This window comes from Bidens hawaiensis, unplaced genomic scaffold (assembly GCF_021521415.1).
Source record: "Bidens hawaiensis isolate Kalapana, Puna unplaced genomic scaffold, B.hawaiensis_p1.1 tig00001412_1, whole genome shotgun sequence".
NCBI lineage: Eukaryota > Viridiplantae > Streptophyta > Magnoliopsida > Asterales > Asteraceae > Bidens > Bidens hawaiensis.
In genome coordinates, this window is record NW_027491079.1 from 2,473,366 (window position 1) to 2,545,454 (window position 72,089).

At 37.7% G+C, this 72,089-nt stretch overlaps 2 protein-coding genes across 2 annotated transcripts; both read left to right on the top strand.

The window, feature by feature from the left end:
• Window positions 1-24,717: 24,717 nt before the first annotated feature.
• LOC143574404 (tetraspanin-3-like) lies at window positions 24,718-28,345 on the top strand. Its single transcript, XM_077059040.1, has 3 exons — window positions 24,718-25,065; window positions 25,623-25,787; window positions 27,783-28,345. Exons 1-3 carry the CDS (start codon window positions 24,718-24,720, stop codon window positions 28,128-28,130), a joined length of 861 nt encoding a protein of 286 aa, XP_076915155.1. The 3' UTR covers window positions 28,131-28,345.
• A 3,393-nt stretch (window positions 28,346-31,738) lies between these two features.
• On the top strand, window positions 31,739-35,011 carry LOC143574415 (E3 ubiquitin-protein ligase RSL1-like). Its single transcript, XM_077059044.1, has 4 exons — window positions 31,739-32,285; window positions 33,185-33,933; window positions 34,624-34,813; window positions 34,974-35,011. The coding sequence occupies exons 1-4, from the start codon at window positions 31,743-31,745 to the stop codon at window positions 34,983-34,985; spliced, it is 1,494 nt and encodes a 497-aa protein (XP_076915159.1). The 5' UTR covers window positions 31,739-31,742; the 3' UTR covers window positions 34,986-35,011.
• Window positions 35,012-72,089: the final 37,078 nt, after the last annotated feature.

The following is a 72,089-nucleotide window of genomic DNA, read 5'->3' on the forward strand; positions in this document are numbered from 1 at the left end:
AGTCAGAAACAGGGCACTAAGACACATTCGGCTGGAGGATGACAAGAAGGCTCATGGAAACTTGGTTATACCGAAATACGAGTCTACCAACAGGAAGTCCGACTCTCCACAAAAGTTCTTCAGACCGAAGCCTTATTCCAACAAGGATAATCCCAAGATCAATGCTGTGGAAGAAGACGAAGACGACGAAGAATATCCTAAAATATCCGAATATTGCTTTAACCTTGATATTGGTGGTGTAATTTGTGCCATGTAGGATTTAGGTGACAAGGCCAGATGGCCTAAGAAGAATGAGAAGCCTGGATCAAACAAAGACAAGCCAAAATTGTGTGCATTCCATGAAGACTTTGGCCATCGCACTGATGATTGTATAGCACTTCGGAAGGAAATAAGATACCTTCTTAGCAAAGGACACCTGAAGGAACTATTTGGAAAAAACAAGAACAAAAGCCAGAATCCTGTCAAAATACCTGAAAGGGCACCTTCTCCACCACCCGGAGCTAAGGTGGTATCCTTCATCTCGGGAGGATCTGACATCTGCGGAACCTCGTATTCAGCGGCTAAGAAACGTTTCAGAGAAACAAAAATGGACAACGGAGAAAGACCTCTCCGTACTTCCACATTGACGACTCAAAGAATCATATCCTTCGATGAGGAAGATAGATGTGACCTTGTGGATCCCAACCATGACGGTTTGGTAATTACTTTATGTATAGCTAACTGTTTTGTGCGCAGGATACTCGTCGATGGAGGAAGCTCTGTGAACATTATCCAGATGGAAGCCTTGAAGAAAATGGATATCCCAGAAACAGAGATTATCCCGAAATCCTCAGTTCTTGTCGGATTTAGTGGCAAAACCAAGAACACCTTGGGAGAAATCAAACTTCCAATATATATTAAGGGAACTAACTCCCTACAAAAGTTTTGCGTTATTGACTCTTTATCTTGTTGTAATGTGATTTTAGGCAGGCCCTGAATCCACAACATGAAGGCAGTACCCTCGACCTACCATCAGTGTGTGAAACTCCCAAGTCCCTGGGGAGTCATCAAAATTGAAAGTGATTAGCAAGATGCCAAGGAATGTTATGCTTCATCAATGAAGTGGACTACAAAGCCTACTCAAGCATAGCAATTACAGCAACAACTAGGGAAGGTCCTGCAAGCAAGAGAGCAGGATGTAAAGGAAGTATCTTTGGATCCTCAGGATACTGAAGTCAAAATATTGTTAGGAACAAGTATTCCTGAGGATATTGAGATGGAATTGATATCCTTTCTAAAGAAAAGAGTTTCTACCTTTGCCTGGAAACATAAAGATATGACAGGTATATCTGAATCTATAATCACTCATAAACTTAGTATAGACAAATCTTTCAGGCCAGTACATCAAAAGCGACGGAAGTTTGCTCCTGAGAGAAACGCTATCATACAAGAAGAGGTGCAGAAGCTGCTCAAAACCAAGATGATAAGAGAAGTCCAATATCCTAAATGGTTGGCCAATCTAGTTGTTATCCAAAAGAAAAATGGAAAATGAAGAGTGTGTGTGGACTTCACAGACCTGAATAAGGCCTGTCCAAAAGACCCATTCCCACTCCCGCATATTGACTCAATGGTGGATGCAACTGCTGGCCACGAGCTGCTAACATTCATGGACGCATCCTCAGGATTTCAACAGATTCAAATGAAGCCTTCAGATCAAGAAGACACAGCCTTCATGACTCCCACAGGTATATACTGTTATACTGCAATGCCTTTTGGACTTAAAAATGCAGGTGCAACATACCAAAGGCTCGTCAACATGATGTTCAAAGACCAACTGGGGGACACGATGGAAGTCTACATAGATGACATGGTGGTAAAGTCAAAGAAGGCCGAGGATCATCTGAGGGACTTGGCAACAACATTTGATATCCTGGATGAATACAACATGAAGTTGAATCCAGCCAAGTGTCACTTTGGGGTCAAAGCAGGAAAATTCCTGGGATACATGGTCACCAAAAGAGGGATAGAAGCAAGCCCAGAGCAGATCAAGGCTATCCTGGATATCAAATCACCAAGAAATGTCAAAGATGTCCAAAGATTAACCGGAAGAATAGCTGCTCTCAACATATTCATCTCAAGATCTTCAGAGAAATGTAAAGACTTCTATGATATCCTGAGGAAGAATCAAAAGTTCGAATGGGAAGAGAAGCAAGAAAGGGCATTGGTATCCCTGAAGGAATACTTATCCTCAGCACCACTCCTGATGAAGCCGATTGATGGTGAGCCATTATCCCTGTACCTAGCCATTTCCGGGAGTGCAATCAGTGCTGTCTTGGTCAAGGATCATGAAGGTTAACAACATCCAATATACTATGTAAGTAAAAGCCTACTAGATGCTGAATCCAGGTATTCTTATCTTGAAAAGTTAATTTTAGCACTTATAATGGCTTCTACTAAACTAAGACATTATTTTAAAACTCATGCTTTACATGTAAAGACTAATTATCCTATTAAGGCTGTCTTGAGAAAACCAGAAATGTCAGGTAGGATGGCAAAGTGGGCTGTAAAATTTAGTGCATATGATATCCTATATGAGCCACGAACAACCATCACAAGCACTCGCCGACTTTGTGGCTGATTTTAGCCAGGATATAATTGAAGAAGTTGAAAAAGAAGTTCAGCAATTGGAGGTCAAGGAAAGTTGGACCCTACATACTGACGGTGCCTCCAACATAAGAGGAACAGGTCTAGGTATCCTGCTAAAATCGCATAGGGGGACATTATTCCTCTATCTATATCTTGTGAATTTCAGGCTACTAATAATGAGGCTGAATATCAGGCCTTAATAGCTGGTTTGCAATTAGCTAAGGATATGAAGGTCAGGTATCTTCATGTTTACGTTGATTCTTTGTTATTAGCTAACCATTTCAATTGCTCTTATGCAGCGAATACAGAGAACTTGGCGAAATATTTAGAAATAGTTAAGCAATTAACTATGTATTTCGAGACATTTGACATAGTGCAGGTACCAAAAGAAGAGAACACTGAAGCAGATGCCTTAGCAAACTTGGCATCAGCTCTCAAGATACCAGGAGATGTCAATATACCTATCGTGTATATCTTGACTCCAGCAACAAAGGAGAACCTCGAAGTCTTAGAGACTTCGAATTCTAAGGATAACCCAGCGTCTTGGACTAATCCCATAATACAGTATCTTCAGGATAACGAGATCCCGGAAGGGGAAAATCCCAGAGCGTTCCGAATGAAGGTAACCCAATACATTGTCTTAAATAATGTTTTGTATAGAAAATCACTTGCAGGTCCATACCTGAGATGCTTGGAATATCAAGAAGCACAAGAAGTTCTCAAAGACATACATGAAGGCGATTGTGGAAACCACACTGGGGGCAGAGCCTTAGCATCCAAGATACTAAGGACAGGCTACTTCTGGCCAACAATGAAGAGAGATGCAATGGATTTCTCCAAAAAGTGTGACGCTTGCCAAAGACATAGCAACATATTGCATCAACCAGCTGAACCATTATATCCTATCATATCCCCGTGGCCATTTAGAAATAGGGAATGGATATTGTGGGAAAGCTGCCCAAGGCTCCTGGCGGAAAGGTCTTTATGCTGGCCGTGACAGATTACTTCTCTAAGTGAATTGAAGCAGAGGCATTCGTTCAAGTCAAAGAAAAGGATGTGATCTCGTTCATCAAACGCAACATCCTGACAAGATTTGGTATTCCGGCGGAGATTGTTTGTGACAATGGCTCACAGTTCATCGGTAGTAGAACAACCAATTTTTGTGAAAGTTGGGGAATCAAGATGGTGACCTCAACTCCAGTACATCCTCAACTCCAGTTATCTTCAGGATAACGAGATCCCGGAAGGGGAAAATCCCAGAGCGTTCCGAATGAAGGTAACCCAATACATTGTCTTAAATAATGTTTTGTATAGAAAATCACTTGCAGGTCCATACCTGAGATGCTTGGAATATCAAGAAGCACAAGAAGTTCTCAAAGACATACATGAAGGCGATTGTGGAAACCACACTGGGGGGCAGAGCCTTAGCATCCAAGATACTAAGGACAGGCTACTTCTGGCCAACAATGAAGAGAGATGCAATGGATTTCTCCAAAAAGTGTGACGCTTGCCAAAGACATAGCAACATATTGCATCAACCAGCTGAACCATTATATCCTATCATATCCCCGTGGCCATTTAGAAATAGGGAATGGATATTGTGGGAAAGCTGCCCAAGGCTCCTGGCGGAAAGGTCTTTATGCTGGCCGTGACAGATTACTTCTCTAAGTGAATTGAAGCAGAGGCATTCGTTCAAGTCAAAGAAAAGGATGTGATCTCGTTCATCAAACGCAACATCCTGACAAGATTTGGTATTCCGGCGGAGATTGTTTGTGACAATGGCTCACAGTTCATCGGTAGTAGAACAACCAATTTTTGTGAAAGTTGGGGAATCAAGATGGTGACCTCAACTCCAGTACATCCTCAAGCTAATGGTCAAGCAGAATCCAGTAACAAGATCATTATCAACAATCTGATGAAGAAATTGGGGTCCAAGAAGGGTAAATGGGCCGAGGAACTACCATTTGGTCTTTGGGCTGACAGGACCACTTCAAAAAACGCAACGGGGCAGACACCTTTCTCCTTGGTGTTTGGGGCCGAAGCTTTTATCCCTACCGAAATTGTAATCCCTACAGCAAGAACCAGTATCCATGATACTGAGTCCAATAACCAAAGTCTTACCGAAGATCTGGATACCATCGATGAACTCAGGGATCTCGCCAGAATCAGAATGGCAGCATACCAACAAAAAATAGCCAAGTCCTACAACAAGAATATCAGGATTCGAAGGTTCTAAATAGGAGATATGGTATTAAGAAAGGCATTCTAGAATACCACTAACCCAGCAGATGGAAAGCTAGCTCCAAAGTGGGAAGGTCCTTACCTGATTGATTCAGAAGTAGGAAAAGGGGCCTACAGGTTAATCACTATGGAAGGTGTTCCTATACCAAGAGCTTGGAATGCTATCCACCTCAAAGCATATTTTTGTTAGTATACTTGACCAGTATGCTGGTATCCTCAAGATAAAGGTATGTTCCCTCATCTATTTTTACATTTTTTGAACTTTATTATTTCTAAATCAAGTTTACTGACTTAAGCATCGTAGGGGTGTTAGCCAGGCTAACACCCACCCCTCATCAAGAGCTTAGTGTTTTGCAGTTATCCTAAGGATATGTTATCTCGACAACAGTCAGAGGCTGATCACCCCCCAAACGAATATGATATCCCTGATATCCCTCAAGGTTTAAAGGTCTTCACCTTTCCAACATAAGCCAGGGGAGCACGAATATGATATCCCGGATATCTCAAATGGTCTAAAGGTCTTCACCTATCTAACGACACCTGGAGCGCACGATGATTCAGGTATAGTTCGAGGCAGGCTGACCAGACCAACTGACAATCCGTCTGTTGTTGCTATATACCGAATCCTTAAGATAAGTGGCAGACGTGTCACACAAACGGTTTATAATATTTTCATGTTATCTAACGTTTATAACACTTTCATGTTATCTAAAGTGTTGGCGTAATCATGACCATGCGTTTAGGACCTTCCCCAGTTTTATCTCAAGCTTAGACATTTTCATGTCTCTTAAGTAAAAGGCCTAATCGCCAGTTAAAAGGCTTTATCGCCAGTTAATGGGCCTTGTCACCAGAATTGTCTAACTTTGTTTCGACAGATTGCTAAGAAGGTTACTAAATTTTTTTTAACTTAACAAAATCCCAGAAGCTTGATACTTAAAAAGATCAACGATTGGGGAAATCACCTGTAAGCCCATTAGATTTATGAACGATCTCCACAAAGGCTTTACATTTAGTTTTATCACTCGATTTATACTTCAAAATATAATCTTTTGGTTTGATTGTGATAACTCACACAAGGCGTAAGAATACATTATCCTTAAGATATTATTTATCAGTTCCTAATAATCCTTTTGATTATGTTTTCTAAAAACTTATAATCATTAAAACATTTCTTGATCAAGATACATTATTCTCAAAATGTTTTATTAAAAATCTTAAAGATAGATAATCCTCAAAGGGTTTAAGAACCATGTTTTCAGGATACATTATCATCAAAATAATTTGTCTTAAAAAACCAAAGACATATAATATTCCAACTAAAAATTACAAGTTATTGAACACAATACTTAAAGCCAAAAGATTATATCATTATTAATCATAAAGTGCAGGAAACTAAAAAGGCAATACCCGGGTTTCGTCTTGACAAACCAAGATCCCTCCACCCAAGTACTGCCAGATGTTCAAAAGTTAAGATTACATGGGCTTCGTCTTGGAAAGTCAAGATCCCTCCACCCATGTATCCTAATATCCTAAGCATACCATTGTTCAAGACAAAAAAAAGTAAATTGTTCAACAGCCATTACAACCCAACATTAGACCAACAAACAGAAACACATTAAAAATTGGGCTCAAGCCTTTTCTTTACCGCTATCATCGCGCAATTGCACCTCGTCACCAACCGCCTTCACTGCACCCTTGATAGCCACCTCCGCAGCCTCTTTTGAAACCTTCTCCGCTCCGCTTGGACCAGCATCCTCCACCTTGTCCCCACCAAGCTCAGCCAGTATCTTCTCCCAACCAGCTACATCCCAGAAAGGAGTGTCCAGACCAGCATCCTTCGCCTCTTTAGCCATCCTAAGCCGGGACTGGAATACGGAAACAGCAGCAGACTTCTTCGCCCCCTCCATAGCATCATAAACTTTTATCATATATTCCGCCTCTTGATGAACCAACTCTTTCTTGACCAGTGACAACTCCAGCTTCAGGTCATCTACCTCTTTGGTCTTCTTATCAAGAAGACTGGTCTTTGTCACCCCCATCTTCATCAGTTCAGAGATACGAGTATGGGCTTCATGGAGTTCAAGGCTCATGGCGGAAAACCGGGAGGAAAGATATTCGAGGCCCTACAAGGATAAAGAATCCCCAATATAAGTTATTCTCAGGATATGAGAAATCATGACAAATGAAGAAGATACCTGCCGTGTCTTATTCATGGCATCGTGGAAATCAACATCGTGCACGGGAACGGATTAGCTGGTCTCCTGGCTCTTCCATTTCTTAGAGCCTTTCGCTCGACTGCCTTCTAGACGTGGGATAGAGCTGGATATGGGTTCTTTCTTGATAGCGCTTCAAGTGGATACCATGCTTTCTATATCTTCAAGGGCAAAAGCAGAAGCAGACTTGCCTACAATTACACAGGTTAGTATCCCTAATCCTTAAAATGTTGATACTAACATCTCAATTGTTTCTTACCAGACATAACGGAACTCGAGGATGGAGATGGCTCTTGAAAGCTTGACTGAAGATGAAACGTCCTTTCCTCCTCGTCAATAAGAATGAAGGATGCAAGCCTGTCCTCAGTTTCTCCGGTGGAAGGAGCGATCTCAAAGAACTTCAAAGCTGCAAAAATAAAGAAAAACACATCAGTCACAAAAGATATCAGTACATATTCAAGATACAGTATCCTACTTTTGGAAACCCAGAGATAAGGAAGACTATTGGGCTGTGGAAGAGAATCTCTCCTAACAAAGAAAAATTGTCTCTTCCACTGATCATTGTTCTGGGTGTTTTTCAAGGCCAATGGAGATTGACCAGATCTGATCTTAAGGAGATATCTTGAAGACCCATGGCTACGAAGTTCGTATACAGAAGCAAGCTCCGAGAGAGTAAAGTCAAGAGCGTGGTCGGCGATTAGTCTCTCCAAAACAAGAAAAGTCCTCTAAACCATGGGGCATGGTTTGGGTATAGCTGAGACCAGTTCTTGAAAAGAACTCGGTGGTAAAGGAAGGAAATGGATAGGAAAAACCAGTTTTGAATGGCAAAAAAGGAAAACAGATCCAGGTTTTTGAAACATGGTCAGAAGATAGGATGGCGTCAAAAGGCCTAAAAGCTGTTCGTGGAGGAAAAAATCCTCGAGACCTCAAGTTGGCGATGTCTGCATCACCAAAAATGCATATTTCACTTGCAGGACTAGCAAGGAGATTCTATGATACAAAATCCTCAATGCCGGAGGGGTGAAGCTTCGGACTCATGATTTAAGAAGAAGGAATAGAGAGAATTTACCTGAGAAATAGAAGAAGATGGATGGAGATGTTATTTATCCGGATAGTTATAAAGCAAACCTAGGGTTTACCCAAAGGACGGATAAGTGACACGTGTATCAACAATCCACCGCACATGCAGAAATTTCAAATTCAAAATTCAAAAATTTTGCAACTGTAAGGCATATCTACTGTTGTTAAAATTTGGGGAAAATTGTTAGGGCACGGATTTCCAGTATCCTCAGGAAACATTATTCAGAGCAAATTCAGGATGCGGTATGTCAAAGGTAACAGGTATCCTAATTACATTATATATATAACACGATCTTTGCTACTTTGTTTGTTTACCAGGTCAAAGGTAGTTGCCATGATCTCCCCAAGATTCGCACTTGCGGTTATTAGAACGTGGCCAATAAGGAAACGTGGTGATTAAAGGAATTAACGGCTAATTGGACTCCTTCTAAAGTTTCCTAAAATATAGGCCATATTGTTAGCTTTTTATTTTTGTATAAATAGAGCTCAAAACCGGATTATAACACACACTCTAGACACACGAGACTTACTAGTACTCGCAATCTCTGTAATCACGATCAAGTTTGAGCTCCACCATTGTAATCGCCCTTATTATTAATAAACCTGTGGTGATAGTTTTCACCGTCCGGGGTTTTTTGCTTGTTATCCTAAGGATAATAGGTTTTTTCCTCGCAAAAAATCCTTGTGTTCAAGCACTTTTATTTTCATTTTAAACAAGCACCTAGTCCCGATTACTAATTTGGTTATGAAATTACCATTGTCAATTTTTGACCAAAACACATACGTATTTACACACAGTTTCTTTTCTACTTTCCTATGGTATACCGTAAACCATTATGTTTTTCTATCTCAGACATTCTTAGGGTCTGCTCCCTCTATCTTGGTCCCTACTATCTCAGATATTATTAGGGTCTGGTCCCTTCTGTCTCAATCTCAGATAGTATTAGGGTCTGGTCCCTATCATCTCAGATATTCTTAGGGTCTGGTCCCTCTTGCCGCAATCCCAGATATTATTAGGGTCTGTTCCTTTGCCTCGCATAACCATACAACCATATGTGCCTCGTCAACTATCCATACGTTGATTTCATACTTTCATTATCGTACGTGCATACTTTACCTGTCTCATGTATATATAATATATATACACATTCTATCATATAAACATTATAATAATAACATTCAATGCACAATCATACACATATCTTACACTTATCACCTAGGATAATTGTTTTAACTATCACATAGGAGTATGCACACAGCCCCGAAAAAAGGACACAGAGAAAGGGGCTAGAACTCACCTACAGTCGATTCCTCTCTGAATTAATAGTAATGCCCTTATTCAGTTGAGCCCGACTGACTGTTAATAACGTACACGTATTAATTTCCTTTATTTGTTTATTAATTATTCTCTAAAGTTAACGGGGTTAACTTTTAAGTTAACTGAACCGACATGTAACCTCTTAAACCGATCGTATTGGTTTAATATACTTAACTTCATGTTATTAACGAACCGACCACCTTGGTCTATATCCTTAACGTTATTTATTATTATCATGTGTTTATTATTATATTCATTTCATTATTACTAGTTCGCATTCTTAACCTTTTGGGTACGAGCCAAGTTTATAGGTTTAAACTTTATGAACAAGTCGGGGTTCGGGTCTCGTTCAAGTCTTTGGATACAATTGCATTCTTATTATTATTATAATTATTGTTGTTGTTGTTGTTGTTGTTGTTGTTATTACCAAACACCTAACCCTAGCCCATTTAAAACCGATCCCAAGACACCCCCTACCCTACCCGTCTCTTTCTTCCTTCCTTCCTCTTCTAAGTCGCCGGCCCTTCCTTCTCCGGCTACACACCACGCCGCCACTTCCCTTCCATTCCCAGCCACCATGACAATCATAATGAAGAAAACGATTCGCACAGGAGGAGATTCACACAAGAAGAATTCGCAAACCCAAACCATTCGCTCACAAAAGAATTCGCGCGAATTGCTTTGCCTTCAACTATTCGCACGAGTTCCATTCGCATGTCGTGCGAATGGTTTCTGTTCCAACTATTCGCATAGGGTTTGGGTCGCGCGAATGGCTTGATTGAGTCGCATAGGGCTCGTGCGACTTGTTTGTGTCTGGATCTGGGTTATAAACGATTCGCATAGGGAGGGTTGTAAACCAGTTGCTTAGGGCTTCCGACGAGTGGTGTACAGGGGTTGATGATTTGGATCAGGTTTACACTCTTATCCACCAGGCCGCTCGCACCTTTGCCGGAACTCGGACCCAGTTCCGAATAACTTCGAGGTCCAAGTTTCCTTTGGCTCTGTGGACAGCCTGTACGGTTTGGTCCCATGTCTTGCTTGGTTCGATTCGAACCTAACCATAACCATCCAAGCCGTGAACCGTGCGAGTCGAGCTCGGCTTAAGTCGATCATTTTTGACCCGGATGTTCTAATCCGTCTCGAACCGAATCCTTTTGCATTCTTATCTATATATATTTATAAATTTTGTTCAATCATCTTAACCCCAAGTTCATATCTTTCAGATTTGGTTCGCTTAGGGTTTACTCGTGTCGGCTCGTTTTGTTACAAACTTTCCAATTTCGTTTATTATTAATCTTAACAAGAAAATGAAATGAAAATGAGTATAAATTGTTTACCTTTTTGGTGTGATTGAACTGAATCTTGGATGGATGATATTGGATTAGGAATGTTTGATATACATGAGGCTTTTGTTGTGTGTATGGGTGTGTGCCAATTATTGGGAGGATGATGGTGAAATGATGAGGATAAGGATTAAATTAGGGTTTGTAAAGTTTAAATAGGCAAGACCCAAAGGCTTTTAGGCCCATAATCACTCTCAAGTCCATTAACCTCTCTTACCTTATCCATTCTCCTAAAGTATTTAATTAATGACTCGACAACTAAAAAATATACCTGAAACATTTCATTTATTTGTTTATTGAAACAAGAACGTTACATATATATATATATATATATATATATATATATATATATATAAAGTTTTTATTAGTTATGCTATTTAACTTAAATTTCCAATTAATATAAATATTTAATTTTGAATCTTTAATTTCATTTCTAAATGTAATCATTCTAAAAAAAACTTTTAAACATTAAAACCATGATCAATTTAGGTTTTTTGCTAAAAAAAATTATAAATTTGAGATGTTTGTTTTTCTGAAACATCAGTTCCGTTTTTTAATTTCATAAATATTTATGACATGATCAATTTCAACAAAAGAAATCTACATATACTAATAGACAAAAATAACGAGTCTGATATGTCTTAACCACATTTAATCATAACTTCAATTTCCATTCTATTTTCTAATCTCCATTCTTCTAAATCTTTGTTATTCATGTGTCATAAGTTTAATTGGTATAACCCATTAGTTGTAACATATATGGAGAAAAAAAAAGGCATTTAATATAATTTAATCACACTAAATTTTATTAGCCCATTACATCTAATTTACTATTAAATATAGAAAGTTTGACCATTATTTTTTAAAAATAATATAAACTATTGAATATCTATAATAAATTTAAAATCAAATAATGAATTATTAAATTAGTTAAATACTTATTTACAAACCATTATCGTATAATAATTAGCGACCTATGTTTATAATATATATTAATTATATGTGTACTTCCAATTTCGTTGAATAAATAAATATTTATAATTTCACAATTTGTAAAACACTTATATTCGTATTGATCATATAATAAATACCTTTAATATATTTAGTTAATTACCAATATTTAATTTTATGTAATCTAAAAACATTATTTCAATCTTAGGAAATTGTAAAACTTAAATATGTAAAACTTGAAAATCATTTAATCATTATTTCAATTTTGGTGTAAAATTTAAATATTTGAAGTGTGTGTGATAATACTATAATTAATTTATACATCCAAAGAAAAGCTCTAAATTACGTATGATTAAATACCTAAGTTTCGCTTAATTGACAAATCTCATGTAATATACGAGTTCAAAACTAGTATATATAATATTAACATATAAAGTTTTTTATACGAATATATATTAATCTTACACATGCGACCTCACACATCCTTGCAAGTGAAATCCAACAAACTTTTTCTTTAATGGTTAATCTGGATTACTGGTGGGCCATTGGCCCACCTCGCTCATCTCCATTCCCTAATTACTGGAGAACGCTCTCAGGAGGAAGCCCTCTTCCATATGTAAAAAAACTCACTAACCCAACCTAAAACCCCTTATTTTTTTTTGGTCACATGTGGGATTTGAACCCAAGACCTTCCTCTTTTAAATTGAAGTCTTTGGGTACATCACTTCAACCACTTAAGCTAAGGATCATTAGCGTAACCAAACAACTCGACTTGTTTTATTTTGCCAGAATGCAAAAATTATATGGATAGATGCATGATTAGAGGGAAAGAATGAGGGGATGTAAGGTCACACGAGATCACATAGCCATGTAACAATATATATGATGACCAATTTAGTTCAGAACACGTGCCAAGTATATTAGCATTAGGATAAGTTCAAGAGTTTTCGATCATCCTAGCAAAACATTTCCCAAATCATGTCCCGTCCTACATCGGACAGGAAAGGTCGCTTAGCCAAAAGTAGAATGTTATTCAATAGACAAGCGCATGCGTCACAAATACATGCTCAACTACTAATATGGATTAATTCATGTTTCTCATATATTACACTCACTCATACCAACACTTTCACGTCTAGGCTTGGTCATAGGAGTTAGGAGTGTTTAGTATTCTAATCATATATTCGAATGAATATAAAAAAATAGTGTTTGCTTGATTCAATTTTGTTTTTTAGTTGTAACACCCTGATTTCCCAAAATACGCAATTACATGTCACGAGGTGCGATTCAGACTTCACACCAACATATCACGGGCTAGAAAATGAGTTATAGACTTACATACGCCATGATATATATAAATCTGGGATGTTTCAAAAAAACATAATGTAAAAAAAAGGGCATAATGCATCTTTACCCAAGCTTAGCGCTCTGCTGCATGGATAGAAAGGCGGCCACTGTGTGTGCTGACTAATCAGCGGTGGAGGACTGCTACTATATCCATAGTGACAACTTATAAGTAGGTTCTAAAGGATCTCATTTGAGGTACACAACGAGAATACTCCTTGTGAGACTTTCGAGCTTGCAATACCCTTTGGGTGTTACGAGTTGGTTATCTTTGGTGTACGGGTTGAGGGTATCCTGCATCAACTACCATAGATATTAACAAGATATGACTCTACCCAATTAATTAGGATAGTTATCTACGATAGGATCTTAGGGTCATGATAAAGGTAGGAGTTAGGCATACACCAATTACACATGCTTAAGCAGTTAAACATGGTAACATTGTCCAAAGCTAACACGGTAATAACTAGACGAGTTATTATCTAAGATTCCGCTGGTATGGGACAAATACCAAGTCATGTTCGGTCATAAGAGCATCCGAAGATAGGGTGAATACCTGTAGTGTTACCTAGCCTAAGGTTGCACGAACATTACCACTCCTAGAGACTAGCAAACCATGTTTAGATAGTAAGCCTTGCTATACCACATCTGAGGCGAGTCATCATCAATACTTATAAATTGTTATAGTATACTTGCAATGTCAATTGGAAATAGCGAGAATGTTGCAATATGCGTACATCGGTAGGGCCATGGTCATTCTGCCATAGTGCATTATAACTATCTAGATGTTCGTAGTGCCTAAGGACAAGTTATGACAGACACTTATATCTATTTGATAGCTAGGGGTACATAACTTGGGGGGACAATATATCTGTTGTCCATGTTAGAAAACATAAATAAAATCAAAGATTACAAAGGCCAACATCTCCCAATTAGGCCTAATTGACAGCTTCTAGCAACCGTTATAGGCTCCATTCAAGGGATTTAGAAATCTTTTTTATAGTATTTCCTTTTATGTTTCAAGTCAACATGTATTATTTATATTATCCTTTCATTGTAACTTTAACAATATATAAGCAATATAATACAAACCGCTCTGATTACCAAGTATACTGATCACATTCATGTTCATTCCAACCCTTTGATTTACAACATGGTATCAAAGAGTGAGTGGCTCTTGGACCAAACTTTTTCTGCTCATCATACACCCGTTCTAACTGATGAGCTACCATGTCAGAAAACAACAACACAAACTTCAGTAATGAAGATTTTACAACTCAACTTGCCACCCAAACTAAGAATCAGAAACAAACTCTTTCAGATAGCTTGAAAATCAGTCTCAAACTAAACAATCAAAACTATGCTCATTGGGCTTGAATTATTTGACTTGCTATTGGGGGCAAATCTAAAAATCTACTTAGCCATTTATCCGGGAAATCATCTCCACCAAATCCAGCCGATAAAGAGTATGAGCAGTGGCTTATACAAAATATAGAACCTGCACTTGCTAGCAATCTTATAGAATTTCCCACCGCAAAGTCACTATGGGATGCATTAGTAGTGACTTACAGCAGTAGGAAAGACAATTTCCAAACCTTTAACCTCCAACATGACCCGTTACCCAGTAAAGAGGGTGTCTATGCAAATGTGAGAAAGGAGATGGCACACCAACGAATTCCTGAAATCAACTCAAATTCCTCCTCACGACCTAGCGTGGCTACATGATTGGTTACCGATGGGTCGATTGAATCAGAAGGGTTAGGGTTAACCTCAAGTGGCAAATACAAATCCGACAAAGGGAGAGCGGCGTCGACCGTCGGCCGCTCTGAGGTGTAACACCCCGGCTTAAGCGGAAACTCCCAAGTGTGACGTACAGATTGCCCAAACACACGTGGCACTATTAAGTGACCATAATATCATTAATTCATTAAAGCATCATGTAACACAAGTTCAAATAAGCATACAAATTGAAATTAAATCATAACAAAAACAAATGTCTCGTTCATTAAATATCCTAGATATTCTAAGCGTCTTCTAGTCCTTCATCCTCTAATCACGGTACCTGTAACATATGTATAAAATACGGTCAGCTATAAATATACCTGGTGAGATTTCCACAGTTTAAATACTACGTAAAATCCATACAATTCCACGAAAACTTGTGAAAAGCACATAAGGGTTCTTTACACTCGATGCAATGGACCTGAGTGTAAAGAACAAACGAAGGTCCTTTCCAGTTGGGGCTACCAACGTACTTGGATCATGAGGTCCCTTTTCCACTCAATACAAATGGACCTGAGTGCAAAGGGGGGGGGGGGGCGTATGATCATACTTAATGAGGCAACCACTTGAATTCCACGTATATAACAATTAAACAAATAAGCACACAAGTCCATGATAGAATTGTAGTTTGTAAGTAATCGAAGTAATAATACTTGAATTTCATAATGGATACATATGCCACCCCAAAACATTTAAAAAGGGGTTGTGAAAACGCACCTTAGTAATCGAAGTAAAAGGAAATAAGAGTAACTCGAAGGAGTCAAAGGAAACCGAAGCGGTCAACCCGTACAAACTATAAATAAGAATAAACACGACATTTAACGACTACACTAACGGGATTTTACGGTTGATTATTTGTATGAATGAATTAGAAGTTAGTTATTATTTCATTATAATTTATTACTAATTCCATAGCTCTTAGATTATTATATTATTAATTATATTTTAACGGAACTTCGATTATTAATATGAGATAAGTTTTTATCAGTAAGGAAATCAAGTTTAAACATTCGAAATGCTTGAACTATTGTTTATAAGTCGCAAATATATTTATTGTTTTGACGAAACGATTTTTAAGAAAAGTAAAGTTTACGTTACGATTATTACGCGATTTTTTGGTTACGGTTTACGAAAATGAGAAAATTGGTTTTAAGTGTGAAATGGCGAGTTATAATTTATATTTAATTTACATAATTTTTATTTAATTTAAAAAGGTTTTTATAAATTTACTTTGATTTTTAATTGATTAAAATGATTTATTTATTATTAATAAACTGGAAAAATTTTTAATAAAAAAATATGGGGTTGACCCGGGTTTCGAACCCGGGTCTTGGTTGTATAAGTTCTGAATATTATCCAACTGCTCTGATAACAATATCCGTTTATGGTATGGTTTTTAATACTTAAATACACTATTAGCTTTGAAATGGATTTTAATAATAATAATAATAATAATAACAACAACAACAATACAGGGCCCAACACAAAAAAAAGAAAATAAGCGCTTGACCCGGGTTTCGAACCCGGGTCTCATGTTTACGATGTTAACGATTTAACCAGTTGGACTAGGAAGCAATTCAATGAAGTTATGGAAATAGTTTACTTTAAACAAATGTTCAACTTCATCTTCTTCATCTTCAATAACATAAACCCTAATTTATCAATTGGGGTTTCTGTTCCATGTTCGTTATAATTCGATTAGGGGTTTTGTTTATTAGTGTAACGACATTTACAAGCATATATTAATTACCTTATAAGGTTTTGTTTTGACCGAAACCCAGTTGCCGGAAAAATAGAAATAGAACTCCCAATTACAGACAAATCGGTGTATTAGAAGGGGATTGAGAAGTGTGAGCGAGTTGTGTCGAGTGTAAGGATCCTATTTATACTAGTAGGAGGAGCGTGTACGCGGTTATCGCATTAATGGTGAATCCCGTGAAATTCAGCGTCGATTACAGGGTGTTTTACGGCAAGGAATCACAATTATTTAGTTGGTTATTGATTAATATTGATGGAGAATCATTTTTATATAAACAACTTCGAGTTAAAAACGCATTTAAGGGGTGTTTGGGAGTCGCCAGAACCGTTTTCCGGTGACCGGAAAACCGGGCCAGAAAAACAGGGGGAAAGGGACGGGGTGGGTTGGGTTTGATTTTTAAAAATAATATAATTTAATTAATATTTACACTTTGGACCCTCAGGTTTCACAAACATAATAAATGAAGTTTAATATCTTTTAAGCTATAATAAGTATTTAGAGTTTACATTTTTTTTGCCCTAAACTTTATAATTAATTTATATAGTTTTTGGTTTTGGATAATTTACGCGTCTAATCCGTACGGCTCGATTCGTGTTTATGACTCGGAATTAAATAATAATAATAATATTGAATATGGAACTCTTAACGTCGGGAATGCTTTTATAAATAATAAATGATCAATAGACAATACATTGAAATGACCCAAACGAGTCGGGTTTACAAATACAAATATGAATCGAATTTGACGAATGTCACATGAGGCTACCCACAACAGCGCAATCATCAAAACAATGGAGATCTAAATTCATTCAGACAAGCATTAAACAACGGAGACCGGAGATCGGACTTCGGTGGTATGGCATTAACAGAAGAAGATGCTACAGATTCCTCCAACATCGAAACCAGAGGTAACAGATTTGAGAATTTATTTTCAAACCCATGTATTTGTAACCCTAATTTTATGGACCCCCATGTTTTAGATTTGTTAAACTATTCCCCTGGAAAAATCCTTAAATTACAAAAAAAGACATTAAAGAATCAAGTATTTGCAATAAAAACCAAAAAGAATGTTTTCTAACACAGGTCAAGATAGTAAACAAATTGTTAGAGAAGTTAATATGGTCAAACATGTGAAAATTTAGATAAATCTTGGATTTTTTACTATGGTGCTACTGATACTATGACATTTGAGTTATATGACATTATTATGAGCTCTAAACCTAAAATCAGTCATATAAAAACTGCCAATGGGGGGATAGTTTCTGTAAGAGGAGGGGCAACTATTGAGATATCACCCACATTAAAACTTTCAAACTGACTTTAAGTTTCGCCTTTTTTACATAAACTATTATCCATTAGTCATGTGACAAAGGAATTAAATTCCATAGTTTTAATGCACCCGACCTTCTGTATCTTACAATATATTAGGACGGGAGCAATAATTGGACGTGACACTGAACGTCATGTTTTATACTATGTTGAAGAAATGAATCATCATGGTACCGTGATGTTAGCCCATGGAACTATAAATAGAGAGGTCTAGTTAAGGATAGGAGATTGGGGCATCCATCTATCAATTATTTGCATATTTTATTTCCTAAATTATTTCCTATTAATGAAACACTAAACTATGAAACTTTTGTCTTGGCCAAAAGCCATAGACACACTTTTAAACCAAATAACACTAAAGTTAGTTTACCCTTTTCACTTATTTATTTCGACGTTTGGGGACCGACAAAAATTATCGGAGGCAAAATTTCTGATATTTTGTTCTATTTGCTAATGATTGCATTCGCATGACATGAATTTATTTTCTAAAACATAAATATGAAGTTTTTGATAAGTTTACTATATTTTATACCATGATGTAAACACAATTTAAAACAAATATCCAAGTTCTTCGATCCAATAATGGGATTGAATTCGTAGATTATTTTATGAAACAATTTTGCCAAACAAAGGGGATAATTAACCAAACATAATGCTCCCACACTCCAGAGCAAAATGGCACCGTTGAACGAAAAAGCCGTATTTTACAAGAAATAACTCAGGCACTTCTGAACGAACTCACAAGTCCCAAAATATTTCTGGCCTGAAGCCCTTGCTGCTACTACATACCTTATCAACAGGCTACCAACAAGAGCTCTTAATCTAAAAACCCCATTTCAAGCCCTTTCAGAGTTCACAAAACTGCCACCTCTCCTTATACTTCAACCACGAATATTTAGGTATTCTGTTTTTGTCCACATACCAAAAATCAATCGAAGCAAACTTGACCTGTGGGAAGAAAAATGTGTTTTTGTAGGCTATGGGGTCAACCAAAAAGGGTATCGATGTCAGAGTCCGACAAAACGTCCAATATACACCACTATGAACTATGATTTCCTTGAAACAGAATTCTTTTATACCTCCAAACACAATGATGAGGGAGAGAAAGAACATGACACACTGAATTGGTTAAAGTGGGTTTCAAAATGGGTTCATCATTCGAAGATATTAACCATAGTACCCAAGATGAGTCACTAACCTCACAACACCCTGATGGACCACCAATTAGTGTTCCAAACTCAGATGTTCCCGACATAAAATCCAAAGTAAGTAATTATCAAAATCTGATTCCCGAAAATATAACTCGTGAAAATGTTGATACAACTAAAAATCATGAAGTAAGAGAAGAACAAAGGGTGCAGGAAGAACAAGAAAAACATGCTATACAAGAAGAAACAACAGAGAGATATTTCCTCCCACCAAGAATCAACAGAGGAATTCCTGCAAAGAGATATTCACCAGAAAAACAATCTAAATCCTCCAAATACCCCATCACCAACATACCAGAAGCAAACCTATCTAAAGAAGCTAAGGCCTTTAACGCTTCTTTATACACTGAACAAATTCCAAACTCTTTGGAACAAGCTTTATAATCAAAGAACTGGAAGGATGCTATGGAAACAGAGATGCAAGCACTGATTAAAAATGATAGATGGGAGATATGTGACTGTCCAATAGGAAAGAAACCTGTAGGATGTCAATGGGTCTTCATAATTAAACATAAACCAGACGAAACCATTGAAAGATACAAAGCACGATTATTGGCTAAAGGTTACACTCAAACATATGGGATTGACTACCAAGAAACGTTCTCTCCAATAGCCAAGATGAACACCATCAGTGGCCAAGGGTAGTTAGCAAATTTATGCATCAACCTCAACACACTCACATGGAAGCAGTATGGAGAATTATCAGATATCTCAAAGGCACAATAGGCCACGGGGTTCTATTTAAACCAAATAAACACCTAAAAGTTCAAGTATATACTGATGCAGACTGGGCAGGGGACAAAGATGATGCCATATCATCATCGGGTTACTTCGCTCTAGTTGGTAGAAATTTAGTTACATGGAGAAGCAAAAAAGCAGAAGGTTATAGCATTATCTAGTGCCGAAGCAGAATTCCGAGGAATTGCAAGTGGCGTAGAAGAGGTTCTATGGATACGTAAACTTATGACAGAGATTGGTTTTCTCCAAATCGAGACTAGTAGAATCATGTGTAACAACAAAGCCGCAATACAAATTTCAAAAAATCCAGTCCAACACGATCGTACGAAGCATGTGGAGGCAGATGGAAACATCATCAAAGAAAAACTCGAAGCTGAGATTATAGAACTTCCATTCATCAGATAAGAAGACCAACTTGCAGACATTTTAACCAAGGCCGTCAATGGAACAGATTCAACAATTGTCTTGGCAAGCTGGGCATCGGAAATCCCATCACTCAGTTTGAGGGGGAGTGTTAGAAAACAGAAATAAAATCAAAGATTACAAGGGTCAACATCTCCCAATTTAGGCCTAATTAACAACTTCTAGTAACCGTTATAAGCTTCATTCAAGGAGCTGAGAAATCTTTTTTTATAGTATTGCCTTTTATGTTTCAAGTTAACATGTATTATTTATATTCTCCTTTCATTATAACTTAAACAATATACAAGTAATATAATACAAAACTCTCTGATTACCAAGTATATTGATTACATTCATGTTCGTTCCAACCCTTTGATTTGCAACAGTCCAGTGGTTTCACAGCCCATATTGTGTATGCAAAAATGTCAAGAGGTATTTATTATTCGAATCAGACTCGAAAAACTCAAAACTCAATCCGAGTTCAAATTCCATACTAGATTTCACCATGAATTCAATAATTAAATTTTGAATCGAATTTAATTCCATCTGTAAAATTTCGTAATTCGATTAACTCTATTCAATTATTTTAAGTATTCAAAATACCCCTTAAATGATGCTAATATCTCGCATCTTTAGTTTTTGTATAGTTCTTTTGATGATATGTTACTAATTTTGACTATAAAACTGTAAAAATCAAACTCAATCCGAATTCAAATTCCATATTAGATTTCACAATGAATTCAGTAATTAAATTTTGAATCGAACTCGAATCCAACTGTAAAATTTCAAAATTCGATTAATTCCATTCAGTTATTTTAAATATTCGAAATACCCATGCTAATATCTCTCTTTAGCTTTTTGTATTCTTTTGATGATATGTAACCAATTTTGACTATAAAACTGTAAAAATCAATAAACACAATTAATTAAGGGGTAACTTTGTAGAATATGTTGGATAGATATGATAGGTAGGATAAATATCAAAATCATTGCCTTTTCGTGGATAAAAAACATATCTTAACTTCCTACTTCGAATTGGAACAAATTGTGTAATCTTTTTACTTTTATATTTGTATTTGTGTATTTATTCTTGGCTCTATCTTCTGGCTAGTTTGCCATTTTTAGTGAAACTTGTTCTAAAAAAATTAATAAAAAAAATGAATTTATACTTTTCTTGCATTGCACCATACAAGCATTACATATACTTACTTGATTCCCGCAATTTTTTATTTAAAAAAGACTATATTATATGTGTGCAGGCAAGCATATTTGTGAACGTATTTCACGTTCTAAAACCGAATATAGTTGGATCTAGGGATGAGCATTTGGTACTTGATACCGGTACCGTCGGTACCGAAACAGTGCCAAAGTTTTGAGTTTCGGGATTGGTACGGTACCGGTACCGGTATTTCCCGAATTTTTACCTTCAATACCGGTACAGTCCCGGTACCGAACCGAATATTTCGGTACCGGTACCGGTACTAAGATTTGACGATTCTCGGGATCGGTATTTTCAGTAGCGATACCGGTCGGTACCGATACCGAACTCATCCCTGGTTGGATCAGTTTAAGTTATTTAATATTTTCAAGTGTCTCTTATACGTTATACCAAACGAAAAGACTTCTAGACATTTTTGTTTTTATTAGTTAAAATTCATTCATGCACACATCCATGCCTTTCCCATAATCTCCGTCCTGTCTTTTATTTTCTTAAGAACAAGTCATGGTGTAGCTAGTAGCTACATGTACATGATCCAACCTATTAAGTGGGTGTTTGGATGAGCTTATAAAATTTGTTTATTTGCTGTTTGTTTGTTGAAAAACAAAATGTGTTTGTCAAAGGATCTTCAAAAGCTTCAAATTGAAGCTTTTCAAAAGTGACTTTTGCTTTTCAAAAAGCAAATAAGCAAAAAAGCAATTTTAAAAGCTCACGCAAACACCCCCTAAACTTTATATTAATAATTAGTTTTTATTAATCACAACTATTATTTTCTGATCGTTGTCGGTCTCAATTAATGAATTGGCTGCTGACGGTTCCATCTTTTAACATATTTGTTCCTAACGGTCCGCGACTAACATAATCCTAACGCTGTTACTTACAGGTCGTTGGAAAAACGCTTTTGGCCGGAAAAGTCACATTTTTTGTCGAAAAACTCAACCTGAACACCGCCACCACCACCAACTGACTCACCACCAACCAACCACCACCACATGAGCATCACCAACCGACTCTGACGATGTATCTAGGGTTTCGGCGACCCTAATAATTGGGGCTTTTACTAAAAATGGTTACAAAGATGTTTTAAGACGAAAATGTTGAGTTCTCCAGAAGAAATGCGAGTTTTCCAACCAAAAATGTTTTTTCGGCAAAATGCAACTAACAGCATTAGAATTCTGTTAGTCGATGACCGTTACGAACAAATATGATAACAGGTGGTATCGTTATCAGCCAATTCGTTGGTTTAGATCAGCAGCGATCAAAAGATAATAGCTGAGATTAATAAAAACCAATACATCTATTAATAAAAGTATATAGCGTGTTATTGTTATTACTTAAATTGTCACAACTATGATAATTAGAAGCCAATCTATAAAAATTATATATATGATTTGAAACTTAAAATTATAGTTACGCTAGTTTTTATTCCCCATACGGGGAATAAATTAATAATATACTTAGGGCGCGTTCGTTTCACAAAATGAAATGGAATTGGAATTTGCATAGGATTTGGAATTGGAAGAAATTGAATTTGGAATCTGAACATTCCAATAGGAATTGGAATTTAAAGTAATTGAAATCCAATTCCATTCTTGATGTGTTCGTTTGACAAATGAATTGGAATCGAGGGTTTGTTTTTTTAAACAAGGATAACGGCGAAAACATTCTAGTTTTTTTAGATTTTTGTTTATATTTTGCATTATGATTCTTTTTATTATTATTTTTGAATTTTTTTAGAGTTTTTCTATTAAGATCAAAAATCCCTCAAAAAAATATTTAATAATAATAATAAAAAATTTATAAATCAAAATATAAATCGAAAACAAAAAAAGTGAAAAAACTAAAATGTTTTATTTGTTGTTCTCGTTAAAAAAAAACTCGATAAAAGATTCCAACGAATTCACTTGAAATCCTCCATATATTGGAGGGCTTTAGAATCCCTTGATTTAAAGGAATTTGAAGGGATTGAATTCCAATTCCTTGACAACCGAACACACCAAAATGGAATTTAGATTCCAATTACAACGAAACGAACACGCCATGCTATGGGATTTTAATTCCAATTATTTTAAATTCCTACGAATTCTTTGAAACGAACGCGCCCTTAGGGTTTGATGATAAAAGGGTTTAACAAATAATTGATATGTTATAACCCAGTTTAAAAGTTATTTGGGTTTGGTGAAACCCATGACCCGCTTATTTTTTTTACTAAATATTGATTCTTTAATTATAAATAATATATTTTTTAAAAAAACGAATATTAATTTTAGTGCATTTGTTTTATAGAATTCCATATCAAATATTAGGTGAGATTAATTTTAATTTAATGAGATTTTATAACCCGTTTAAGAGCTATCTGGATTTGGTAAGACCCACACCTGTGGATTCGGGTCAAATGCATGAGAAGCCTCCATTTACAAATAAAACAATCCGGTGGCTCGAGAAAAGGTAGAAAATAATCAGAGAGCTTTTAAAGGTTTCGTCTCTATGTATTTATAAGATGGTAATTAGTCGTTTGATATCAATAGGTTTTGTCATTTAATTTCACCCGATTAGAGGTTTGAAAAAAAAGAGTTGTTAGAACAACTCAAACACTCATTTAATCTGCTACTAATTGTACTCTACGGTTCACCACATAACTTGAACTCTAAACTTCTTAATGAGTATCAACTTCGCATTTTGCTTCTACTCAATTTCTAATACAACCACTTGACAAGGTATGCTTTACCTTATCCCGTTGTTTAACAAGTTACATAATTTTGTTTTTTTTTGAACGACTAACAAAAATTAATAGAAAGACACTAGTAAGCCGCTAGGCATCAAATACAAACACCAAACGATACGAAACCAGAACAACCACCATAGTCAACCCCACCAAATTACAATAGTTACACCCGAGGACCCGAAATCTATACCAATCTTTCCATATAAGCCCAAATTTCTTTTCTCTATTTTTAACCCGAAGATAACCAAACAATTTCATCTCTTCAAATACGTTAATGAAGCCCTCCGATAAATGTTTTTATATAAAAAATATTTCCGATAAGGACATGTATGATAAATGCGAGGTAGTTGTCTATATTAATTCAAAAAAACACTTCCCTTTGTTCCCATATAATATTCACAAACCACAACCTCTGCAAACACACAGGTTCAGATTCAAACATGAGAACAAGCAACCACTTAATTGGCTTACTCAACTTCCTCACTTTCCTCCTCTCAATCCCCATTCTCTCCGGCGGCATATGGCTCAGCACACGCGCCAACAACTCCGACTGCATGAGCTTCCTTCAGTGGCCATTAATCGTCATCGGAGTCTCCATCATGGTCGTCTCACTCGCCGGCATTGCCGGCGCGTGTTATAGAAACACTTTCCTTATGTACCTTTACTTATGGGCAATGTTTATTATTATTGCGGTGTTGATCGGGTTTATTATATTCGCCTACGCGGTTACGGATAAAGGATCCGGTCGACCCGTGTTGAACCGGGTCTACCCGGATTACTACTTGCAGGTAGGGGTGTGTACTGTTCGGTTTTTGGTCTGGGTTCAGCTTTGATTTTAGATTTTAAATTATTTAGAAAAAAAAATGGCTCAAAATAATTATTTAATGGATTATTAATTTATAAGATATTTGAGCTAAAATATTTAAGTTATATTTGTAATATTTTTTTATAAATTATTTAAATTTTATTTTTTTAGTCAAAGAGTTATTATTATTATTGACAAATAAAAAGAATTCAATTACAATAGAGAGGCAGGTAAGCGGACAATAAGTTGCGTCGCTAACCTCTTTTGAATAGCAAAACCGATCCTACCGAAAACAAAGTTATCGTTCTTCAGCGTCGTTGAGTTATTATACACGACCCGCTGAACTCTTTAATATTAAAAATGAAAATCTATAAATTTGTTTCATTTTGGTTTTTATTACATGCGAAATCAAAAGCGAAATGTGAATTCGGTTTTTACAAAAACATAAAACCAGGCTGTTGGTTTTTGTTTCATTTTGGTTTTTTAGGTAAATCGGTTTTCGATCTGTTTTTTCGGTTTCATGAACACCTCCATTTGCAGGACTATTCGGGTTGGCTCAAGGATCGAGTTGCCAGTGACAGTTATTGGGGTAAAATCAGATCTTGTATTCATGATTCAAGAGCTTGTGCTAAAACGGGTCGAGTCATCGGTGGGTATCCGGAGACTGCTGACATGTATTACCTACGAAAGCTCAATCCTATTCAGGTGATCACCGTCGTTTCTTTTGTCTTTTAAACAGTTAATAAATGGGAGATATTGCATAATATAATTATAATAATATTTTTTATGTAATTTTAGAAAGTCCGTGAGTTCAGATATATTCTTGCTTAGTTTTTCATTTTATTTTTAACTAATATTTATCTGATGCATTATTTAACTTTATTTGTTTTCAAACTTTTCATCAAACTACCAAGTAAATTACGGGTCCTAAGTAAATTATTATTATTATTATTATTATTATTATTATTATTATTATTATTATTATCTTTTAAATACTTATTTATTACATCCCTTCTAATACTTTTATTTTATTTATAGGATAATTTTTACTTTTATTTTATAATTATAATTTATAGAGTATACACATAAAACATGCTTCTTTTCACGGTATGCATTCGTATACTTCTAACCAAACACGGGATACCACTTTCTCTAAAACAATTTTAGGATACCTATGAATTTTTTTTTAGATCCGTCTAGTATGTTAATCTATATCGGGTACAACTTGATTTATGACATAACAACTCATTTTCTGGCATAACTTATATCAAAATTAACAAATTTGGATATTTATAAATTAAAATGTTATACACATATACTCTAGATAAAAAAATCACCAATATTATAACGTCAAATCAAAATAAGCGGTAAGTTAAACGTATAGTATAAGAAAAAGGGTTTCGTGGAAAATGATTCGAAACCACACTTTATTATCCTGTTTACATATTTATATCAGGTTTTAATATTTAAACAATTAATAAAGCTATTAGGAGCGAGGTTTTTCAGGAAAAAGATAAAAATATAAATATTATACCCCTTTAATATCGTTAATCTTCACCGCCCAATTAACCGTCAACACAAAAGGACGAAACTACCACACCCAAGACATTGGCTGGCATGCCAATGGGACTTTTCACATGCATAGATCAGAGAGTTCACTTTATATATAAAGGGCAATTATGGGATAACTTTTAAATTTGTGTTGTGGGTTAAGGCTGATTGTTGTAGAGCTGTAAAATAATTGTTAAAAGACTAAAGTTGAGGTTGGCACTCACAACGTTGGCTACACCGCGGCACGATGTTACATACCCCCCCCCCCCCGGTTGTGGGTTAATCCCCGACACCTTGGTTAACGAGTTGGTTAGTTAAAGCCCTACTGCCTACTTGGTCGTGACTTGGTGTGTTTACTAACCCAACCACAACCAGCCTAAGGGTCTACTTAAAGCGCCAAGTCACGGCCATGTGGGCGGTGAAGTTTTAACTAGTTCATCCTTGAATAATGCATTGTGGTTTATCTAATATTTAAATATATATATATATATATAAATAACAAAATTAGTATGAGTTAACGTGTTTGCATATGATTGGTGAGTTTGAAGTGAACCCCATCCACTAAAAAGGGGCAAGGCGTTAAGACTACACGCTATGGCGCCGTGGAGGGGTTTTTTTGGGCGCCGATAGAGGGGGAACACCGCCGGGGGGGCGCGGAGGGGGCGGCGGCTCTAGGACGACCGGCGCCTTCTCTCTCTCTCTCTCTCCCATCCACACACATACATATATATTTATATATATAATGGGGCGCCCAAAGGGGCTTTAAATCATAGCGGGACGTTATGGAGAAGGGCTTTGAAGCCCCCGGTGTCCACGTGGCACTGTGGAGGGGCTTCGATGCCCCTCACCATAGCATACAGCCTAACGGGATGTCGCTGGAGTAAAAATGTGTTTGGCGCCTGAGTGATAACGATGGTGTTGTGGTTTGACACCGGCTTTGGCGGGTGACTTGGCTTTTGACGCCTCCTTAGCGCCTTCATAATGTAGAGCCTAACAGCTATTAATTGTCTCAATTTCTATAAATAATAATATTTAAATAAAACTTTGAACATGTTTTTGCATGTACTCTAATCCATAATATAATGTCTTCAGCATGATTGATTTACTATACCAAATAAACTTAATATTAATGTGTGAACATGTTTCCAGTCTGGATGTTGCAAGCCACCAACAGAGTGCGGGTACACATATGTGAACGAGACTGTGTGGACCCCTGTGAATTCAGCAGCATTACCTAGCAATCTTGACTGCAATAGGTGGAGCAATGATCAAGAGCAATTGTGCTACAACTGTGACTCATGTAAGGCGGGAGTGTTAGGGAGCTTAAAGAAGAGTTGGAGGAAGGTGTCGGTTATCAACATTGTTGTTCTAATCGTGTTGGTCATTGCCTATGTCGTTGCTTGTGGGGCGTTTAGGAACAACAAAAGGATGGATAATGATGAACCGTATGGTGAAACCAGGATGGAGAAGGCGCGGCCCACTCGGATACATTTCTAGTTGGTTTGATTGTTGTTTGGATTTCAGATGACTTTGTCCATTTAATGGGACCATGTTTTTTTAGGTAGTTTTGTTTTGAATTTGATATCTTTTGGAGGGAGTTGGACATTTGTACATATGGTTGGTTTGTTTTTTAAATATGAAGAAAAGTTGTTGCAAGTGGAAGTGAGTGGGCTGAATATTAGGGTCACAGAGTCGTATATTGACGCATGAGATTAATTAGAAACATTAAAGTATCATAAGAATACTTGTAGTGATCCAACTAAAAAGTGAAAAACACCCGTCAAGATGGAATATGAGAGATTAATAATGGTGATTTATTAACGTGGTTCTCCAACATCAATTTGCAACTCATGACGACGTTCTCAAATCCCAGGAGTCGTTTGTATTGTTGTGCAATAGTAAGCTAATATTTGATGTACCAAAACAAATAAATCAAACCTAATTTTTGGAAAACGTGAACGTGGATCAAACATGGTTTATTAGTTGGGGCGATCCTCCAGTGTGTCAAAGAGTTATCGTTCAATGATTTATGTAATCATGAACTAACTTTATCTTAATGCAATGCACCACAACTTATTTTGGTCAATAGGTGTGATTTACAATGGTAACATCCCAAAACTTCGGATATACGAAGCTCAAGACTTGTGCAATTTATAATTAGTCATATTTTAACAAATTAAAAGGTGTTGATTTTATTGCATTTGTAGGTTAAATGAGCTTACATAAATAGACTGAGGGTGTTAAGGGTTAAACTTAAAAACTTTTAAAATGGGTTACATATTTTCCCTTCCTAAACTCAAACCATGCTTAAAGAACATTATACATTTTGCATTAAAAACTTGTATTTTAGGAAAATATGTAATTTCAAAGGTTAAGAAGGGGAAATATGTAAAAATCACTCCCTTTAAAGCCAACAATATTTTAAAACTCAAAGAACAATCTTGAAATCAATAAAATTAGTTTAGTTTTTCTTAGTTTATTTTAGAGAGTCAAGAGTTACACAACTTTAAATATCTGAAAACCTTTTCTATGCAGATGAATCTTTTTTTGCTTTTCAGCATATGATACTAGTTTAAACACGTTATGAAATTTGAAAGCGTGCATATCGAAGATGTGTTATGATTATGATTGAATAACAAGTCATTTTACATGCTTACAAATTATATGTATTGCATTGTGATACCCAAGTCGACCACTAACTCATCAATTTGCATAGAATGAAGTGACACAAGATGTCGCAAACTTAACTATAAACTTGACTTGAGAGGCTATGCATATGATAATGTAGATGACTTTGTTAACAGGGGAATAAGTTGTGTGATTCGTCCGCGCTCCTATTTCCGTATAGACGTATGGGTTAGCTACACCATGCCACCCATGATAATTAATTGACGTTAATGGACTTCGGGTATAATATGATAATATTCTATGATAGCATGATATGATATATGAGCAATTTTAGTAAATTGCTTATTATTTTTATTTACTTTTGTTTGTATAACACATCTCAATTGCTAAAATTCTTAATTTTTTTTATCACATTGTAAAAAATAATCAGTTTAGGGCCACTTATTTTTACTCGCCCAGAGCCATGAAATTTTAAGTGATTTTCGAACATGACCCTGATCGGTCTAGGATTCAAACTCGGGTAATGTGAGTTGTATGCGAGTGGTAAGCCTTTTGAGATCCCAGTAACCAGTTACACAGACGCTAAAGAAATAAAAGATAACGATTTGTAAAATAACATAGATGAATCTTTGATCATTCCCAGCCCATTTTCTATCATATATATCCATATATATTATATATTTACACTAAAAATCACTATAGTTTCTCTTTTGTTCAATTAAATAATATTTTTATATATTTAATATTTTAATTTCTCTCATTCACTCACATTCACTTTTAAAAAATATTAAAAAAAATTATACGATATAAATAGTAAAACCTCAAATTTAACCTTCCTATATAACATTTTATCTGTTCTCTACCCATAACCACACGGAAGTCGTAACCATATAATTTGGACAGAATTACAGAAATTGTCCTTTATTTTTCACCCAAATTTCATTCGTTGTCCTTGATCTTCAAAATTGATCTTTTTTGTCCTTTGCGTTTCAAAATCCAACAGCGTTTGTCCTTTTCGCCTAACTCAGTTAATTTTTCTCGTTAAGTCAGGTCATGTGCCTTGAACATGATGGCAAATTGGTCATTTTACCCTGTTAATTAAAAATATTTGAATTAAATAAAAAAACTAATTAAAAAAAACCTTATTTATATAAATATCTGTCTCTCTCTCTCTCCTACCACCAACTACCTCACCCCACCATTAAAGAAAACCTGCAACATGTTCATGGAGGTCCCATATTTGGGGTTTCGTCATCATGTATTGCCGGAAAAATGAAAGAGACGGAGAGGGTTGTCGGCGGTATCGAAGAAGTTGGAGAACCTCGCGGGTAACTAGCCGAATCGACTGTTGGAAACCTACAACTCGTGGAGAACCCCGTTTTTCCGGTGTGGACATCTACTGCCGGAAACCTGCAACTCGTGGGTAATTAGCCAAAGGTCAAAAACCCTCCTGGACTCCTTCTCCTCCGACCCCATCTTCTCCAAATTCCTCTCCCCAGACTTCAACCCCACCCAGTTCTCCTCCGACGCCCTCTCCCCCGGCACCGCCGCTGACCTCGCTGAGAAGATCCAAGACGGCATCCCGCCGGCCACTATCAGCCCTTCTACGGCACCGCCGCCGCCTGGGAGAAACAAGTTCGCCGCTCCTCAACGCCACGTAGACCCCCCAACGGCTTCTCCGTACTCGTTACCTGCGCCAGAGGCTTCGTCGGAACTCACTGCTCGTTAGCCTTAAAACAATGCGGCGAAGGTGTGTTGGGTTTGGATAAGACATAATTACAGATCGTTGTTTATCAAGATTATAGATCGTTGTTTGCCCGGCGGGAGACGGGCTGATGGTGGCCGGTGGGATGACGGGAATGGTGGTGATTTGCGATGATGACAAACTGATGGTGGCCAGCGGGAGACACGTTGATGGTGACGGAGAGGTGATGAAGCAGTTTTATCGGAGAAGACGGCGGCGGCGGCCGCCGGAGAGTTTGGTGGTGGGCGGAAAGCTTGGCGGTGGAGGAAGAAGAAGAAGGGGGAGAAGAGAGAGAGAGAGTCTTAATTATATATTAAATTTTGTATTGTTTTTTTATTTATTATAATATTATTTTAACTTAATAGGTAAAATGACCAATTTGCCCTTATGTGCAAGACACGTGGCCTGACTTAGCGAGAAAATCTAACCGAGTTAGGCGAAAAGGACAAACGCTGAAGGATTTTGAAACTTAAAGGACAGAAAAGATCAATTTTAAAGATCGGAGACAACCAGTGAAATTTGGGTGAAAAACAAGGAATAATTTTTGTAATTTTGTCTGTAATTTGCAATTATCAAATCAAAAATCAATTCCTTTTACACCTTCCAAATTAAAACCCGAAAATTTGGGTAACAAACCGACCCTAACTATATATTTGGATACTCCTAAATTACTCTCTATCAACACCAACATGAACCACGACAACATAGAACTGATCGCCCAACACCACCGCGAGTTCATGGCTTTCGAGTCCGACCTCGAACTAGCCTACCGTCTCCAACTCGAAGAAGCCATGGCTGCATCACTCGCAATCCAACCTTCATCATCACAAACCCTAGAACCCAACAAATTCCAAACGGCAATTCAAGACCCCGTGATCATCAAAACCCAATTGGGCCTCACCCGTCCGATCCCGGGGGATCAGTGGCTAGTAATCGATGATAACATCGACCGGCCGTACGGCGAGGGTTGTTCGTCTAATTCCAAGAATGAAGAAGATAGTGAAGAGATATTTAGGGTTTATTTTAAGGGTTTGTTGAGTGATGAGAGGGTTAAGGGGTTGAATAAGACGGTGGCAATGGCGGGGATTGGTGTCGCGATATGCGACTCGAAGGATGAGATGGTTTTTGAGTTGAGGAAGCCTCTGGAGTTGGGCAATGATGATCGGATGAGTAGGCGGAGTGTTGAGGGGCAGGCGTTGATTGAGGCTTTGCACGCTGCGGCGGAGTTGGAGCTAAAGAGGATTGTGTTTTATTGCGATTATCATCCCCTGTATCAATATGTGAGTGGGTTTCGCCCGTTTTCAAGTTCTCATATTTGTTCATGGTCGTTTGTTAAGCTTTTATCGGATACGGCTAGGGGTGGCAAATGTGACCATGGTTGAATGGGTTGTATTAAAACGTATATAATGGGTCAAACTAAAGGATTGAAACGGATAAAAACGGGTTGATATTTTTTAAGTTCTTTTTTTTATTTTATTTCATGGAACGAGAAAAATAGACGAAATTTTTTAGTTTTTTTACTTTTTTATTTGATTTTTATTTCGAGTTATGATTTTTTAATTATTTTTTTTGAAAATTTTAGCGAGGGGTTTCTTAAATTTCAACCCATTTTGACCCATTTCAAAAAACCCTCATTAAAAAATTTAAAAAAAATAATTAAAAAATCATAACTCGAAATATAAATCTAAAACTAAAAAAAGTAAAGTAACTAAAAAGTTTTCTCCGTTTTTCTCGTTCCATAAAAAAAAAAAAAAAAACTCAAGAAATGGCAACCAGTTTTGACCCGTTTCAATCCTTTTCTTTTTTTAGTTTGACTCATTATATACATTTTAATACAACTTATTCAACCCATGGGTCACATTTGCCACCCATAGATACGGTGAACAAAAAATTGAAAATCTTTAATGAACAAACAAACATTAATGAACATAAATGTACGTAAACAAACACATTATCGAACGCTTACGAACGCAATTGAGTGAACATAGCCTATGTTTGTGTTCGCAATTTAGTCAGTCGAACAGAATTCCTTGTTCATGTTCGTTCATTTACTAAATGATCTAACAAAAACAGACATCTCGTCAAACAGTGAATAGTAACGTTTGGTTTGTTTACAACCCTACCTATTTTTATTAAATGTTCAATCTTGATTATTTATGATTTGTGTTGGCAAATTCAGGTTAGTGGTAAGTGGCGGCCAAAACAACAAAAGATGATAACTTTTTTGGATCAAGTGAATCTCTTTAGAGATTGTTTCACCTACTGTGAACCTACTCTTATTGCTAGTAAGGATGTTAAATTTGCAATGAAGCTTGCGAGAGAAGCAATAAACTCTCAAATAAGCAAGGCGGTATCAAGTCAAGAAATGATTGAAAATTGTGTAATATGCTTAGACGATAAATCTATCAACCAATTCTTTTCAGTTGAAGGTTGTACACACCGATATTGTTATTCTTGCATGAAGCAACATGTAGAGGTGAAACTTCTCAGTGGTGTGTTACCAAATTGCCCTCACGAAGGTTGCGAGATTGATTTGAGAATTGAAAGCTGTGAAAAGTTCTTGAGCCCTAAGTTTACTGAGATGATGAGACAACGGATGAAAGAAGAGTCAATTCCGGTTACAGAAAAAGTTTATTGCCCGTATCCTAAGTGCTCTACGTTGATGTCAAGGAGTGAACTTAAGATTCCTGGATTGAATTATGTATATGGAGCTAGAACATGCTACAAATGTCATGGTAGTTTCTGCATTAATTGCAGGGTTCCGTGGCATGAAAATATGAGGTGTTCCGAGTATAAAAGTAGAAACCCGACACAACTTGTGGAAGAATCAAAGGTTAAAAATCTGGCTGCAAGGAATTCGTGGAGGCAATGCATAAAATGCAAACATATAATAGAATTAGTCGCTGGTTGCTACCACATGACATGCAGGTACATTATTTTCACTAACTTTCTACACGTGTCTTCGTGTACACCAAGTAAAAAGAAAATTGAGAGTGGCAACATATGAGAATTGCGGTGATTTACATGGTTTTGCTGTAACAAAGTGGGCGTTGATAGTAACAAACAAGGGAACCTCACATAGCTGTATAGGTTTAATTTAGAGTTGGGTTGTTGATAATACTTTGTATAGTCAATACATAAGTTCAGTGCATAACATACAATGCCCTTAAAGTTATGTCATGCCTTCATGCTTGTGTTTACATAGATCATGTGAGCGAGAGGAATGATCTAAGGTTGCAAAGATACATACACAAACGGGCAGATCGGGTCGGGCAGGGTGGCAGGCTATATTGGGTTCTGGTCAAAATGGTGCATTTAATAGTCAACCAGTTTGGTTTGGTCAGAATTGGTTTTGAGTTTTACTAAAATGGATTTGGGTTGAAACGCGCCATTTTAGAAAAAGCCTCACTGAACCATTGTTGGAGATAATTATTAATGATCAACTATTAGTTCTTCCATAAAACCTGAATAAAAGCTGCAACAGCAAAGAAACACTTAAAAACAGTATCTTTATATAAATTTCCCAAAAGCACATCAAAGTTTTATAACAGAAGCTGCTGTGGAAACCCAAGTTAATGTGCAAAAGCATATTCTCACAGTTTTATGTTTATATTGCAGATGTGGATATGAATTTTGTTACACGTGTGGAGCGGAATGGAAGAACAAGAAGGCAACATGCAGTTGTCCTCTTTGGAATGAAGAAAACATCGTGGATACCGATGAAGAAGAAGTCGCCGCTATGGAGGATGATGATGATGATGATGATGATGATGATGATGATGATGATTTTTTTCAGGTTGGCGTGCTGGTACATTTTTTACATTTCTCACTAATTTTGCGATGTTTTTTTGTTGTTTAGCTTTGTTGGTACCCTATGTCTATTGTCTTAATGAAATGATATTGACCAAGCATGTGTGGATTATTGTTAGCAGCATATTGTTACAGGTTTAGGTTTGTTTGTTTTGCAGATGTGGAGATGAATTTTGTTACACTTGTGAAGCGGAATGGAAGGGCAAGAAGGAAACATGCAGTTTGTGGAGGATATTGAGGAAGAAGATGATGGTGATGATTAGTTTTGACGGCGAGGATGTTTGGCGATTTTGAGGATGCGAATGCTTCTGATAATTAGTATTATTTTTTTTAAGTTAGGTTACAAGAAGATATCCAGAGTCTAATAGATGTAGAGTTTTAGTATGCCTTGTCTGTCAATTGAAGCATGAAATCTTTTGGATTCGAACAAGAATTATATGACTAATTTTGTCAATACACAAACATCACCCGGTTAACATTTTTATATAAACAAATCAGATGGATGGGTATGCTGCAAACGAATTGACGAATAAGCTGTAAACAAGTTGTAATAAATAGGTTGAACTGTGAGGTTTCAGTAGTTACTTCTAGCGACATTACATTTAAAACTCTCTTAAATTTACAGCAGAAGTTACTAAGCAACTTATTGAAAGAATACAAACAGAAAACAAGACGAGACAACACGAACAGGCTTTTGATACAGAAAATTATAACCAGAATTACAAAGAACAAGACGAATCATTGATACAATGAAACCCTAACTCAGATAAAGATGAAAGATCTCTCAAGTAGATAATCGAAGAAGAATCAGAATATGAAACTAAGCACTTGAAGATTGATAGTGACAAGCGAGATAACGATCATCTGATGCAGAGAGGTATCAAGGAGATGAAGACTGAATGTGCGAGAACTCCAATAACGCACATAAAGAACAACTCCTAAATGAGACGACAGACGACGATATATGCTTTTCAAGTCATGGGTCTTGAGCCCAATATGCCTCCAGTCTGACACAAGCCTTTAGTCCACAATCATACACGTCTTGACCCAGATCCAATATCCTCAAAATATAACATGAAACAACAAAGGAAAATATATTTAAAAAATTAGAGGAGATATTATAATATATGTTTGATATTGAATTGAGATATATACTATATACATATCCCCTCATGATCCACTTTTGAACTTGTGAAATCAATGCTCTTTTGGTTCTACTATTGGTAACTTTATCTTGCATGTGCACAGCTGGAAATTAACACTTACATGACACTCACTTGTGGTGGTTGTTACTTTTCAGATCAAGCCAAATAACATGCCGTGCTTCTGGAGCCAAGTTGAGTGCTTGAAAAACTTAATTTTTTTTGTTCCTTGTTGTTTTGAAGCTAGGCATTTTAAATGCTCGTACTCTTGGTTAAGGTTTGAGAGTTTTGTGTTTTAAGGTTTTCAAAGTTTGTTATGGAGCGTTATTATGTGGTTGGTGGTATTAAATGATATTTAACTTTAAGGAATGTGAAGATGTTGATTGTTTTTCTTGTGAATGTATATCACCTAGGTGATTATAGGTTCCTAATTGGAAAGTTGATAATTACCACAGCTGTTTAGATCATTGGGTGTAGGCCAGTAAACGAACCGAACGTTAGGTGAACTATCGTGAACCGTTCGGCGGGAAGTTGGTTTATGTTCGTTTATTTAATAAACGAATGAACATGAACAAAAAATTTGTGTTCGTTTAATTAAACGAACGAACATGAACACATGTTCCGTTCGTTCATTTAATGTTCATCAACGTTCGTTTATATCTGTTTATTTATGTTCATTTATGTATTAATATTAATAGAAAATAATTAAATATTATCTGGATAGGTCTATCTGCTTAAAGATTTTATATTTGTTAATTTGTGTTCATTTAAGTTCGTTTATTTTTGTGTTCATTTACGTTTGTTCATACATGTTCGTTTATCTTCATTCAGTTATGTTAGTTTAGATTTTAAACAAACGAACACAAATGTCCATTTTTAAATAAACGAACATGAACATAAATATTTGTTCGATTAAGTGTCCTTGTTCTTTTAAAGTTAAATGAACGAACACGAGGATGCCTTTGTTCATTTTCATTCGATGTCTTTACAGGCTTTCATTATTCACATTGATGAATACCCGTTCTCAATCTCTAGGCTCTGCCGATTTTATTGTGTTCGTTTGTGTTCATGAACCGTTCGTAAACACATTAATTTCCTTAATGAACGAACACGAACATAAAATCTCTTTCGTTCGTTTACAGTGAAAATTGTCACATCAGGGCTAGATCGGTTCCCACATATTTTCAAAGTTGGGGGTGTGGTTTAGGGCCGTCCAAACTGCTCGACGGTTGAACTCGCTCACCACTAGCTTGGAATTTTCTCGGAAAATGCTCGCTCGTTTTTTCGCTCGATTGTAAACGAGCCGCTTTGCTCGGTTCGGTTCGTAAACGAGCCAAGCAATGAGCAAAGGTCTGCTCGGTTCGGTTCGGCTTGAATATTTTTAATTTATTTTTTATATAATTATATATGATCAAATATATAAATATATAGACAACGCACATAAAATATAAGTATAAAATTTTTTAAATCCTTTTAAATTGTTTATATTCCGTCAATTTTATAGTTTTATTAATTTGATTCAAGTTTTCAGAATACTTAAAGTTTGTTTGCATGCACATTATATCTCACTTCAAATTTCTTTCTCCTAAAAATTTATCACTTATTATACGTTTGTCTAAAAACTACTAATTTGTTTACAAAATATATTATTTACAGCCTTCAAACTTGTTTCTTATTGAAAATTTCAAAATGAAAAAGGAATAAAAAATGCTCGAAATTGCTCGATCTTTGATCGAAAAATGCTCTGCTCGATTTTGGCTCGTTTCGTTTTTTGCTCGGTTTGAATTCAGCCGTTCGGCTCGATTCGGTTGTAAACGAGCCAAGCAACGAGCAAGCCTTTACTCGGTTCGGCTCAGCTCGTGAACAACCCTAGTGTGATTCCACTTGAGTGGGAGGTGGGAACTAATTCGTCATTCTATCTTTGAAATAAAAGAAATATTTTTATTTTTCTATAACAATAATAAAAAAAAATGTTATATAATATTAATTAACATTACATAATGCTGCTTAAAAACATACTAAAAATATTTCAAAAAAAAAACACTATACTAGCAATAACATAAACAAAAACCTGAGTCGTTTCAGCAAATAAATACATCATATATATGGGAAAAGTTAAAATACAAAGGGAGACAAAAATGAGAATAGTAAGAAAGATTTGTGGCCACACAAAAAACCACTAAAAAAAATCTAAAAAATTAATTAAAAAAATCATAACTCAAAATATAAATAAAAAATGAAAAAATTTCAAAAACAAAAATGTTTCCCTCATGATTCTCGTTCCCAAAAAAAAAAACAAAAAAAAAACCCGAAAAGATACATTGCAGAGACAAAAGACAAAATGACAAAAATGAACAAAAGACACAATTTTAACTAAAAAAAGGCATAATAAATCATAAAATATAACACAATGCCGAACAAAATATAACACAATGTTGACTAATATAACACAATATCAAGAAAAAAAGACACAGTCAATGACGAAAATGAACACAACACTACAATGACAAACAAAAAGAAACAATGATCTTTTTCCCTTAACATTGTTTTTTTTAGAACGAGGAAGACGGTGGAAACATTTTTGTGTTTTTTACTTTTTTTGTTTTTTATTAAATTTTGAGTTATGATTTTTTTATGTATTTATTTTTAATTTTTTAAGAGTTTTTTTTATGTGGCTATAAATCCTTCTCATCCTTCTTATTTTGCCTTCCTTTGTAGAATAACCCTTATTATTAAGAAAATGAATTACTTTATAAAACAGTAATCAAGTTTTGTAATTGTTTCAATCGGGTCACTTATAAAATATTTTGCTTCAATCAGGCTATTAAAGTTTCCTTTGTGTTCCAATCCTAAATATTTTATCTGTCTTTTTTTTGGCAAATTTTCAGATTATTTTTTGCAACCTTTTGCATTTAAAAATTTATTTTTCTGAAATTTTACTAATTTTTTTAATTTTAGAAAAAAATATTATGCGATGTTCAAAATTAAAAAAAAAAAGAAAAAAAACTAGATAGCCTGCTATCAAGGTAAAATATTTGGGATTAGAATATAAAGAGAACTTTATTTGTCTGATTAAAACAAAATATTTTATAAATGACCTAATTGAAACAATTTTAAAAGTTTGTTATTATTTTATAGAGTAATCCTTTAAGAAAAATACATTAAGAAATTTCTTATTAAAGGGGTGTTTGGGTGAGCTTTTAAAAATATTTTTTACTTATTTGCTTTCTGAAAAGCAAAAGCAAGTTTTGAAAAGCTCCAATTTAACACTTTTGAAGGAGTTTTGCCAAACGCATTTTGCTTTTCAACAAGCAAATAAGTAAGTTTTAAAAACCCACCCAAGCACCACCTAAGAAAAAATAAAAAGCATGCATAAATAACAATCGTAATTAATTTATATTAATTATTTTTTTATGAAGATATTTATAAAGAAAATATTTTATTATTAAGAAAACTTGAGGCACAACGTACTTTAATTTGTATTTTGATTAGAAGCTAAAATACATTGCACGTTTATCACAATGTACAAGTGGGAATGAGCCCAACACAACTATTAACCATGCCGTTAGGTCCCGTGCATGCAATTTCCAATCTCTACCTAACAAAACACTCCAAGCTCTTTGATACCACCTATATAATACTCATCACCCTCCTGCTACTCTTCACCCCACTCACTCTCACTCTCACTCTCTCTCTCTCTCTCTCATCAATGGCTTTCATCGTAGGATCCTCCACTTTCATGTCATGCTGTAAACTCAAGCAGGTTAAATTCTTAACTTAAACCCTAATTTACATTTTGCCATCTGAGTGGCGGATGTAGAACATAATTCAAGAGGTAGCAATTTTTTTTAACCATACCTTAAGGGCCCGTTCGTTTCACGGACTTTTTTTAAAGGATTTGGAATTGGAATTGGAATTGGAATGGAATGGAATGGAATATTTGAGAATCCCTTTCATGTGTTTGGTTGGTTAATATGTATTGAAATCTTCTTCATTCTCGGGTTTTTATTTTATTTTTTTTGAAGAACGAGGACAATGAAGGAAACGTTTTAGTTTTTTTAACATTTTTCGTTTTTTATTTATATTTTGAGTTATGATTTTTTTATTAATTTTTTTGAATTTTTTTTGGAGGGGTTTTTATTTTCCATAACAATCATTTAAAATAGGTGGGATTTTGAAATCCCATGAAATGTGGGATTTGATGAGATTTAGTTTCTATTCCTATTCTTTCATTTAATGAAACGAACATATCAATTCATGGGATTTAAAATCCAATTCCTTAGAATTCCTTCCAAATCCTTGAAACGAACAGGACCTAAGAGAAAATTTGTTCTTTTTTACCTGTTTCGCGAGTACAGCCCTAGTTACGCGTTCCGTGCGTCCGGACGCTTGGTAACGCGTTTCTCACTTGTACAGGCACTCGGTTACGTGTTTCAGGCGTCCCGGGCCTGGTTTCGCATTACACGCGCTAGGTTACCCGCTTGGCGCATACAGACGCCCGGTTGCTTGTTTCGCGCGTACCGGCGCTCAATAACGCTTTTATTTAAGTTGGTCTTTTAACTTTAGTTAAAATGTAGGTTGTTACTCATTTTGTGCTTTTAATATAACTTTAAAAGGTGAAGTTTTGAGCTTTTGAATTTTTTGCTGGTTAGCATAATATAATTTCAGGGTAACGTGATACATTAAACGTAAAAAATAGAATAAAGTTCTACCTTGCCGGAATAGTTGAGGGGTAATGGCGCTACCTTGCCTTGAAGCTACATCCGCCCCTACGTGCATCTTCACCTTTCAATTTTGTTTTTCTTGTGTTTGATTCTAATCAGCTTGTTGTTCGCATGCCTTCTGTATCAACGTAAATACGACTTTTTAATGAAATATAAATATTGCTTTTGTATTTTTGTTTGTGATCGAATTTGTTTTATGTTGTCAGGCATGTAACTTCAATGCCGTCCCGCTTGCTATCAATCGAAGATCATTCCCGTCCCTTAGATTACGTTCTGCCCGGGTTTCTTGTAAGGTATATATATGTTCTTCATTCTTAAAACATATCACATTTTCATCTTCTTATGTAGTTATGTATGTAGCATGATATGTATTGTTTAGGTTAATCGAAGCAACATATAAAACATATATCACATTTTCATCTTCTTACAGGCGACGCGCGATACCCTCCACAGAGTTTGTAAAACTGTTGGGGAACAGCTGGGGGTACCCGATGGTTATCCTGTGACCGGAGAGACCAAATTTGTTGTGTTTGGAGCTGATTCTCTCTTTGCGTTATTGTCGTTTTTGTTTTGTTTTATGTTGTTGCGAGGTACACGATGATAGCTAAAAGTAAGAGTGTAAAAGAGCCAAGCTGAAGCTTGTCTAGACACGAGCCAGGCTTACAAGCTTTATTTCTAAAGTTCAATCTTGACTCGCGAGTATTTTTACAAGCTCAAGCTTAGCTCGAGCTTGACTCATTTATTATTACATATATTTTAATTTACTATTTATGTGTATATTTTATTTATATTTTAATTATATATTTATATATTACTTGGTAGGTACATGTTCAAAAGAGAACCACAAAAAAGTAGGGAACCGAGACCGTATCTTTTACATGTAAAAAAATAACAAAAAAATCATTTTTACATGTAAAAGACACATTTTTACATAATATGTTTTTGAGTTTTTAAATACAGGTTCAAACATAAACCACAAAAAAATGGGGAACTGGGACCATGTCTTTTACATGTAAAAAAAAATAATAAAACAATCATTTTTACATGTAAAAGACATAATTTTACATAATCTGTTTTTGAGCTTTTAAATACATGTAGAAGCCGTTTTTATTAAATTAAAAAAAAATCAGTTAAAAAACCATAAAAAATATATTTTACAAAATTATTTTTTTAATTTGTATGTGTTTATAAGCAAAATCTCCAAAAAAACCATGTGAAATCAAGCTTTAAATTATTTTTTTACATGTAAAAAACATGGTTTTTCATTTCCTCACTTTTTTTTGAGTTTCCCATTGAACCTCCCTTGATATATATTATTTACTTTTTTCTTCATAGATTTATATACAACTATTATTATAAAATGATATATTTAATATGTTAAATAAAAGTCATAAATTTATGGCTTGTTTAGGCTAGCAAGCCAGCTCAAACTCAACACGTAAGTTTGGGCTTGGACTCATTTAAGGAGCTGCTATTTAGACATCCTTTGACCCTTTAGAGAGGGTGTACGCAAATGAGAAGCCAGTACGGTCTTACAAGTCCACATTATTAAATTACTTTAGATGAAATAGAGGTTAATCTATCATCGTTTCTTTGTTGAACTACTATATGTTTGTACTTTGTATATAATAAATCATAAAATGTATTAAATAGGGTTTTTCTTAGTAATGTATTTTTTTTTTTTGATACAGGTTGAATTTGTGATGGATCTTGAGAACGAATTTGGAATCAGTATTGAAGAGGTATGTACCCGCCTCAACACCAATCAAGGCGGGTCAACCCGCAAGATAAAGACATTATGAAGGCACAAAGCCAAAACCCAGGCGCATGGCGCATACAAAACATGCTCAGGCATCATATGCTCGCGCATCACATATGCGCGCGGCGCATATCGCATGCTCTTGCACATCACATATGCTCGCGCGTCACATATCCGCGTGGCGCACCAGCGCGCGGCGCATATCACACGCTCGTGCATATCACACCTGCGCATGAAATATCTGCGCGTGAGAATAAAAAGAAGACTTCGCGCATCCTCAGGATGGGCGCATATCACACGTGCACATAATCAACCTCGTCCTTATCCAAATCAGGGTTAGGGCAACCTTGATTGTGCACGTCAGACAATCTTCTAGAAGGCATCTTTTTAAGGAGTAAGAATATGCTGATGTTGACAGCTGCCAAATGAAAGGTCGACAACTCAGCATGACACATGTGCTACCACATGATTACAACCAACGAGAAAGCGCCAGGGTTGGAGGAGGCCAACGAGGCTGAGCCCAACCAATGGAAACCCTAGCACTATAAATACAGCATCAACTCCACTTTGATGACAGATTCATTCACACTCAATCATTTGACAGTTACAAGCAGTGATATCACATTCAATCATATTGAATTATATTCACTCACAGTCAGTTACAGAGAAAACACACAGTCACACAAATCAAGAGTATTCAGCGATTCAGCAATACTCTTGAGATTCGCTTACATACAACATTATTATCTTCTCCAAAAGATACTGATTCTCACGCCGGAGGGTTACCCCAAAGAGGACCCCTCTGTCCCTTTCTGAGGGGTAAGTAACGGCGCTGTTCATTTTGTAGGTGGAAGAACTCGGATCCAGAAGAACCATCGGTGAAATAGTTTAATCACACCCGAGGAAAGTAGATCTGCTACCAGTGAGTAGATCCACGTTTCTTCATTGGCGCCATCCACTGTTACAAACGGCAATCAGATCTCATCCAGATCTAAAAAATTCAATCACCATGGTTTCTGGAGTTCGTAACGTTGATCAAGCTCTGGAGGATATTGAACGTGAGGGTGTTAACGACGGACAGCAGGTTCTGAGGGTTCCGCGTGATTCTACGCGTACCACCAGCAACCGTCCCTTCGTCACAACCCCTCACGGCCAGACTGAAACTCCTCCAGACGATCGCACGTTACAAAATATGGCCGGCGCGAAGCTGAAGGGACCAATGGGTCCAGAAGATGAAGCAGACGATCCGAATGAATGGCTCATAAATGAGCAACGGCGTCTGATGGAAAAGTACACTGAAATGATCAAACAGAAGAAGCTAGCCGACCAAACACAAAGGCAAGCGATGGAGAAGCAGCCCACAAAAAGGCCGCGCGCGCCGGAAGAAGGGCATTCTGTTCACACTGCACACACAGAGTTCAGTGATGAAGAGGTGCATAGCATGAGAAAGACAAGGGATACTCATGCAGGAGGCTCGCAGCTCCGCGCGCCTGTGAACATGGCGCCAGGAGCCAGAGCAGATCCGGATCTGCACATGCCATACAGCCCACCGGTCAGAGGGCAAGTGGACGTAACCACACCCTACAGACCAGCCATCCTGGTAAAACACTCAAAGTTTACTGCGCGCATCGCGCAGGCTCCCATCCAGCATAAGACCAAGATGCCAAGTGGTCTGGGGAAATATGATGGCACGACAGATCCAGATGACTTTTTGCAAGGTTTCTATAACACGGGAAACCTAGAGAGCTGGACGATGCCAACATGGTGTCATATGTTTGCCCGCTGCCTCACGGGCGCAGCGCGAGTATGGTTCGAGAGCTTGCCGACAGGGCAAATTGATGGGTTCGAGGAACTATTAGAAAAGTTCCAGGCCCACTTCGTACAGCAGCGCAGGCACACGCGCGATCCTGATGACATCATGCACTGCATCCGCAGGAATGATGAAACGATTGAAGATTACATCACTCGTTTCAATCAGGAGTCCCTGGCAATCGGGGGCATAACTGAGCAGCTCCTGCGCGTGGCCTTTATACAAGGCGCGCGCAGTGATCAGTTACGACGAGCTCTCGTAAGCAAAGATGGTATGCCCACCACGTGGGCCAAGTTAATGGAGGCATCGCGAGTTTTCGCGAGAAATGAGAAACAGATTGCCCAAGATAGGGCAAGAGAAAGAGCGCATCAGGCTGAATCACCGCGCAGCAAAGAGAAGAGGGCCAAACAGAACTCTGTATGGTCCAGGTTGCAGCCAACAAGTTTTTCTTCCGCGGAAAAACAAGCGCAACCAAGCTCACCCCAGCCCCAAAAGGATGCTCGTAAACACGGGGAGGGTGACAAGAGGGAGGGCGGCAGAGATCCTAGCAGACCTCTGCCAAGAATATGGACTCCTCTCACTAAAACACCTTCACAGGTGTTAAGTACTGAGAATGTCCAATTCAAGCCTCCCAAGCAACTACACTACAAGGGGCCGCAAAACAGTGGTAAATATTGTGAATTTCACAGGTCCCCGGGCCACAACACCGACGCATGCCATCATTTAAAGGATGCGATCGAGAAGGATGTAAAGTCTGGCAGGCTGGCTCACTTGGTGAAAAACCAAAGAATAGAAGATGAGCAACCGGAGGGAGCCTCTGCCAGCAAGAAGTACAAAAGAATCTGTGTGGCTGAGGGGGGACGACAAGGGCAGACGTCAAGAAAGAGAAGCGCGCAAATTCACGGAGATTGGCGCGAGCAGCAAGTCATCTTCCCAAGAATCAGGGGAGGCCCTTCAATAAGCAGTCCTCTCGTTATTACCACACACATTGCTCATTACGAAGTGTCAAAGGTCCTGGTGGACACTGGAAGCGAATCTGACATTATGTATGAGCAGTGTTTCAGAAAGTTAGACCCGGCAGACCAAGCTCGGCTCGAAATTGTGAACGCACCAATCTGTGGTGTCTCAAATGAAATCATACATCCCCTAGGCCAGATTCAATTTGAACTAACTATGGGGGATGATGAGCACAAGCGAGCCGAAGTTGTTAACTTCTTGGTCTTGCCCACCACGTCATGCCACAATATGATCCTGGGTAGGGGAACAATTGCCCAATTTAATGCTGTACCATCGCCAGCGCACGGCGCATTGGGGATCCCTACACCAACAGGCGTAGCATTTGTTTACCGCGATCATTTGTGCGCAGTGACAACCACGCCGCGGGAAGGGAGAATGAAACTTCCAACGGCGGACAATGCGCCAGAGAAGTGGATTTTAAACCCAAAATTCCCCGACCAAACGGTCACAATTGGCGCTACCATTTCAGACGACACGAGATTGAGAGTGAAAAGGTTGCTCACAAAATACATGTCGGTCTTCGCGTGGCAACACTCCGATATGACGGGGGTCCCGCGAGACTTGGCGCAACACTCTCTTAACACGTTCAAGTCGGTGGAGCCAATTGCTCAGAAGAAGAGAATCATGGGGGATGAAAAGGCGAAGGCCATGAATGAGCAAGTTGAGGACTTGTTGCGCGCAAACATTATCCGCCCGATCCGATACCAGACGTGGGTAGCCAATCCTGTGATGGTAAAGAAAAGCAACGGGTCATGGAGGATGTGTATTGACTTCAAGGACCTCAACAAAGCATGTCCGAAAGACTGTTACCCACTACCAAACATCGACGCAAAGGTGGACTCCGTGGCGCCTTTCAAGCTCAAATGTTTCCTGGATGCCTACAAAGGCTATCACCAGATTCAAATGGCACCACAGGATGAAGACAAGACGGCCTTCAGAACCGACAAGGGTGTTTTTTGTTACACAAAAATGCCCTTTGGTTTAAAGAATGCGGGCGCAACCTATCAGAGACTTATGGATTCGGTTTTCAGTGAACAAATCGGAAGAAATCTAGAAGTCTACGTCGATGATTTGGTGATCAAGAGCAGGGAGGAGAGACAAATGCTCAACGACATCGAGGAAACTCTTCAGCGCCTAACGGAAGTTAACATGAAGCTCAACCCGAGCAAATGTACTTTTGGCGCGGAAGAGGGGAAATTTCTTGGTGTAATGGTCACTAAGGAGGGTTTCAAGGTGAATCCTGAGAAGGTGGAAGCCATCCTTGACATGCCTTCACCATCCACCATGAAAGAGGTTCAGAAGCTGAATGGTAGATTGGTGTCAATCAACAGGTTCCTAGCGAACCACGCCAGCAAATCTACTCCATTCGTTAACACCTTGAGGAACTGTTTGAAGAAGAGCCAATTCAAGTGGACGCCTGAGGCTGAGCAAGCTTTCAATGAGATAAAAGAATGTCTCATAAAGCTGCCCGCGCTCACAGCCCCACTTCCTGGCGAAACCCTTACATTGTACTTGTCAGCTGGAGATCGCGCCATTGGCGCAGTATTATTGGTGGATCGCAAGGGGATCCAAACGCCAATATACTATGTGAGTCGAGTGCTCACAGACCCTGAGACGCGCTATTCCATCATGGAAAAGTTAGTTTTGTCACTAACACACGCGTCGCGCAAGCTACATAGATATTTCAATGGTCATCCTATTGAAGTACTGACTGGTTACAACATCCAGCAAGTCTTGCGACGTCCCGCGCTCTCCGGAAGGCTGACAAAGTGGGCGCTGGAATTAGGTGAACACACGATCACTTATAAGCCCCGTCCAGCAATAAAGGGTCAAGTTTTGGCGGATTTCATCACGGAAATCCCAGAGGGAAAGATTGAAGAAGCTCAGCGCGAGGTAGACCCTCCGCGACCAAATGATGAAGAAGAGGTTTGGAGGCTATTCACTGATGGAGCCTCCAACAGCGAAGGGTCTGGCGCAGGTCTCAAACTGGTGGACCCTGATAATCATGAATATACTTATGCTATCAGGTTGGACTTCAAGAGTACCAACAATGAGGCTGAGTATGAAGCCCTGCTGGCTGGTCTGCGCATCGCGCGCAAGTTTGGGGTTAAAAGACTAGAGGCGCATGTTGATTCTTACTTGGTAGCTGCTCAGGTCAACGGCCTATATGACGCCAAGGAGAACACAATGCCTCTGTATCTAGAGCAGGCAAAAAAGCTCGTTGAGCAGTTTGACTTCTTCAGAATCATACACATCTCGCGAAGCGAAAACAAGTCCGCAGACGCGTTGAGTAAAATGGCATCAACTAATTTTGATCACTTTGGCAAAGATGTCAGGGTGGAAATAATGAGCAGCCCGTCAGTGCAAACGCAATCGGTCCTGGTAATTCATACAACTCCTTCATCCTGGATAACTCCAATAATGGAATTCCTGAAAGAGGGGAAGTTACCGGATGATCGCGCACAGGCGAGAAAGATAAGACACAAGGCGCAGAACTATGAACTACTTGATGGTACAGTGTATCGGCGCTCTTATCTTGGACCGCTCATGAAATGCCTGGATGCGGAAGAAGCAAGCTATGTGATTAGGGAGATTCATGAAGGAATCTGTGGAATTCACGCTGGTCCGCGCATGGTGGTTACCAAGGCGATGAGCTCGGGCTACTATTGGCCAGGCATGTACTTGGATGCGCTAAAAGAAATCCAAAAATGCAAGGCATGTCAGAGCTACGCGCCAAACACCATGCGTCCAAAAAACAACTTGATTCCAGTCACCTCAGCATGGCCTTTCCACAAATGGGCCATTGATATTGTGGGGCCCCTGCCGCAAGCGCAAGGGCGGGTGAAATTTTTGGTAGTGGCGATAGACTATTTCACAAAATGGGTTGAAGCCAAGCCACTAGCAAAAATCACAGCTGAGGCGATGAAGCAATTCATCTGGAGCCACATCATTTGTCGTTTTGGCCTTCCTCTGGAAATTGTGAGCGACAATGGCAAACAATTCACTGACAGGAAGATATCAAGCTGGCTCAAAGAATTGCACATCAACCAAATCTTCACGTCCGTCTACCATCCTCAAGGGAATGGCCAAGTGGAGCGCGCGAATCAAAGTTTGCTAAATGGGCTGAAGAAAAGATTGGAGGGAGAATCCCATTCTTGGGTCGAAGAGTTACCTAATGTCCTGTGGGCGCACAGGACATTAAGCAAAACTAGCAATGGCGAATCCCCGTTCAGCCTAACCTATGGGACAGAGGCTATGATCCCAGCGGAAATTGGATGCCCATCCCATAGGGTACTCATGATGGGCAAAACTGATAACGACCGCGATAGAAGGTTGGACCTTAACTTGCTTGAAGGGCGCAGAGAAGCGGCTATCATTAATGAAGCCAGATACAAGAAAAAGCTGGAAAAATATTATAATCAGCGCGTTAAAGAGTGCCACTTCAAGAAAAATGATTTTGTCCTTCGAAACAATGAAGCTAGTCGCGCAATACCCCCAGGAAAAATGTCCCCCAATTGGGAGGGACCTTATCAAATTTCAGAAGATCTGGGGAAAGGCGCGTACGCTTTAAAAGATTTGAACGGAAAAAAGATACCGCGCGCGTGGAACGCGGCACAACTTAGAAAATGCTTCATGTAAAAAGTTCAAATTTGTAATCAAGGCTTTTAAGCCATCATCAATGATGATTCGCGCTATCTTTCAATATTTGTCGCGCTATCTTTCAATATTGGTTCTCTTACCTTTGCATACATGTTTCACACTTCCTTTATTAAATTGGAACAATATGACAACACTATATTGACTTCAAAACAAAATAAAGCGAAGTAAAACATACATGCGCGAGCCTTAGCTCAAACGAGTTAACGAGTCTTAACTCTAAAACGTCAGGGCCTTAGCCCAAAATTACGAGCCTTAGCTCAAACACGTTAATGAGTCTTAACTCTAAAATCGTCAGGGCCTTAGCCCAAAACAAAGAGCCTTAGCTCAAAACACTCACATACATCCATCTTACACCCCGCGCAGCCTGATCATAAAAATCCTTAAACAAAACTAAGGCAAAGTACATGCCATATCATGTTAAGGTCTCAGGTCGAGGCCGCGCGCGGAACCATAGTGGATATCTGAGTAACACAACCTGACATGTAATGGCTAAACTCATACTTCCATACCGCGTGACACCAACGCGCGAAAAAGAAATAACGAAAAATTAGCGTGCATGTCAGCATGAGCAAGATACTGCGAGAGCCACAAACAAAATAGAACAGAGGTTAACTGAATAATTTCCTTACAACCTTGTTCTTATTTTAACGTTCAAGCATATCTTATATCTATACAACCAAACATGAAGAGATGAATGGAAATGCGCAAGATACGAAAAGGAGATAACAAGTTTCATTTCATTGGATCGAAATTTACAAGTATGATGAGTTACAAACTACAAGTATAAAAGATAAATATACAACATTTGATGAAGGGCTTCTCAAGTCTCCACGTCGACGTCAGCCGCTTCATCATCCTCATCATCTCGCGCAGCATCTGGCGCGGTCTGCTCTTCATCTCCGAACTGACCATAGTCAAGTTCTTCCTCCTCATTGGAGTCTTCGATCACAACGGTGTCACGAGCAGATTCTTTCGCCGCGCCAGAGCCGCTGGCAGGGGCAACATCCCCCGCGCCACCATCATCGCCACCAGCCCTCTCGCAATCATCAAGCAACTTCTTTAGTGCGCCGAGGTCGGGCTGGTCAGCAAGCGCAGCTATCTGTAAATCATTAGAAAAGTAATGAGTACAAACACTTAGAAAAGTTAGTAAAGTAAAACTCATTAAGATCAAGGTACCTGCATAAGGATGGGGATGGGAGTATTCATATACTTTTCCCCCACCGCGGCCATGTCCGCGCAGGCCGCATCGAACTTGTAAGGGTACTCGGATGGGTTCTTCCTCAACATGCCATACTCATACCCATCCGTAAACCCTTCAGCTCGGCCCACCAAACGCGCGGCGGCATTGCAGTCCATCACAAGGGCTTGAAACTCGGCGGAATATTTCATCGCCAAAGCGCAGCGAGCCATGCCCTGTGACACCAGCCATTGGCGATCCTGCGCGAGGCCAGCAACAGACGTCTCGAGGGCAGGAACCTGAGAGTTTAATAACTCAACAGTTTCCTTAGCCTTTTTTAGTTCCTCCTTGTCAGACGCTGCTGCCGCCAAAATTTTTTCTTTCTCCGCCTGCGCAGCACCAAGTGCTTCCTGGCTGGACGCCGCCGTGGCCAAGGCCTCATCTCTATCGGCCTGCGCGGCCGCCAAATCCCTTTTCAGGCGCGCAACCTCGCTCTCCAACGATGATTTCTCAGTAATACTCTTGATGATAGCTTGGTCACGCGCCTCGGCCTGCTGTTCCAAGACACGCACTCTGCGCGCGTACTTGGCAACTTCGGCCTCCGCCAACTGCTGCTTCTCCCGCGCAGCCTGGAGCTCATGCCCGCGCTTGATGTATGCGGTGTTGGCACTTGCTCGGTTTTCACTGAGCTCCGCCTGGAGTTTCTCAGCTCGCGCGCGAGCATCAGACAGGTTCCAGGCGGCCACCTTAGCCTCTCGCTGGGCTTCCACAAGAGCGTCGCGTACTTTAATATAATCACGACGAAGCTCTTGGGAAGCAGCGAAAAAAGCCGACCCAGCGAAAACATGGTCGTTCAGCAAGTCCGCGCGAGTGCGCTCCTCTTGATACCTCCTTTCAGTAGGAGGCACGGCATGAGCCCAGAAGTCCTCGCATACGCCCATGGATTGAAAGGAACTTTCTTCATTAATATTCCATCTCGGGCGGTAAACGTGGTCACCTTCCTGCAAAAATGTAAGAAAAGTTCTAAGTCATAAAACATACTTATAGGGAGATACGCGAAGCGGACCAACAAATCAATACATACCTGCGGGGATGAAGCAGGAAAGTCAGCGCCAGCCCCGCCAGAGGTCTGCGCTGCGAACACTTGCGGCACCCCAGGGCTGGCGCGATCTCCTAAGGAGTCTTCACCTTGAACCCCCTCGTCCTCCTCGTCTTCTTCAACAGGCCTCTTCTGCTGCGACCTGGAAGGCTCCAAACCAGCCTCGCGGGGAGGGCTACGTGCAGGAGGAGGCGAAGGAGGTCTCGACGCCGCCAGTTCGGCGCGCAACACCGTTTCCTGCTCCTTGGTTATCCCAACAAGGGGAGACTCAGCACTAGCAGGAGCAGGACCAGAACCAGCGGCGCCGGCAGCTGCGCCAGGAGTATCATCAGCAACTGTTGTACCAGCTACAACTCCTATGAACAAATAAACAAGGAATGGTTTATGACTAAGTCCAAAAGGAAAAATTCAGAAGACAAATGTGCAACACTTACCTTGGCGCAACTCTGTTCGCGCGTCGAACATCGCCATAAAATTCATTCTACCCTTTTCAGAGGGTAGAACAGGGGACTTCGATGGAGTCCCCGGCGCAGCCGTAGCACCTTGTGGCGCCTGCGGCTGATCTGTTACCGTCGCCGGCTCTGCAATCATTCAAATAACCAACGGTTTAATAAAAACTCAGTCAGATGAAGATAAGCAAAGTATACCTGTTGCAGGCGCGGCGCGGCTTCTCTCTTCAGCAGCGCGAACGGAGGAGGCGACGGCACCATACCTCAAGTGGACAGGAGGTCTGCCCACTCTCACAGGCAGAGAACTTAAAGACACCTTTGTGGTTTCCTTAGGTCTCTTCGTTTGAGCATGGGGATGAGCGACAGGGGTGTCCTCTTTCTTCTGTTTCTTACTGGCCCCTGCGCCAGATTTCCCCTTAGCTTTGCGCTTTAGTAGAGGCACCTCCTCTTCCTCCTCCTCCTCTTCCGCGAGCTCTAGCTCGTAGTTTTCAAGCGCATCTACAAAAACAAGCGACAGAACTGTTAATAAACTTGGGTATTCTAAAGGAATGAGCAGGATTGCGAAGGCTTACCAGGCGCGTCACCGTCAAAGTCAAAATCCAGATCCACTGGGATGAACATGTCATCGAAGCGATCCGGGAAACCAACCTCCCCAACGCCAAGTTCGACGGAGCCGCCCTCCACATGTTCATCATAAGCGGCAAGGATGTAATCCTTGGTGACTGCGCAAAGACAAGTTAAATGATATCAGCAAAAGAACGATGTTCGCGCAACAACAAAAAAAAAAAAAAAAAAAAAAAACAACAAAAACACTTACACAACCCGTCGACTTGGATAACGGGCTCAAGCGCGCTGTCGGCCCAGATCCTGCTCATGCCGACCCCAACCAGCGCCTCCTCGCAAATTTTCTTCGCGGGGGATGGTTCGGCGGTCAGCTTTTTAACCCATGCGCCAGTTGGGTTCTTGAGGACATCCTCATCCGCAGGCGCAGAAGTGATAGAGCGCATGGTCATACGGATGGGGATCACACCGGCCTTAATGTAAAAAAACCTCTCAGACCAGTCATGAAGGCTCTTGAATGAAACAGTGGAGCACTTCACCTTCTGACTGCGAGGAATAAAAGAGATCCAATTGTCTTGGATCTTGGCCTTATAAAAATATTGAAAGCGCCGAGGAGTGGGTTCCTCGCGCTGGGATTTGCACATGAACTCAAAGTGAGTCACGCGCACGAGTCCAAACGGATGGACTTGGGATATGTGAATCCCATAGAACTTCAACAGTGCACCCACAAACCTTGTCATCGGGAGACGAAGGTTGCAGTGGGTGAAAAAGTGGCTATATAGGGATATATAGCCGGCAGGCGGGTCCGCCGCCGTTTGCCCGGACCTAGGCAACATGCAGCCAAACAGGGTGGGAAACCCCTGAGAGGCGATGAGGTTGTCGAGATCGGCCTGCTTCAATTTGCAGGGGATTTCATTCCACCTTTTGGTGGCCTTGGTCCTCCCTACTTCCTCCGATGTGGTTTCAACAACCTTCTTCCCCTTTCCTTTTTGCTTCAATGTCGACATCACCACAGATTTCACACGGCGTCTTCGAGAGGCAACGGAGGTGATTGAAGGGCTAGACGAGTATGAACTATCAGACATACAACTATAATAGCCGATAATCGAGGATTCCAATCGATGTAAACACTCAAATCAGAATTTGAAAGCAGAAATTTGAATTTTAGAAACAATGAAGATGAAGATAAAAATTTCCTAAGGGCCTGCTTTTATAGGACCAGGAGAGAGAAAAGTGGCAGCTGATCGGATTCCACGCGCCCCCACTCGCAGGGGCAACCCAAGGAAGGCGCGACACGTGTCCCTAACAGCTGTGTGAGGGGACAAAAAGATGTAACCGACCTGCCACGGAACAGACACGCGCCCTCACTCGCAGGTACAAACCAATGCGAGTGCGACACGTGTTCAAGACAGCTGTGAGGGGACGTGAAAGGCAACTGTAGCACCTCGAGCACACGAAACGTCTGACACGTTTACGGCGCACGTCATCACCAACCAACCACGTGTTTGGACCTTTCGTTTTCAACCAAATGGATAGAACTTCGCGCGACGATGGAAACAACCAAGAAAACGACAAAACCCCCTACAAAAGGACAATTCAGTGAGTCTAATATCTATCTTACCGCGCTCGCGCGAGATAAGACACACATTAGACTGGGGGGGCTTGAAGAGGTATGTACCCGCCTCAACACCAATCAAGGCGGGTCAACCCGCAAGATAAAGACATTATGAAGGCACAAAGCCAAAACCCAGGCGCATGGCGCATACAAAACATGCTCAGGCATCATATGCTCGCGCATCACATATGCGCGCGGCGCATATCGCATGCTCTTGCACATCACATATGCTCGCGCGTCACATATCCGCGTGGCGCACCAGCGCGCGGCGCATATCACACGCTCGTGCATATCACACCTGCGCATGAAATATCTGCGCGTGAGAATAAAAAGAAGACTTCGCGCATCCTCAGGATGGGCGCATATCACACGTGCACATAATCAACCTCGTCCTTATCCAAATCAGGGTTAGGGCAACCTTGATTGTGCACGTCAGACAATCTTCTAGAAGGCATCTTTTTAAGGAGTAAGAATATGCTGATGTTGACAGCTGCCAAATGAAAGGTCGACAACTCAGCATGACACATGTGCTACCACATGATTACAACCAACGAGAAAGCGCCAGGGTTGGAGGAGGCCAACGAGGCTGAGCCCAACCAATGGAAACCCTAGCACTATAAATACAGCATCAACTCCACTTTGATGACAGATTCATTCACACTCAATCATTTGACAGTTACAAGCAGTGATATCACATTCAATCATATTGAATTATATTCACTCACAGTCAGTTACAGAGAAAACACACAGTCACACAAATCAAGAGTATTCAGCGATTCAGCAATACTCTTGAGATTCGCTTACATACAACATTATTATCTTCTCCAAAAGATACTGATTCTCACGCCGGAGGGTTACCCCAAAGAGGACCCCTCTGTCCCTTTCTGAGGGGTAAGTAACGGCGCTGTTCATTTTGTAGGTGGAAGAACTCGGATCCAGAAGAACCATCGGTGAAATAGTTTAATCACACCCGAGGAAAGTAGATCTGCTACCAGTGAGTAGATCCACGTTTCTTCAAGTATAGAGGAAGTAACTCAGTCTATTACAACTGTTCAGGATGCAGCAGATCTGGTTGAGGAGCTCATTGCAACGAAATAATAATTTGATTTTTACTTCAGGTTGAGTTTGTAGTATGTTGTGCTTGTATTCAAGAATCTTCGTAAGATTATGAGGGTGCATCAAGCATGTTATAATATGTTGTGTTTGTTTCTACAATGGAACTTACACTGAATAATATATATGTGGTTTTATGGTATGAACTGAAAATGTTTTTAATTATGGGAAAACTCTCAAAATAATCATTCCAAACAAATTTCTACTTTTAGGTATCATTTGCAAAAAATTCTAGAAATAGGTATTATAAACTAGTCGTGACGAGTAGTTTGTAAAACCAATTAAAAGCTTCCGCGTGTCCTTAAACTAACCGTAACGAGCACGTTCACTTATCAATTACTCGTCAGGACTAAATAAGTTTCATGCCTCATAATCAACGCCCACGAGTAATTCATAAGTCCTTTAGTCGCGACGATTAGTTTACCCGGTTTACATTCCCTACGCGAGTAGTTTATTAGTAGTTAACTCGTCGCGACTAGTTTAATCTTATAATCTACTCGTCCCGACTAAAGGACTTATGAATTACTCGTGAACGTTGATTACGAGGCATGGAACTTATTTAGTCGTGACGAGTAATTGATTAGTGAACGTGCTCGTTATGGTTAGTTTAAGGACACATGGCAATATCTAATTGGTTTCTACAAACTGCTCGTCAGGACTAGTTTACAATACCTATTTTTGAAAATTTTTTATAAATTATACCTAAAACTAGAAATTTATTTTCATAAATACTTACTTTGGGAATTTTCCCCTTAATTATTTATATTACTAGCTTTTATCCCTCGTATTACGGGGTTGTTTTACATTATTCGTTTAAATATTTTTTTGGATCTTAATTTTATTTATTGTAAGGAAGTTAATAATATACTTAAGATTTGATGATTAAAGGGTTTTACAAATAAATGAGATATTATAACATGGTTTAAAAGTTATCTGGGTTTAGTAAGAACAATGACTCGTTTATTTTTGTTTCACTATAAAAAAAATGAGATTAATTTTTAGTATGTTTTTTAATTGTAAATAATATCTTTTTTTTAAATGGGATATTAATTTTTACTATATCCCTATTCTATAGGTTTACCAAATCAAATATTAGGTAAGATTAATTTATAATATAATGAGATGTTATAACCCATTTAAGGACTAACTGAGTTTGGTGAGACCTATACTCGTGAATTCGTGTCAAATGCATTAGAAGTCTCTATTTACAAATAAAACAATACTGTGACTTGAGAGAATGTAGGAAGCAACCAGAGAGCTTTCTAGGGTTTCATTTATATATATTTAAGTTTAAGATTATATTTATTTGTTTTTGTTCCTTTTGTTTTATAAACCACCCTGTGTTTCCTTTCTAGGACACTTATGCTCAAGAGATTCTCGCGTCCACCTTTCGCATTGCTGGTATGATTCGAGAATCTTCTGCCTAATCCACTCCTCCCACACCCTCAATCAGGGTAATGAGGGCCAGGGGGCCTCACCCCCTGTGTTTTTTGTGTAGTGATGTAAATTTAGCCGTTTTTCGTCCGAAATTTTTTATGCATGGTGTAAATTTACTTATTTTTGACCGAAAATATGAGCCCCCCTCCCCCCTATGAATTTTTAAAACATTTTGAGTTCGGCTCCCTGGTGTTCTTGTTCAAGCTTTGTCACTATCTGCAATGCCTCTTGCTTCTTCTGCTTCGCCTAAAGGCAGTCTAAAGCAACTTGCCTTGAGTCATCACGGCCATATGTTTTCTGCTTCTATTGTTTTTGTTGTTGTAGAAACTAGGATATTCACATTAATCCTAGTATGAAATAACTCTTTAGTTTTTCTTGTCCAACACTAATAAAACTCTTCCTGAGGACGATGATGTGGTTTTTGTTTTGTTTTGTTTTATAATGTTGTGATGCGCACGATAGTAGCTAAACGTATAGGTGTAAAAGAGCCAAGCCCAAGCTTGTCTAGATTCGAGTCAGGCTTACTTCAAGCTCTAATTCTAAAGCTCAATCTCAGCTCGTGAGTATTTTACAAGCTCAAGCTTAGCTCGGGCTTGACTCGTTTATTATTTATATATATTTTACCATTTATGCATATATTTTTTATTTTTATTTCAACCAGTGTTTTACATGAGGCGTTGCGCCAAGCAAGTCAGTAAAACCCGGGCGGTGGTAAAACCCAAGCGCTGAGGTGATAATCGAGGCGAATTCGTTTGGTTGCGGTTACATGGGTTATTATACCATAACTAAAACCAAAAATAAAATAAAAATATTAAAATTGAGGTGGAACAATGGGGTGTCTTCGGTCAGTAAAACTCAAACGTCGATAAAATCCACTGTTGTCGTTCTCGGGCGTTGAGGCGGCGAGCCTATGCAAAGTCGGTTAGTTTTCATAGCGTTCGCTATGGTACTGGAACTAAAATACAAAAAGCATCGGCATTCGGTCAATTTTTGTTATATTCATTTCGGTACTAGAACTAAAACAAAACATAGTGAGTCTATGCGAATTCGATTGGTTGGGGTCCTAGCGGCATGAAAACTCTTATTTATTACGTTCGTTAAGGTGCCAGAACTAAAAAAAAATTCATTGAAACCCGAGTATGGTAAGCCACGAGCTTTGTCGGTCCCAGGCATTGGTAAAAAACGATGTTGAGGTAGTGAATCAACGCAAATTCGGCCAGTTTCGTTTATGTTTGTTACGGTACCATAACTAAAACAAAAGGGTCAGTAAACGCGTGCGTTGGTAAAAGCCGAGCGTTATGGGTCCTAAACACTGAGTCGACTTGAATTCAGTTGGTATTCATAATGTTCATTACGGTACCGAAAAAAAAAACAGAAAGCAAAAAATGGCGTGAACCAATGACATTTCGCCATTTGGGCCAATCGTTACTAAGCATCACCAAACTTGTAATTTATACTATATAGATAATAGATAATTATATATTTTATATATTACTTGATATATATTATTATATTATTTACTTTTTTTTCTTCATAGATTTTATATAGATGAGTACTATTGGACTCTGGGGGTTCCATAACTCTGCTTAAAAAAGTATCTTTATACCACCTAAAAGATGTAAGAGTTCTACATCTAAGGTTTTGTAAAAAATTAAAAATTACCTGTTTCCCCTCATATGTTCCAACAATTGAATTTTTATCCACCTTTTGTAGAGGAAGAATTTGATTTAAAAAAGGTGTTCCAAGTATAATCTGATTAGTAAGGTTTTTGACTAAAATAAAGCTATTAGTTATACACATCTTATTATTGCAAATATAAGCTTTAGGCAGTTTATAATTAATTTGTAAAGGTTCACCATTAGCTGAACTAAGTCTATGAGTTGTTTTCTGAAAATATTTTGTTGGTATAATACCTTCTTGGATACAATTCAAATCTGCTCCGCTATCAACTAGAGCAATCAAATCTTTTGTGAAATCATTGTTTATTAACAGTTTAATTTTTATATGCCATTTTTGTGACGTTATCCTTTCAATTACAGACAAGAAATTTTCTTCTTCTTCAATACTATTGTCAATGGATTTTCCTTTTTCTATTCTTGTTAATCTTTCTCCAAGATATTCATTATTCTTTTTTAAATTTTTTATCTCAAATTTTAAATTATCAATTTCAATTCTTAATTCTTCAATACTAACTGGTTTATTAACCTTATATTTTTGATTTAGTTGATTCTTAACTTCCATTAAAGTATATGGTTGAAAATCTTGAGAAATTTTCTCATCAGATGTTTCTCCCTGATTTTCTTTTATCATTTGAGAAATTACTTTCTCTCTTATTTCAGAATCTTTTATGACTTTAAGAAGATCCAGTATATTATTAGAAATAACATTTATTTCCATATCTTGAAATTGAGCAATAAGTTAATAGAGATTTTCTTCTTCTTTATCAGAAGAGTTTAAACATTGTTCACCATTTCTGCAAGGAATACATTCCTCATCTGATGATGTTAAACTTTCATTTTCTAAAATATGAATATTATTCATTTCAATAGATGAAAATTCTTGAGATTCAGAATCAGATTCAGAATTTATCAAAATATTTGATAAAGTTTCTTTCAACTTTTCATCTGTTAAATTATTAATTTTTCTTTTTACCCAGCAAGTTTTTTCGTTGTGTCCAGGACGACCACATTTTTTACATATAATAAAAGGTCTATTAGGTTTAAAATCTCTTTTCCTCTTAAATTTTTTATCTTCTTTTCTTTGTTCTTTCTTTTGTTTTCTTTTGTAAACTTTATTAGCTCTTTGTGATTTGAAAACCTTTTTATTCTTAGGATCATGGATTTCTTCCATTCCAAATTGTGAACAAAATTGTCCTAACTGTCTCTTTTCATTAAGAGAGTGTTTCTTAATTTGTTGATTTAATTTTATTTCATTACATAAAGATAATCCTTCCTGGATACAAGTACCTATTAACTTGCCATAAGTATAATTTTCATAATTTATGTTAACTTCTCCTTTTCTAAGGGCCTTTCTAATTCTCTCAGCAAATAAAGGAGGCAAACCATCTATGAATTTGGATTTCCAATGAGTGCTATTGGACTCTGGGAGTTCCATAACTCTGCTTAAAAAAGTATCTTTATACCACCTAAAAGATGTAAGAGTTCTACATCTAAGGTTTTGTAAAAGAGTTCTGATATTTTCTGAATTATCAGACCATCTTCCTGTGAAATGTTCAATTATATTAATTACTAATGTGAAGACAGCATTTGGCTTTTGGACATTATCTTCTTCCTTAACTGCATTTAGTATGACTTCTCTATCATGTTGAGATAAATAATTATCCCACCAACCTTTTAATTGACCTGTAAACCCAGCTACTATCATTCTAGCTATGTTTGTATCATTATTGCCATTATTTCTACAAATTGTACTATACATCATCATTCTATGGACAACATTATAAATTTGTTTTTCTGTATGACCATCAATATTCCATTCGTAAATATTCTTTCCATGATAGGAATTATTAACAACATATTCTTGTTCTTCTATTAGTACGTCTTGAGGAGTTGGTCTAGGATAATAATATAATCTTTGAGTAGGTTTTTCAGTAAACTTTTGGAGTTTATTAATCTCTTCATTTATCTTTTGTTGATAATTATTATTATCTATAGATTCCGCAAATTCTTCTGACAATGTATTAATATGTAAAGATTGGAATTTTTCTCCAAGATTTTTTAACTTATCATCAAGTAATTTTGAAATCTCTTTGTTAGATTTTAATTTAAAATCTTTTACCTCTGGATGAGGCTGAATAGATGGTGTAGCTATAATTTCTCCATCCTTATTTTTATCTTTATTTAAAGAATGTTTTATAAGTTCATTTATTGTGTTATTTAAAACACCTAATTGTTCTCCTATAACAACCAAACATATATTGGTATAATTATTTTGTCTGAAAAGATTGTTGATATGCATAATTGTTATGGGCAATGTATCATCCTCAAGTAATTTTTGAAAAGCTTGGTAATATCTTACCTCATTATCTCTTTCTAATTTAAAAGGTAATTGTGGAGGAAAATTTGTTTTTTGGATTTGACCATTTATATTATATTCTCTTTGTATAACTGAAATCATATTATTTGTATATTTGTTCAAAAACCATGGAACAAACGGAATAATATTATTCTGTTCTTCTCGTTCATCATAAAATTCTTTTTGAAAGAATTCAAAATCTTGACTTTCAAAATTTTTAAAGAACCATTTTCTAAACGATTCCCATTTGGTTAATTTAAATTCTTCACAAATTTGTTTTCTTGCCAAAGAACCTTGGCTAAAATCTATTTTCTTTCCAGAATCCATTAAATTGGGAAATTCATTTCAGACTCAGTTAATTCTGGGTCTTGAGGCTTAAATATTCCTCTAACTATATTATCAGAATTTATTCTTAATTCCTCTATTTTCCTGTCAGGAATTTCTTCTCTGATTTGAGAAGTAGAAGCTCTAGATGGACTTCTAACAGTATATTCAAAAGGGGATATATGTTGAGACGAAGCTTTCGAAGACAAAGATCTAGTTATTCTAGGATTTATTTTTTCAAATTGTATTTGGATAGATCCTTCATTTGTTTGTATTATTTCTAGTGGATTATTATCTACATACTGTTGTGAAGGAATACAATTATTAATTACCCAATTTTCTGAAAAATTTATTTCTTCCCATTTTATTTTTCTTCTGGTTGTAATATTAGATTTTCCAAAATTAGTTTCTATAACTATTGTTTCATTTAATGTTTTATCAACCATCCTACAATGGGGATTCAAAGTAAATAACGGTTTGTAATATATTCTATAGCAAATACATATCACTTCTGACCCTGAAGCATAATTATATCAATAGGTTTTGACATTTAAAGTGAGAGCATCTGTAATATTAACATCAGATAGTGATAATTGTAGATTAGGATATACGTTAAAATAGACTGGACCATGTGCCAGGCTAGATTGAATTATTCCTACTAGGGATTGTTTCCAGTTTAGATTTCTACCATCCCTTAAAGCTGCTATGAAGCTTTCTGGTAACCCTTTAAGGGTCAGTGGTTTGAAAGCAATTTGAACCAAACCTATATGTATAAATTTATATTTATCTTTTTTATATTTTTCTAAATCTCTGTTATTAAGGAGTTTTATTATCATATCTTCTTTGTTAAGAGAAATCGTTTCTTCAGTAGTTTTTACTACCTGTTTTAAACCAATTCTTTCAAATGTTCCTAGTTTATAAACTAGTTTATAATCAACCTTTGGAATTGTCCATTTATTTAATAAATCTAAATTATGAAGGATATCATACTCTTCCTCAATACTGTTTTTAACAGTATCTTTATCTTTTAGGATATTCATAAATTTATTTTCAAGTGTTGAATTTCCCCAATGATACCAGTTAACCACCATGGCTCTGATACCGCATGATAAAGATACTGTTAAAAAACAGAAAGCAAAAAATGGCGTGAACCAATGACATTTCGCCATTTGGGCCAATCGTTACTAAGCATCACCAAACTTGTAATTTATACTATATAGATAATAGATAATTATATATTTTATATATTACTTGATATATATTATTATATTATTTACTTTTTTTTCTTCATAGATTTATATATAACTATTATTATAAAATGATATATTTAATATGTTAAATAAAAGTCGTATAAATTTATGGCTTTTTTAGGCTAGCAAACGGCTCAAGCTCGACAAGTAATCTTGAGCTTGAGCTCATTTATTAAAGGAAATTGACATGGTTTTACAAACCCACATTATTAAATTACTTTAGATGAAATTCAGGTACTGAACAATCCACAGTGGATTTTTTTTTTATAAATCAACAAACATAGAATGTCTGGATACTTCGTACAAGGTGACTTAATGGTAAAAAGGCCACCGCCAGATGGCCCAACCTAGCCGTATAGAGCCTTTAAGCGTCTCCTAGTTATCTCCAGTTCTATGAAAAACCGACCCGCCCGAAAGCACACTGATGGTAAAACCCAAACGCCTTAATGATCGAACTGGAGATCATAAATATCCCAGTCTTCCTTCATAAATATCCCAGTCTTCTAGCTTATAAATATTAATTAAGTAAATATATAAACTAAAAAAATAAATTAAATAAATAAAACATTATAATGATCACATGCTTAAAAAATAAAATACCCCGTGACAATTCTGGCACATATGGTAATAACAAGTCAATATCATACTGAACAATAATTTATATAGTAGTACAACTTAAAGCATAATATTATGAAACAAGAAAGGTTACAAGAAATCATATCTCACGTGACTCAACGAGCAGATCTCACGTGATTCCCCAGCCTAGACGTCGTTGCTGCATACTGGCAATGACGTTGACATGGCGAGGCAGGTGGTGGACCCGCAGGAGCTATGGATCAAGAAGTTGTCTTGTTGTAAATGGCATGTTAAACATGAAAGTCATGGTCGGGACTTGTTTCCCGATTTAAAACCGCCTAGGGATGAAATGACGGCTTTACCCATTCGCCTTCTAAACTCGTCTCTAACCGTGGTGTTGGCAGCGTTCGTTTATCTTTGTTCAGTTATGTTTGTGAACTGGTCATTTAGCTTTTAAATGAATGGACATAAACGAGCACGAAGATCGACGTTCATTTTTCAAATGAACAAGCATGAACACTAACATCTGTTTATATTCGTTCGGTTCGTTTACAAGCCTAAATGTATACTTTATTACCTCACATAAGATGGCAACTGAGAGCGCACGTGGAAGATGTTATCAATGTCCTGGAGGTTAATGAGAATTTTTTACTTATTAGTAATTCTTTTTGCTTGTTTTCCTTTTTAATTTATCCAGCTTATCTAAGAGTGATCGATATTGTAGAACTTATTTATAAAAATCTTTGTTGGTGCATCATATGCAATGTTTACATGATACGTGTTCTTCCTTTGTCGGTAAACACAACAATTAATTAGCAATTACCATGTTTCATGCAACTTTTACAAAATTCAGCAACTAGTTTCTTAACGACAGAATTCTACTTGTAAAACTAGTCTATTCCACCGATCATAGCATCTCAATTAATTTACCAAAAATCATCAAAAAAGCATATATGTGTTAGGTTTCCAGAACATATTTTGTTGTATTTTTATTCCATATATATTTCTCATAATGATCAATTTACCACAGCAAACTCATAACAGTCAAATTTATGCGCAACAGAAAGTTATTTGCAATTCCCGTTAAATGAAAAATCCAACAAATGCAAGACCACTTGGGTTAGGTTCCTAACTCAACAAGCCAACTTCCAGAAGTGGAACCAACCCAATTGGTCTCGTAGTTCATGAGATATAATATTTACAAAACAACCTAACAGCAGGTCTAACAACTCAGCTTTGCACAACGTTTTGGTAAAATCATAAAGGTTAACTTTTACACGTCCAAAAATTGCAAATTTATATTATTTAGAAACTAGACTCAACCTAGTTTACTGTAGTATCAATTATCTCAACCAATTTTCACATTTACACCCCGTTACAGTCAATTGAACATCAACAACACAATCTGTCCAGAAACTGTTTGCATCCAAACTCAACATATTAACTATCTATGGACCATAATCCGTTCATATAACACTCTAGACACCATAACCACTATCCATGCATATCAATTACACCATACATACATGGTTAGGGTTTTATTCAATCTCAAAATCAAAGACACAACAATTAACATGCAATAGCACCAATACTAGCTATCAATTCAACAATCAATACATCTTTCAATCAAAACAAGACACATGAACACCATCACATATAAAAATCAGACCTAGGGTTTATAATTAACCCATTAAAACCGAAATTAAACATAGAGGATGCATAGGATAGTTGTTTATACCTTCCTAGCACCATAATCTTCAATCAAACTTGAACAATCTTGATTGTATGTGTGTGTATGAGGCCGATCGCAAGGGGGGGGGGTCTAGAGGCTGCCGTCGGTTTGGGAGAGAAAGGAAGAGGAGAGTTAGGGTTTTAGGTTTATATTAATAATAATAATAATATAATACACTTTGGTCCCTTAACTTTCAAATGTTACTTTACTAGCTTAATTAACTAATTCTAGCACATTGAGTTAACGTTATATAACATGTTATCACATAACACATAAGTCTAACACATAATTATCACATAATTATTGTTTTGACGTTTTTCGTTTATTCACTAATCGTTTGCGTCAACTCGTTTGCGTTTCGATGCAATTCCCGAAAGACTACACATGTAGTAAGTGTTAAGCGTCATTTAAACCCTAGTTTAAATGTAATGAGATGTGCGTTATAGATTCAGTGATCTTTAAGTTTGAATTGACGGAGTTGAGTTAACGGAGTTAACCTGAAATTGACGATTGTTCACGTACAGGGACAACCGACATTTAAATCCCGTCCGTCCTACATCAAAATTGTTCCCCATTTTCACGGACTGGGATCGGAAGACCTGTATTCACACTTGTCAGATTTTTCAGCTATTTGCGGGTCTATCGGTGATGGTACATACGACCAGGATGAGGTTCGGTTGCGGTTGTTCCAGTTTTCACTAAAAGACAAAGCAAAGCACTGGTTCAACTCGCTACCGATGCACAGTATTGAGAGCTGGGTTGAGATGTAGCAGGTTTTCCTTAACGAGTACTATTCACAGTCGAAGACTAATGAAGCCCGGATGGAGATTCGACATTTTTCACAGTTACCGGGTGAGTTGTTTCATGAGGCCTTTACTCGTTATAAGGAGATGATTAAGAAGTGCCCGCACCATCAGATTGAGTTGTGGGAATTGGTTAAATTTTGCTTCTGATGACTTATCCCATCAGATTGAGTTGTGGGAATTAGGAAGTGCCCGCACCATCAGATGATTAGGAAGTGCCCGCACCATCAGTAGACGGGTTGACATATGAAGACATAAAATATTTGAAAGCCTCTTGTAATAGTTAGTTATTGAATCAACCCGAAGAGGACGATTGGGATTTCCTTGAGTTTATGTGTGAGGATTCTAAGTCAGAAGCAGCCGCTAAATGAAGACGAAAAGTTGGGGTCACCAGATCGATTAAATCAGCCTCGAGCGAGTCAGACAGAATTGTAGAGTTGGAACGAGAACTCGCGGGTTATCGAAAAGAGAAAAAGAAAGAGGTTGGTAAGGTCGGGGTGAAATTCCCGGTCTGTGCAGATTGTGGCGAGTTGGGGCATAAGACAGAAAATTGCCCCGCGTTTGATGATGATGACGAGTACCCTGACGAGGAGGAAGTCAGTTACGCGTACGGGGATTCTAAGGGCCAAGGGTTCAATTCAAATACATATCACCCGGGCCTAAGGAATCACCCGAATTTCAGATACGGGAACGCATCGAGTCAATCGAACCCGAACTTTTAGGGGTCCAGTCAGAACCGACAGCAGAACAGCTACCGTCAAGGTGGTTCGAATAGTCAGAGTAATAGTCGGGGAAATAACATAGATGGTTACCGGGGTAATAGTTCGTCGGGTAATCAGAATCAGGACCAGCAGAAGGGTAGTTCGGGAAATTCAGATGAGTCGGTACACTCAAACTTAGATGCGTTGTTGAAGCTTGTGACAGATAATCAGAAAGAGACGCAGAAACAGTTCAAGTTGAGGGATAAGTTATCAGAACCAAAGTCAAAGCAAATTGGTCAGCTCGCAGCAGACATGGAAAGTTGCAGAAAACCGCGGGTCAGTTACCGAGTGATACTATAGTGAACCCGCATCACTTCAGTTCGAGTTCGAGTTCGAAGAAGCACGTCAATCAGTTAAGTATTTTAAGAAATGGGAAAAAGTATGATAATAAAGTTGGGGGTCCACCATCTCGGGTTGATGGGGTGGTGGAAGATATTGATGAAACAGTCGTCATTGACGACGAACCAGAACTGGTTTTAATTGAAAATAATAAAAGTGAATTAAAATAAACGAACCGGTTCTAAAGGATGGTAACAACAATTCTAAGGACAAGGGGAAGGCTAAAACCGTCCCCTATCCCGATGCCTTGTTGTCACCAATGAAGGTGAAGATGACATCTAAACGGGGCCCACAACAAGAAGAAATGTGGGAACGTTTGTACAGGTTAAAATTAACATTCCTCTTTTAGATGCCATAAAAAAGTTCCCGCCTATGCGAAGTACTTGAAAGATTTGTGCACACAGAAACGGAACCGAAAGATCTCTAAACAGATTGATTTAACTGGATAATGACGGTGCAATTCTTTCGGGTGCTCTTCCACCTAAGTTACAATATCCGGGAACGCCCATTATATCTATTTAGGTGGGTGATTTTAAAATGACACGGGCACTCCTAGATCTTGGAGCTAGCATTAGCATCCTCCCGGGAAGTCTGTACGATCAGTATAACTTTGGTCCACTTCGGGCAGCCGTGACCACGGTTGCTCTCGTGGACCAGACACCGAAACTTCCCCGAGGAATGTTACATGACGTGATCGTCAAGGTGGAAGATTTTTACTTTCCAGTTGACTTTTTGGTTCTCGATTATGTTTCGGGTGAGAGAACCAAACAGCCCTCGGTTATCCTTGGTAGGCCATTTTGGCCACCGCAAATGCCAAAATCGATTGTCGAACCGGTACTGTAGACTTGGCATTTGATAACCATAAGCTTAGACTTAATGTTTTCACACATGTAAATAATGCTCCGGTTGATGATGAATGCTTTATGGTAGACATTATTGACGAGTGCATTCCATTATACGACTCGGTCATGGACACGGATGGCACAACGGAGACGTGTTTTATGTTTGACAGATTACAGGTGGAAACTGATAAGCAGCTGGAAGAGGAGTGATGTGTTGTAAAACACACTTATTTTCCGCATCTTTTATCTATCTTTTTATATTATATTTAATGTAATTTAACCTAATTTATGTAGGTTTTACATAGTTTTAATTATCTTGTAGGTTATGGGTTAAAAGAATGAAGAAACCGGACTTTTCGAGGATCTTACGGGCCTTTTTGAAACACCCAATTTTTTTTAATACTTTTTCAAAATACATATCAGAGTAGGTCCTAGATTACATCCAACATACCTCACTCGTGGTGACGTATTATTTTATGAAAATATATATTATACAAGAAAATATATATGTTTAACAACAAACTTTATTATACAAACTATTAAACACGAGAGTGTGGTTCTCTTGTCAGTCCAGTCATGTCCATGAAGCTTCAACCATCTAGGGGTGCTTTTCCTGAAAATATTTTAAAAACATATTTTTATTAGCTTTTGCTAAGTAAGTACACCATTTTATAAAAATATGTTTAATTTTCATATGAAATTTAACACCCAAATTCCTTGGGATTTAAACACCTGAAATCCTTATTTTTACTCCTCATTATTATTTGGGAATTCAACACCCGAATTCCTTATGAGCTCATTTTTAACCCTTGAGGGTTATTAACTCCCCCTTTTATTTGGAGTTCAACACCCGAACTCCTTGAGATTTCAACTCCCGAAATATTTTTATACATAATGATACCAAACTTTTAGAGTTTTAATTACTAAAACTCTTGGGACTCGTAACCCATATATATTTATTAGGGGCTTACCACCATATTTATTTCCAAACTATAGCCCCTTTTTAAGAAACCAATTCATATACTTAGAACCATAATCTCATAAAACATTTTCCAAATAATCATATATTTGAGTACTAAATAGGCACGTATAACACGCTATAAAATAACATGATTATGGTTCCGTGTACTTACCTTTAGTTAGAGATAAAACTATATGAAAACTGAGTCTCTAGTAATCACTCTGCTTGAGGACTGACGAATATATACTTCACCACTAAAACCTCCGTAATTGATCATTACTAAAGCGATTCTCCATATTTTCCTATTTGTGTTACTTAATTTTACACAGTGATCATGACTTTTATTTTCTCTTTTATGGAGTTCAAATGTATATAAATATATATATATATATGTCTAGATGCTAAGTCTTCATGGCGAAGGATTCTTTTTCTTATCTGACACAACATTTTTTTTTATCGTGTCACTATGGGATCATTTCTTAATTATTAAGACAAACACCTCATGCTATGGCATCTTTCTCAATATTATCATATTTATTTATTTATTTATTCTTTGATTATATTACAACATGCATACGTATACCTTTATTTTAAAATAAATATATATTTTTTTATTAGTAGTTTTTATACTATGATATCATAGCATACACAATTCGTTTAAACAACTCATATCTCAGTGAGTCGTTTTCCTCGCTACTTACTTGTTTACTAATATTTGAATATACTAATTCAAATATTTTATTTTTATCCACAAAAAGGGATGTTACAAATCTCCCCCTCTTAATTAGGTTTTGTCCTCGAAACCTGCTCATACCTCGAATAACTCAGGGTAGTATTTTCTCATTTCATCGTCGGCTTCCCACGTGGTATCTGAACCTCGCCGATGTTTCCATTATACTTTTATTTCACTTATATCTTTATTTCTAAGTTGCTTAACTTTACGATCAAGAATTGCTACTGGCTTTTTATATAGTTAAGCTTATCATCCACTTCAATGTCATTTAACGGTACACTTGCCATTTCATCAGCCAAACATTTTTGTAAATATGACACATGAAATGTGTTATGGATGTCGTTTAATTCTTTGGGTAAATCAAGTCGATAAGCCACTTGCCCCACACAAGCAATTATCTTAAATGGACCAATGAATCGTGGACTTAGCTTACCACGTTTACGGAAACGAATCACTCCTTTCCAAGGAGAGACTTATAACATAACATAGTCGCTTAGGTGAAATTCTATTGGGCGTCTCCGTTTATCAGCATACGAATTTTGTCGATCCTGGGCCGCTTTTAAATGTGCTCTAATTTGATCAATCTTTTCATTCGTTGCATTAACGACTTCTTTGTTTGCAAGTTCTCTTTGGCCGACTTCTGCCCAACACACTGGAGTGCGACATTTCCTACCATATAGCATTTCAAATGGGGGCATCCCAATACTTGAATGGTAACTATTATTATAAGAGAACTCTGCTAGGGGCAAATACTTGTCCCAACTTCCACCAAAATCAATAATACAAGCACGAAGCATATCCTCAAGAGTTTGAATTGTTCTTTCGCTTTGTCCGTCGGTCTGAGGATGATATGCCGTGCTGATCAATAATTTGGTTCCTATTTCCTCCTGAAATATTCTCCAAAATCTTGAGGTAAAGCGGGTGTCTCTATCGGATACGATAGATACTGGCACTCCATGTCTTTACACCACCTCATTAATATACACTTCTGCCACTCGTTCAGAAGTATATTTTTCATGAATGGGTATAAAGTGTGCACTTTTTGTCAAACGGTCGACAACCACCCATATCGTGTCATGCCCTTTGGCTGTTTTTGGAAGTTTCGTTATTAGGTCTATCGTAATGTGCTCCCACTTCCATAATGGAATCTCTAGTGGTTGCATCTTCCCATATGGCTTCTGGTGTTCAGCCTTCACTTGTAAACAAGTTAAACACCTTTCCACATATTTAGCAATATCTCTTTTCATACCAAGCCACCAATAATTTTTCTTCAAATCATTGTACATTTTGGTTGCACTTGGATGAATTGAGTACTTTGATTTATGGGCCTCATCAAGAATGATCGTTTTAATTGAAAAAGACTTAGGAATCCAAATTCGTCCAAAACGAACCTTAATTCCTTTGTCGTTTTCTTCCAAATGTCGTACTTGACCGAAAATTCTTTCGCGCTTTAAATTTTCTTCTTTTAGCGCCTCTTTCTGCGCGTTTTTAATTTGATCAAATAAGTCCGAATTTACAATTAGTTTATATGAATGCACCTTAATTGGAGAACAATTATTTTCTCGGCTTAGGGCATCAGCCACTACGTTGGCTTTACCCGGGTGATAGTGAATCTCACAGTCATAATCTTTTACTAATTCCAACCACCGTCGTTGTCTCATGTTTAATTCTTTCTGATCAAAGAAATATTTTAGACTTTTATGATCAGTATAAATTGTGCATCTTGTTCCATATAAATAATGCCTCCAGATCTTTAGCGCAAATACTACTGCCGCTAATTCAAGATCATGAGTAGGGTAGTTTGCTTCATGTGATTTCAATTGTCGTGAGGCATATGCTATCACCTTCCCTCTTTGCATAAGGACACAACCCAATCCAACACGTGAGGCATCAGAATAAACCACACAATCTTTTGTTCCTTCAGGTAAAGCAAGTACCGGAGCTCTAGTTAGCTTTTCTTTCAAAATTTGAAATGCCTTTTCGTGTTCTGGAATCCATTCGAACTTGGAATTCTTTCGAGTCAGCTTAGTCAACGGGGAGGCAATTTTTGAAAAATCTTGAATGAAACGCTGATAATAACCAGCTAAACCCAAAAAACTTCTGACTTCCGTTGGAGTCTTCGGAGGAGACCAATGCATAATAGATTCTATCTTGGCGGGATCTCCCAGGATACCCTCCGCGTTTACTACGTGGCGTTAGAATTGAACTTCTTGAAGCCAAAATGCACATTTAGAAAATTTTGCGTATAGTTTCTCTTTTCTTAAGATTTCAAGAACTTCGCGAATATGTTGAGCATGCTCTTTCTCAGTTCGTGAATAGATGAGAATATCATCGATAAATACGATGACGGAACGATCAAGCATAGGCTTACATACTCGATTCATAAGATCCCTAAAGACAGCTGGGGCATTCGTTAAGCCAAATGGCATCACGACGAATTCATAATGCCCGTAATAAGTACGAAAAGCCGTCTTAGGTACATCTTCTTCTCGTACCTTTACTTGATGATATCCCGACCTTAGAACGATCTTTGAGAACCAACTAGCACCTTATAGTTGATCAAAAATATTATCAATTCTAGGTAAAGGATACCTATTTTTGATGGTTAATTTATTCAATTCACGGTAATCAATGCACATCCGCATACTACCATCTTTCTTTTTAACGAACAAAATAGGTGCGCCCCAAGGTGAAACACTTGGGCGGATAAAACCTTTATCCAAAAGATCTTGGAGTTGAGATATCAATTCTTCATCTTGTTTGGTGCCAGCCTATATGGCGATTTAGCCACTGGTTTAGCTCCTGGAACTAGATCAATTTTAAACTCGACTTCCCTTTCATGTGGAACTCCCGGTAGCTTGTTAGGAAAAATGTCAGGGAATTCATTAACAACAGTGACTTGATCAAATTCCTTTCCCTTTTCTTTTGTATCTAACACGTAGGCGAGAAACGCTTGATGACCATGCTTCAAATAATTCCTCGCCTTCGCCATCGAGCATATTATGATATCATTCTTCCTTTCTCCATAAACACAAACTTGTTTTCCAGCCAGTGATAGAAATTGGACGATCTTTTGATTGCAAACTATCGACGCATGATGTTGGGATAACCAGCCCATCCCAATAATGATATCAAATTCCCTTAGATTAATGGGAATTAAATCGATAGAATATTCTTCTCCTTGAATATTTATTTTACAATTTCGACACACTTCGGAGACGACAAAGCTCTTATCACTGGCGATTTCGACTTCTAAGGAATTTATTAATTTACTTCTACTAAAGGAATTATGGCAAGCAAAAGTTTTGGATACAAAGGATCTACTAGCTTCGGAATCAAATAAAACATAGGCAGA

Coding starts and splice junctions, on each gene's coding strand:
- LOC143574404 (XM_077059040.1), top strand. CDS start 24,718: ATGAGAACAAGCAACCACTTAATTGGCTTACTCAACTTCCTCACTTTC. Junction 25,066..25,622: donor ACCCGGATTACTACTTGCAG/GTAGGGGTGTGT, acceptor CTCCATTTGCAG/GACTATTCGGGTTGGCTCAA. Junction 25,788..27,782: donor GAAAGCTCAATCCTATTCAG/GTGATCACCGTC, acceptor ACATGTTTCCAG/TCTGGATGTTGCAAGCCACC.
- LOC143574415 (XM_077059044.1), top strand. CDS start 31,743: ATGGCTTTCGAGTCCGACCTCGAACTAGCCTACCGTCTCCAACTCGAA. Junction 32,286..33,184: donor ATCATCCCCTGTATCAATAT/GTGAGTGGGTTT, acceptor TGGCAAATTCAG/GTTAGTGGTAAGTGGCGGCC. Junction 33,934..34,623: donor TGCTACCACATGACATGCAG/GTACATTATTTT, acceptor TTTATATTGCAG/ATGTGGATATGAATTTTGTT.